Below are 72089 nucleotides of genomic sequence, written 5' to 3' on the forward strand. Positions count from 1 at the left end.
TTAGGTAAAGAGTTGAAAAAGGGAAATCTTTGCGGCTATTGAAAAGTAATCGAAAGAAGGAAAAGGCGTCCTGGATGAAGGACGATGGTAAGAAGTCGAGAGAAAGGCCGCCACCGCCGTCGTCGTCGCAGCCGCCGGCCGTCGTTGAAGTGCGTTGAAGAAAGGAAGGCAGCTAGCTAGCTCAGATCGATCGATCGATCTCGATGACAACGAAACGGCGAGGGAGGTTGACGGTGGTTTTGGCGATTAATTTAAGTCAGTGTGAACCCCATGGCCCTTTTTCTCGAATTTATTACTTTTATTTTGTTTCTTTCTTTATCTTTTATGACTTTAAAAAGTATTTCACATTTATTATATTTAATTGTATTTCTTTTTTCTTTTTTTGTCTACATAAAAATATCAAACACATAATTAACTTGTAAATAATTTTTGTCTTTTATACCATTTGCATTTGAGTTGGTGTTGTGTTTTTTTCGATTGGGTATCTTCGAATTTTTCGTTTTGAAATTTTATAATCTAAAAAATATTTCAGTGGTTGTTGGGTTGTTGTTGTTTTTCAGTGGTTGTTGGGTTGTTGTTCATACTCTTTTATTGAGTCAGTGTTTGTCCCCTTATTAGTAGAAAAAAGATGAAGTTACCAAATCTCGAGTTGTTTTTATTTTTCAATAAAGAGTCATTCAAACAGATATTTTAATCGAAGGCGGTAATCTTCTCATTATTTTTATGGGTTTTTCAATTTCTTGACAGTATATGTAGATGGTCAGTTATCACATTATAGAATATTTTTCGGCGTTGTTTACCGACCATCTATGAATGACAATTTTCATTGCCGCTCAAAATATTTGATAGAGATTTTTTCAACATCGTTTGATTGGTTAGTTCAGCTTGCTCTACTTTATCACTCATCGTTACGAATCTTTGGAGTCATCTTTAAAAAAAAAAAAAAGTTCGTTATTAAAAATTTTAATTATTATAAATATGTTATTTTATTTAGTATCTTGATTTTTGTTTAGTTACTTTTTATTCTATTGACATTATTTTATAATTTAATTTATAATATTTAACTCTTTTTTAATTAATGAAAAATATTTTTATTTAAAAAAAAAAATTAAACAAATATATAAGTTGTCAGAGTGTAGTGTTATTACTAAAATATATATATATAATAAAATGATAATTAATGTAAATTTGACCAATGCAACTCAAAATAAAGTATTCAACCACAAATATCAATACATTATTTATTACAATACATAAAAAAGCACCATTTTATTTTTTTTACTAACAATTAAAAGAACATATCCCAAACTTATTCACTTTGTTACATGTTTAATAAATTATCAACACACACTTAAAGACATGGTCAATGAAAGAATATTGTACATCACCATCTTCCCTTCCCATTAATTTATTTATTCATAATTTGTACTTTTAATCACTCAAGAAATTTCTTAAACCATAAGGCTGAATGTTTCGGATATCTTTTCAATCCGTTTTTGAAGTCCACGAAATATAGCCCAAATCGAATTGTATAACCTGAGTTCCATTCGAAGTCATCGAATAACGACCATGCAAAGAATCCCTTCACATTTGCACCATCTCTACATTAAAAACAAAATTATGAGTGTTTTCCTTTTTAATCGAACATGTTTTGTGTAACTAAAAAAATGATATATATTACTTACTCAATCGCTTTCTTTACATAGAAAAGATGACTACTATAGAAGGCAATCCTCTTGGTGTCGTCTAGAGCTTGTTCGAGCGGAAGTGTGGCATTATTTGGATCGTCCATTCCTAAATAGGTACCCGACAAAAGTTAAAAATAACCCGTAACAATTCTTTAAAAAAAATAAAATCTCAACACATTAGTTAATTAATTACCATTTTCAGTGATGTACATAACCGGATTGTTATATTTTTTCTTAATGTACAAAATCATATCCCATATGCCTTTTGGATATACAAAGAGCCAACTAGATGCAGCCTGCAAGTAATTACATGCATAAATTAAAATCTTACATTATAACATGCAATTAATTCATGATTTTTTAAATTTAAACCAATATAACAACTTGTATAAATACAATTAATTTATTTATTACCGGAGAGCCAATGAGTTTTCCGTCTCGACTAGCTAGAAAAGTTAAAAGTAATGTGTTAGTTAGTTACACACAATTAAATAATCGAACTTAAATAAACAATTTAATTACGACCGAATAACTTACTAGTTAAATTTACTTGAGAATCGGTAAGATAACTAATATTCACATTATTAGATTGATCAGGTGCATAAGAAGCGTAATTTGTCGTATAATAGTTCAATCCAAGGAAATCGAACGATCCTTTGAGCATCTTAGATTGTTCTTTCGTGAACTTTGGAAGTCTATCTCCAACAAGAAGACGCATAGAGTGTGGATAATCCCCGTTCGTTATTGGATCCATAAACCTAAATATTTTAAAATAATATATAAAGTAATTAATATCGCCAACTAATATGAAAAACCTATAGTTTCCTTATTTTATTACCATCCGAACTCGAAATCAATTGATCGGAATGCAGCCTCGAGGTCTAACTTCGTCTTGGAAAATGGCACTGCCCATTGACTCTCGAGTGTTATTCCAATCTTTCCATTTTGATATTTCTGATATTTATCTCTATATAATTTTATTCCCGATGCATGAGCTAGAAGTAGATTGTGTGAAACCAAATAAGGCTCGGTTCCAGAATCTCCACCCGAACAATTTAATTGAGTCCACGAAGAACAACGACCCGGAGCGAGCATTCCATTGGTGTAACCGCCAAAGCTGAAAGTTCGTGGTTCATTCAAAGTAAACCAATGTTTTACTCTATCTCCAAATTCCTTGAAGCAAATATTTATGAAGTCTAGATAGTCATCCCTATAATGCACAATTAAGAACAAAATTATTATTTGAAAACATATCCTATTTTGAAAAATATAAAATAAATAGCTCGAGTTAATTACTTACACAATCTTAGGGCTCAAGAAACCGCCGTATTCATCTTCAAGGGCTTGAGGAACATCCCAATGGAACAAAGTCACATACGGTTTTAAACCATTAGCGAGGATTTCGTTAATGAGGTTGTTATAAAAATCGATGCCTTGTTGGTTAACACCATCACTTTGCTTTCCGCCTAAAATTTTACAACACAACCATCCATTAGAACACTACAATTTGGTAATATATATAATGATATCAAAAATTTAATTGAACTATAAGCAAGATGATAATCTTACTAGGTATTATCCTAGGCCATGCAATTGAGAATCTAAAAGCATCTATGCCCATTTCCTTCATTAATTGCACATCACCCTAAAAAATAGATTAAATAAAGTTTATGAGCGTTGTTTACATGATTTCATCGATCAATAAGATAATTTAACAAAAATCTTGTTATGACCTTATAACGATGGTAGAAGTCAACCGCCACGTCTCCATTACTTCCATCTGCTATTCTCTCTGTTATTGCACATTCGCATATATATCACAATTTTCCGTAAATAAAAATAATAGTAGAATGTAAGAATTAACATGTGTATTTATATATATACCTGGATGTTTATGAGTATATGTATCCCATATGCTTGGACCCTTCCCCCCTTCACTTGCAGCTCCTTCATACTTTTTCATTAAAAAACACATTAGAGAATATTGAAACATGTGACATGTAAAAATAGATTAAATCGTTAACATGAATATTATGTATATAGTACCTGATAAGATGATGACCCAGCTCCGAAAATAAAGCCAGGAGGAAAGCTACCACGATTAAGTACTACTGTGCTATTATGGTCCGTGGTGGCGTTACAACAAATTGCTAAAAGAGCGACTATTAGAGTTATCTTTGTAAGATCTTTAAATGCCATGTTCATGTTTTGTTGTTGTTGATCTTTTAAGAATATAGAGATGTTTATAACTTGAGAGATATCATTTGCCATCCATTTATATAGCATGGTATATGTACAATAATCTTGACTTTTGATCTAGTCTTATGAACTATATATCTCACATGACATATTTATCTTGTTTAAGACGGACCTTTATATTGAATAGTATTTGTTTTGTGACTATTGACAATATCATGTTGTTATTATTATAACATCATTCTTTTTTGTGGGACTGATTAAAATAAGTCATAATAAATAATTAAATAGTAGGTCTTCTACCACTAAATTGATTAGAATAATAGATCATGTAGTGCTCTTTTTTAAACATGTTTAAAATAAAGTTAGATAATATCAATTTCTTTTAATAGGTTATATTTGGACGTTGGTCTCTTTGACGAGTTTAGATAATGTTTTCGGTATTTTATTGTTTTTTTCTTTTACTTAATTCCTTTTGTTTTGGCTTTTGTTGTTACATTTTATTTTGAATTTGCCTTAATCCGATTGTTTTATAATATTGTTTCACAAATAATAATAAAAAATGACCCAGTTAAAGAAATTTTAAGTATACAATGATTTTAAATTAAAAGATGAGATCTAATTAAACACTTAAGTTCACGGGTTTGATCCAAATAACATCGTGTTAAGTTACAAGAAAAGAAAATCAAATCCAATAATGATTTTGGTCAAATTTTGCAATTTTAATAAATTTGAGGAGTAATTCAATCCCTTACAACAAGTTTAAGGGTTTATTAACTAGGTCATATTTCCCTTCTCTTCATAATTCTTCCATATGGTCAACTTCTTGACCATAATAACTAACTGTCTTCACTCTCAACCGCCAGTCTCTTCAACAAGTTTAAGGATACTATTTTAATGAAATTTGTTTAGAAAACATGTGCATATTTAGAATAATGAATAAATTTAATTTAAGATATATGTGGATTTTGCATATTTAAAAGAATATTCAAATCAAATAATTATACACACGTAACCAGTTATCCAAAGTTAGTCAATCCCAAAACCAAGATATAATCGAATCTATGCATTTAGAATAGCTTAAAGTGTTAAGAGTTTGTATTTAAGAGATTAATTGTCACCTATTCAATTCTTACTTAAAAACAATTTAAGTTGAAGAAAGCCATAAAACACTAAACATTATTTATTCACTTCATTTTAATTTCATAGGCTTTAAATGGATCAAATAAGATGTGTTGATTTTTTTTTATACATGTATAATATTTAAACATTGTATAGATGATTGAATAAAAACATGTATTATAATATGACTATATGACTTCATGTTTAAAATTATAACTATTATAAGTCTCTTTTGGTGGCTAATCTATAAGATTGAGTGTGAGGACTAAATTCCTATTATCTTATCCCACAAATAAGAATTGTGTTCTTATCTTTTTAAGATTAATTAACGATTCATTCAAATATCATCAACTCATTCCAATCAACCTTTAAAATACATAAATAAGAAGCACATAATGAATAATGAGAAATTAAAACTTTGAATTTTGTCTTGCCCTAAATGGAATGATTGTTAAGTAAATGTTTTGAATGTTTGTAGGATGAAATTTATTATGTTGAATCTTCTTGTCATGAACTTTCATATTTAAATATTAAGGACTAGAGAAATATATCAAGAATTTTTTTTTTAGCTCAAAAGTATGTTGACCCATTTGAAACAGTTTATTTTATATATATATATATATATATTTTAAATTAGATGTATACTTATTTTTCATCCTCAATTATCCAATCTTAGGTCAAGAAGATTCATTGCTATAGTGTTGCTTTTGTATTTATTCATTTTTTTTTATATATTTTGTGATATTCTTTATTTTGTTGGTATTTTGTTATTTATACATTAATTTTTTTTAATGTAGAATACTGGCATAACTCCATAATCTTGTACCCATTTAGGACCGACATGAGGTAAACCCATAGAGTTCATGGAGGATTAAGACAGTTCACTCCCAGAAGCCAGCAGCTCATTTAATAAAATAAAGAAAATATTACTAGTTTTTTAAGCATAAACAGATCTCGCCTAATTATAATTTTTATTTTTATTAATTTTTTTAGTTGTCCAAATTTACGTTGTTTTAAGTTGGGACAGCCTAAAAATCGAAAGACACTGGTTCAACTTAAGTCATTTTAAGTGAGAATTAAAACGGTAATATTTGTTATTTTAAGAACCACTTCTATCAATTAAGTTAATTTAGTGAGGTTATGAATATGTAATCATTTGTGTTTGAAGTAATGAAATAGTCACATTTGAAGCAAATAAAAAATGAATGTAAAAAAAATAACTAATTATTATAACATCATTCTTTTTGTGGGGCTGATTAAGATTAGTCATAATGAATAATTAAATAGTAGGTCTTCTACCACTAAATTGAGTGCTTTTTTTTAAACATGTGTAATAGAAAGTTAGCTATTATCATATCTTTAATTGGTTATAGTGTGGATCTCTTTGATGAGTTTAGATTGTCTTGAGAATTTGAGTTGCCTAAGCCAAAACTAAAAACAAAAATCATATTTTTTTAAGTTAAAATAGTGATATTTTATGTTTTATTAAATGAATATAATAAATTTATATTATTTTGAATAAAATGAACATAATTTAGTTGGTTAAATGATATGGTAACACATACAGTGATTTAGGAATCAAACATTGTTGGTGCTATAATTTTTTATTTTTCTGATTTTGGGTGCCATTATGGGAGGGCCTTAAGTGGCCGCCTAGTTCAGCTTACCCTAGGATCGACCCTAATTTAGATCATTATAGTTTTTGACAATGAAAGCATGTTTTCAGTATTCTATTGTTGTTTTGTTACTTAGTTCATTTTGTTTTGATTTTTGTTGTTATATTTTATGTTGAATTTTTGACTAACGATGTTGTCTTAAACCGATTGTTTTTGTAATAAAATGAAGTTGTTTCACAAAATTTAATAATAATAAATAACCTACCTAAAGTAATTTTAAGTAAACAACGCTGGAAAGATTGAGATCTAAACGTTTAAGTTCACGATTTTATTCGAATCAGAACGTCTTAATGTTTTCATTTACTTGTCATAAAGATAACATGTTAAGGGAGGAAACCCAAAAATGTTTTGTTTAAAGGATTAAACATCTTATAATTAATTTTACAATTTTGCAAGGATTGTAAAATTATGGTGTAAATAACCAAATAAAAACATATATATACGTACAAGACAAGACAAGAGAAACAAATCCAATAATGATTTGGGTAAAATTTTGCAATTTTAATAAATTTGAAGAGTAACTCAATCCCTTACAACAAGTTTAAGGGTTTACTAATTAGGTCATACTTCCCTTCTCTTCATAATTCTCTCCCAATAGTCAACTTCTTGACCATAATAACCAACTGTTCTCACTCAACCGACAGTCTCCCTAATACAAGTTCGAACATATGCACAATTAATGGTAAAACGAACCATTTTATTATGAAACAAAATATTACGAATTTAATAGGTTGAAACTGCTGTCTCACCTCATATCCCAATGTATGTCTCATTCTTCATAAACATTTTAAACTCTCTTGATAAAAAGTTTTCTCTCTATATAATTTTAAAATGTTTTTGAAGAATTTGACATATATTAGGACATGGTGTGGAACAACAGATGGTCCGACCCGCCCGTTGAAACCGGACATAAATGTGGATTGTGCAAATCAAACTTTTTCATTCACTCCATATTAATTCTTCATAGGCTTAATGATCATATAAGATGTGTTGACTTTTTTAATATATACATTTTTGTTTATTATATATTATATTTAAATATTGTAAAGTAATCTTGATTGAATAATATATAATATGACTATATGACTTCTGATGTTTAAAATTATAAGAATACGACGATGTTGTGCTTGAGTGTGGGGGACTAATTTCCCATGATCCTATCCCACAAGCAAGGATTGTTTTTTTAGAATAATTAACTATATATTCATTCAAATATCATCAAATCATTCCAATCAACCTTTAAAATACATAAATATCCTTCTTCTATGACAACTAGGGGGTTTTATTACATGGATTTTATAGGTCGAGAATTGGTTAAAAAACGCTAAGGGGCATTAATCATAATGAATAACGGGAAATTAAAACTTGATTGTTAAGTAAAGGTTTTGAATGTTTGATATAAAGGTATGTGAAAATTTTATTATAAATTAGATGAATAGTTATTTTTCATCCTCAATTATCCAATCTTAGGTCGAAGATTCATTGCTATAGTGTTGCTTTTGTATCTAATATTTTTTTATATGTTTAGTGATTTTGTTTATTTAGTTGTTACTTATGTATTTTTTTTTTATGTAGGAGCCTAGTATAACTCCGAATTATGTGTACTTTTTATCCACTTATGACCCGTCTTGGATAAGGCATCAAACCCACCTGTAGTTCAAGATGAAAAGTTAAACTTATTATTTGATTATGTGTTCTAATCTCATCAAAAATTTATATTTTTATCATTTTTTTTAGTTGTCCAAATATACATGGTTCTAGGTGGGACGGGCTAAAAGTCCAGGCTGTCCTTTACCTATTTCAACTTAAAACGTTTTAAATAGGAATCGAAATAATAACATTTATTCTTCTAAGAACCACTTTTGTCACCAAGTTAAATGTATCTGTTCTTATAATATGTAATCATTTATGTTTGAAGGAATGAAATAATCACGTTTGAAGCAAATAAAAAATGAATGTAAAAAAATAATTATAATTTTCTTCTTATTTACATCTATGAAATATGATTATCCCATTTTAGGAGAGGATCCAAATTATGCCACATATGAAACATAAAAGTTTGCCAAGGGCCCAAACTTATGCAGTCAAAACTCAAAACAATGAACATTCAGTAGAAGAAACAAACCGTGTATTTTTTATTCATCAAGCCCATGGCTATTTAAATTTGTTTGACCCATAATAAAGCAAGAATTGGATGAAATGACCTAATAATAACATCATTCTAGGAAATGATCTAGGCTCGATAAAATTTACAAAAATAATTCTTTCGGACGAAAATATTACATCGCGTCACGCGACACATCATCACGTGACGCGAAGAGATGGTCTGATAATGTTTGCAAAAATGATATTGCATGACGCGATAATGTTTGCAGAAATGACATCGCATGACACGACACACCAATTAGTGTCATGCGACACATAAAGATGTTATTTTTGCAAACATTATCGCGTTATGCGAGGTCATTTTTTTGCAAACATTATCAGGTCATCTATTCGCGTCGAGTCACTCGAATGGATATGTTAGTCTTTAGAAGGTCATTTCCCAATAAAAAAAATGTAATTATTAAAGTTATTTTTGACAAATTTCCCTAATAAAGTGGATTTGTAATCCAAATGTGGATGTTTTGTGTATTGTCTGCGAGGACTTGTCTGATTATAGTATCAATAAATTATAATTTTGTTTTGAAAAAAATAAGGTTAAAAAACATTGCTGTAAATAAGCATTTGTGACATCATTAGCAAGAGATAAAAGTGGTAACATTTGCCCATGTTAAAATAAAGTAATTTCTAAGTCAAACTCACCATTATTGAAAATCTCTTGATCACTCTTGAAAAATCCATACATGGTCTTAGATATCTCGGGCATAATTACTCATTCTCTTTTGATAATACATTAACAAATCTTGTTGCAAATTTAGTTACAATTATCTTTGGACTTGTAGTCCTAACTCCTAACTCCTAAAGACTTCGCGAAAAATATCAATGAAATGTAAGATGGATGATATTTAGGTTTTGATAAAAAGGTATATAAAGGTAAAAACAAAATTGAATTTTATGATAATTTGATGTATTACAAAAGTAGAAAAAAAATTAATTGGTGATTTTTTAGTCTTTTTAAATGTGCGAATAAATTTATATTGGAAGGGCATGCATGAATCATGGTCAGAGTATTATTTCTCAGCTAAATTTTCCATTTTCTTGAATACTATCTCAAGTTGGCCTTACTTTTATGTTTTATTTAGAACACAACTTGATCTTAATTAAGTCCCATTGTACTAGTTGCAAATATATACATTAATTATATATATATATATATATATATATATATATATATATATATATATATATATATAATAATAAATAAAATTACTAAAGTCAACTTAACTTAAGTAACCAGAGTCATGTCTAATTGTCTAATAGATAAAATGTTATCAAATTAATTCTTACTTAAAAAGTAGTAAATGTCATAACTTAAAAATTGTATTAATTTCTCACTCACTAAGCTCGACTGCTTGAGTGCTAAAATTTATTATAGAATTATGTTAGTTTATTAACTTAAAACACAATAATAATCGAAAGAGTCAGTTAAATTTCACTAACAAATTAAAAAAAATAATTATTTTTCACTTTTAATTAAAATATTGTACATAATAGATTTTGGTTATCATAACAAATTGAATAGTTTTGTGATCTTGTAGGGTAAATTAATTATAAATTATATATAGCCCATGGTTTCTTCCATTGACAAATTTTTTTCTTCATTCAACAAATTGACTATAGAATTATGTTAGTTATTATTTATTTAATTAAATTAATTAATAAAATTAATTTTGTAGGTATAATTTTGTTATAGTGTTATTTATTTATTATTAGTTTTTAATTAGTTTTATATTTAAGTATATAAGTTTTTAAATTGGTTAGGTATAAATAATAATAATAATAATAATAATATATAACTATTATTTTTTCAAAATAAACTCTTACGATTTCAAAATAAAGTCTACATTTTACGAGTTTACAATTGGTTAACGATTTTACGTTAATTCTCGATTTTGTCAGCCTTAAATGTCATAACAAATAGATGATTCAAAAATCACGCCTTAAATACACTAAACTCTAATGCACAAATGGATATTCAAAAATCACGCCTTAAATTAAAGTAAAAGTAAAAGTGATGACTATAGAATTATGTTAGTTTATTAACTTTAAAAAAAATAATTAAAATATTGTACAAAAAATAATTAAAATATTGTACAAAGTGGTGTTGGTTACCTTAACAAATTGAATAGTTTTGTGATCTAATTATAATATATATATATAGCCCATGGTTTCTTTCATTGACAATTTTTTTTCTTCATTCAACCATTGACTATAGAATTATGTTAGCTTATAATATATATATATATATATATATATATATATATATATATAGTGATTGAGATTAATAAATTTTATTTGATAATATATAATTGAGATTAAATTATTTTTTTCTATTAGCTAATTGGGATTCAGTAATAAATTCTTGTGATCTAACTAGCAATTTGATACAATTCCAAATTTAATTTCACACTTTTATACAAAAACAAGTAACAACATTAATATAAAATTGAAAATGTGTGGATCAAATCTAACCAAGTATTAGTTTTTGAAAATGAAGCACAAGATTGTTGGTGTTGTTAAAGGTCATTCAATATTCGAAATCTTTTATGAATTTGTTATTACACTTTAAAAAAAATATTAAAAAAATTATAATATAATTAAGTTGGAAAGTTTGTTGGCAACGTCGGATGGTGATGTCTTCTTTAGTTGTAATCTCTAGATCTCTCGTTATTACTACTACTAGAAGACAAAAAAAGAAGAATGGAAGATGAGAATGAATAATTTACATTTTTTAATAACTTTCATTTTATTTTATTTTAATTTCAAAATTCTGTCACGGATGAGATTTTTCTAAAAATATCCATAGAAAATTATGGGAGAATTTCTGGAAAAAAAAATCAACTAAACTAATATGTATAATATAAATAATCTAATAAATTAAATATTTATTTTTAATATACAAAATAATTAAATATAAATATATAGTAATGAAATCATAAAAATACACGAGTCATACGTAAATAATAATAATGAATAAAAATATTTTGAGTACACTTTATTTTCCAAAATAAACATTTTAGTCTGTATTTACAAAAATAACTAAAAAGTATATATATTTATTTTTAGCCGGCTAATTTTTTATAATTGACATGAGTATGTTAGTTTATTTCTTCGTTACAAACTATAATTAAACAATAAGATATTTTATTTTATTTTTTGAATTATAGAGAACTAATATGACATATTACAGTCGGCCAATGATTCCCGCTTTCATTTAAAGTATTTTCAGTAAAAATTGAAGTCTTAATATTTTAATCTTTTAAGTCGACTATTTTTATTTTGTAACAGAACTAAAAATTTATTAATTTTAAATAAGCAAGACAAAAAATTATTGAAATTCACAATTATAATCCAATATAATTTCGTCATCATCCACGAAATAACAAAGCAATGAACTAATTTAATACTGAAAATTTGACCATTTTTTTAATATTTATTAAACACAAGATAAAATGTTTATTTTTTAAAATATATTTTTATTTAATATATTATATATAAGAGAAATGATTGGGAGATAGAATTAGGGATGTTCAATATTTGGTCTGAACCGAATATCCGACAGAATTTGTATTCATCAAATTCGAATTACATTTTCGGTTTTCGAATCGAATTTTAAACTGATTCGAATTCAAATACGGTTTTCGGTTTGGTTTTCGAGTTTAGGTTTCAACTCGAAAACCAAACCTTAAACCGAATTCATTTTTATCATAGAATATGGGAGAGGAAATGACGTTGAACTCAATCTAAAAAAAATAACAAATTTTCTCTCTTTTATCTCTCTCTCCTCACCCTTTATCTTTTTTTCAACTAACTAGTGATGTGTGATTAGGGATGTAAATGAGCCGAGCCGAGCCGAACAGTATCATGCTCGAGCTCGGCTCGTCTAGTATATATTCGGGCTCGAGCTCGGCTTGAGCTCGTTTTGAGCTTTTACAATCGAGCTCGAGCTCGACTCGTATGGATTTATTTGAGCTCACAAGCCGGCTCGTTTAAAGTTCATTTAGAAAGCTCGTTAAGAGCTCGTTTATAAATTGAACAATAAAATGAATGCAACATTAAAATTATAATTATAAATATAATCGTGTAATAATATTAATTATTATAATATATATTTATATATTACTATTTTTTTTAATAATTTACAAATTATATTTAAACAATATTATAATCGAACGTGTTCGTGAGCCTATAAACGAACTTGTTCACGAGCCTATAAGTGAGCCTATAAACGAACATGTTCATGAGCTTACGAGCCGAATATCGAGAAGTTCAAGCTCGACTCGTTAAGACTAACAAACGAGCTCGAACGAGCTTTTTGTCGAGCCGAGATTCAAATAGCTCGCGAGTAGCTCGGTTCATTTACATCCCTATGTGTGATACATTTTTTCTTCCAAATTTCCTCCCCTACCACTACAATTTTTTTCTTTTTCTTATTTTAACAAAATAAAAAAAAATTTAATAATAATTATTTTCATACAAAATAAATAAATAAACCGCCAACTGACTGAAAAAAAAAAAGAAAAAAAAATGGAAGCTCAACTAAAGTTCAGAGGAGAGAGAATGGTAGAAGGAAGAAGAGAGAAAGAAGAATTAGGTATCTTACATTCTTACTTGATAGTGTTATTTCTTCGTTTCTTGTTCAAGAATCTTCAATTATTATTTAATTTCATTCATCGGAATCTCATTTCTTAATTACTTAACCTAATCCTCCTCCTCTGTATAAATACAAATCATTCCTCCTCACTCAAATCACTCACACAATCGAATTCACAGAGAACTAGGGTTTCATTTGTAGTAATCTGCACAGATGGAATCTGTAGAGGAGCAAGAGATTGTGATTGTTGGTGCCGGAATATGCGGCCTTGCCACTGCCCTTGCACTACACAGGTAAATTGATTAGTTCATTACATATTCTCTCTTGAATCGATTCAAATCAATTATTTGAAACTTATGAATGATCGATTGATTGATTTGATTACAGGAAGGGAATCAAAAGTGTTGTTCTGGAGAGATCGGAGACGTTGAGGGAGGAAGGAGCAGCAATTAGAATTTTGAATAATGGATGGATTGCACTTGAAGAACTTGGCCGTGATATCGCCGCTCGCCTCCGGAAACTTACTATTCCGGTCAACAGGTTCATTCATTATATGCAGTTTTACTTTTTACACATGTTCTTCATGTTACATTGTAACTTAGAATTATGATTGAATTAGATGAAACTTTTTGGAAATAATCTTTTGTTGTTGAGTATTTTTGACAAAATGATAATCTACTTAGATTGAAATGGGGTTAGATAGTTGGATATTGTTGTGATAAGTGATTATCCAGGAATTGAAGTTAGGGTGAGCTTGAAATTTTTTGAAAAAATTATGGTTGAAACGGATAGATTAACGTATGTTTTTGTCTAATTTTTTAGAATTAGAGAAATAAACCTAGATTCGCCTCTTCCTCTGGTGAGGAGATCAAAATGTCACGAGTTCGATTCTCAACTGAAGCGTTTTGAATGGAAGATGGCTGTCGGGTGTCACTTAGATTGAAATGGGATTAGATCTGTGATATCACTGATATGCCATTCAAGGGTTGTTTAGAATTTTTTTGAAATGATGTTCTACACATTGAATTTTTGTATTTTTTTTTACTGAACAGGGCTGACATTTACTTGGTAGATAAGGGTATTAATCAAGAAATTCCTCACAAGTAAGTTAATCGAATGTTTAATTTTTACAATAATTATTATTGTTACTATCGCGATATGATTATATTAACTGAGATAACTACTTAAAAACAAAAACAGTCGTGGGGAAGATCGGGTGTTGAAGAGAAGCGATCTGATATACGCATTTGCAGATGCTTTACCAACTGGTACAATACGTTTTGAATGTTCAGTAGAATCCATTGAATTGGATCCCAAAACTTCTTTACCCATTGTTCATCTCGAAGGTGGCAAATCCATCCATACTAAGGTTAATTATAAGCTTTCTTTCTTACCAAATTATGTGTTTTTTTTATAGCATTTTAAAACTAAAAGTTGCTTTCGATTGTTATAGATATTAATCGGATGCGATGGAGCAAGATCAACAGTTGCAGAGTTCTTGGATCTGAGTCCTGTTAACAAATATGGACTATCTGCAATGAGAGGTGTTACATATTACCCAAATGGTCATTCCTTTTTACCATCTTTCGTTCAAATGCAGAAAAAGGATTTCTTCGTCGGTTCACTTCCCATGGATGACAACAATATGTATTGGTTTCTTTGCAAGCAATCCTCGCCCGATGGTAAGTATTATCTAGATTTGAGTTTGAATGAAAAAACCTAAATCGAATTAGATAAATAAAAGTATTTTCAAATAAATTTATAGGAATTTCTAATAATACCTAATTTTCATTTATTACATGCAAGTTGCAACTTTATTAAAGTAGTTTCAATTTACTATATTTTAAAACCATATCTACTACTAACTAAGTTTCCTAGTTTCTTCCAACCAACTTTCCTTAATAAGATCAATTTGTTTTGTTTTTAAGGTTTTGTACTATATTGAAAATAAATAAAAAATTATATCAGAGCCAGGTTTCGATCCTGGGACCTGTGGGTTATGGGCCCACCACGCTTCCGCTGCGCCACTCTGATTGTTGTATATTATTTAGTTTTTCTTTAATTTATTTACTAAATTATTATTTATATTTAAATTTAATAAAAATAAAGTAAGAGAATTTATTTGATAAAATGATTTATTTAATGGTTACAAAAGGATAGTTACTTGATATAGAGATAATTTATTAAAAATTTGATAAAAATATATATAAAAAAAAAACAGATCAAACTAGGCTTTAGAACTTGTTTAAGGAGTTTTTAAAAAAATCTTATTTAATAAAAGGTAGGTTATTTATGATTTTTGTAGGATAAATTATCAAAATGTTTTTTTTTTATATTTAATAAAAATTAAATAAGAGTATTGTTGAATTATTTGATGATATTAATGTTATAATTTTTTCTTAATATTCTAAAAATTATCCAAAAAAAACAAGATCAAGGGAGCTCCAAGTGTCTCTACCAAAAATATTTATAACTCAGTCTTCAAATTTATTGTCTCCTTAAATGATAGGTCCCCCAATTGTCTTCTTCTATATCAACCAATAATTGATTTAATATATATATGTATACTTTTTACTTAGAAATTTGGTTTTATTTTTGTGGCTGACTTATTATATTTTGATGGTAGATGGATATGTAGCAAAGGATCCAGAACTGATAAGAAAGAAAACACTAGAACTAATGTCAAATTTCCCTGATGCAACAAAAGAAATGGTTAAAAACTCAAGCACAGAGCATCTTTCGCTTTACCAACTGCGATACCGAGCACCATGGAACCTATACACAGCCAAGTTTCGAAAAGGGACAGTGGTGGTTGCTGGAGATGCAATGCACATAATGGGACCATTCTTAGGACAAGGAGGATCAGCAGGAATGGAGGACGCAATAGTTTTGGCTAGATGTCTGAGCGAAGAACTCTTATCAGATGATAACGGGGATTTAGCTATGAAAATGAAGAAAGTAGGAGAGGCGATGGATCGATACATTGAAGAAAGGAGGATGAGGATTGTTAAGTTGTCAACTCAGACATATCTTTATGGACTTTTGTTTCGAAATTCTGCTGGTTCGTTCTCTAAGTTCTTTGTTTCGCTTATGATGTCGGTTCTATTCAGGAATCCTACTGGGCATGTTAATTATGATTGTGGTCGACTTTGATCAAGTTGTTGTCGTATCGGCCTCTGGTTATTTAAGTGAACTTGATTTTCATAATGTATAAGTAATAATGAGAATAATATATAATAATAATTGTAAGTGGTTACATTTTGTTTTTTTGGTATTAAGAATTGTTTTGTAATGTGCCAATATTAATTATTATGTGTTATATTTTCTATCTTATAAGCCTTTTTCATTTGGATATTTACTCGCATTATTTTTTATTTATTTTTTATACTATTATAAAAAGAGAAATAATTGGAGAGGGGAGAGAATAATATTGTCATAATATATTTGCTAAAAAAAATAAAATAAATTATTTTTTTCTTACATTTTTCATTTTCGTATGGTTACTGATAGTTTATTTTTAATTTTAAAAGTTAATTTATATAAGAATATTAATTATATATTATTATAATTTGTAAATATATAATTTAGTACACATTTTATTTTATTTTTTAGTTAGGTATATAATAACAAATAGGATAAATGATAAATTTAATAACATGATTGGAGTGATTTTTCAAATTTAGGACTCTTCTAATCTTTTTTAACTCGTTTTTTCTTGTTTAATTATATTTAAAACTCTCTTTAACCCCCGGTTATTTATTGAACATTAATTTATTTATTATAATTCTAACCTAAATTCTTTGTTTCTTTATTTTCTTCGTTCGGATTAGCGTCTCCGCGCGCGATTCGACAACCAACCTTTTTCTTCGTCAACGGTTTTTCTTCATCATTTATTCTTTCTTCTTCGTCCACTGCTTCTTTCATTGACGGGCTATTCTTTTTACCAGTATGATAATCTTTCAAGATCTATTTTGTTGTTCTACCAAATGAATGTATTTTTACTGTTCTCATCAGTTATAGATTTAAGCTTTAAGTTCATATATATATATATATATGAGTCATCCTAATTACAAATCTAAATTTCTATTTTTTCAGAAATCTAGATTTCTATTTTCTTCAGATTTATGTGTTGATTTAGAGTTAATACAACTGTATTCAAATTTGGCTGATATTATTTCACCTCATTCATATCCGTGTGATAATACAAATATACTGTATAGAACCGTGTGATAATACAAATATACTGTATTCTATTTATAGGCTACTTTAGTTTTACAAATGCAAAAAAATATGCAAATATATTGCATATATACAGTATTTTGTTTGCAAACTTGAAGCATTTATATCCGTATGCAAAAAATATATTTCTCAAGATGCAAAGCATTTTTTGCATATTGATATAAATTTTTTAAGTTTGCAAACATAATATAGTATATTTACATCTTCTGCCTATACAAGTTCCATATTTTTTGGATTTGTAAGGTTAAAGTAGCCTATAAACAGAATACAAACTCTAAATCAACACATATTTCTGAAAAAATAAAAATTTAGAATTGCGATTAATATGAATTTAAAGCTTAAACCTATTCTTAATGAGAAACGATTGTAAATGCAAATATATTCATTTTTGTAAAACAACGAAATAGATCTTAAAATCTTAAAAGATAACCATACCTTTAAGAAAACAGTTGACGGAAAAGACCCGTCATTGAAGGAAAGAAGAAAGAACAAATGATGAAAAAAAACCGTGGATGAAGAAGGTCGGTCGCCTGTTGGTTGCCGAATCGCGCACGAACGCCAATCGAATGAAGAAAAGAAAGAAACAAAAAATTTAGGTTAAAATTATAATAAAAAACAAATAAATTAATATTCAATAAATAATCGGGGTTAGAGGGAGTTTTAAATATAATTAAACAAAAAAAAGAGTTACAAAATATTAAGAGAGTCTTAAATTTAAAAAACCACTCCAATCACTGTATTAAATTTATCATTTTTCCCAATAACAAATTTAAATCCAATATTTTCCAGAATCAATATAATTTCATTTTTATAAAATAATTTATAAACTCCTTAATTTCATTTACACTATTAAACATAAGATTTTAAATGACTTGTTATAAATTCAATTATATCAGCAAAAAAATAAAATAAAAAGATATTAGGACATGTTTGGTTAAAAGGAAACTAGAATTAGGTTCAATTTCTATCATTTATATATTTACTTGATGGCTTAAAATAAAGACGTCAATAGACATAAAATGATTCTAATTTAAAAATAAAAATTTATGCACAAATAAATTGTTTGCTCTCATGTACAGACCTGCCCAGAATCTCTATGTTTCTAGCAAAAATAAAATAAAATAAATAAAAATGTTCCTTCTTGAATAATCAAAACCCTAAAAAGTGCAATAATCTCTCAAGATCTGTCTAGCCAAATCATTAGCTCCACTTTTCTTATAGATCAAATGCAGATTATAAGCAGCTTCTCTTCGAAGATCGCAGTTAATTCCCTCCGATTCTTCATTCAGCTCTTGATTCTCATTCGGAAGCTTTGGAGCAGGATAATCCTTTTCCGTTATTGCCAACACCTTTTCATAATAACCAGCCGCTAAAGAGAAAAGACCCACGTGTTGACACGCTCGAGCTATGTTATATAAAGATTCCTATCAAAAACCAACCAACCAACCGTAAATATAATTTGTTTTTGTAAAGAAAATAGTACAGAAGAATAGGAAAACCAAACCTGGCTTCCATTGCAAATCCTAAGATTATTAAAGAGAAATCCTAGGCCTTGTAAAAAACATTGATGTTTATTTTGAAGTCTTAGTCCAATTGCCAAGTTTATTAAAGCAGCTCCTACAAAAGAGAAAAGGATTGTTTAAGAGGACGGTTTTGATTCTCTTTGATCGCGTTTTGCGCTCTTTTAGAAAAAATGATAAGATATTTTACCAACACAAAGATTGATCAATGGATTGTCTGGCATCAGTTTATAAGCTTCTAAGTATTCCTTTGCTGCAACTTGATGCTGGCTGATCATCGTAAACTGATGACCAGTAATTATAATTGGCGGAACAGAATCTTTGTGTTTCGTTTTTAGCGTGTGAAGGAATTTTGTGTGCTTCGTGTACCGATTCTCCCAGCTGAAGATATAATAACAAAACACAAGTTAATCAGATGTCTATTGCTCAGTTTCTAAATGTGATCACATTCACAGAGAAATCGCCAATAAAATACTAAATTGTAGAAGAATAAAAAGGTGTCTTCAGTGAAGACAATTAGACAAATCTTCAGATCCTTTTTTCTTTTCGAGACCATGAGTTTTTTCCTAAGGGAGGGCTAGCACGTATCAGACCTTTATCCTCACTTCTTACATACTAATTTAAATGGAAGGTCATGACTGGTTTTCGTGCCAGCTTCTTCCGGAAAATAAACTCTGGTCGCTAAAATAAAGAGGGAAAAAACTATGACCCCCACTTCAATCTTCCACTAGAGCTTCCGTGGGTGAGTACCAATAAGAATTTGATGATACAAAAGACTTTCTTTTTGCAAAAAAAAAAATTCGAATGAGCCTTGGTTCCCCATGGATTTAAAAATTGCCCAATTATCCAATCATACTTTGAAACAGTGAAGAATTTATCTTCTCCTATTAAGAAACCATTTAGAAACAGATGTATACAAAAACAAAATTATGTGTTTCCAAATGAGGCCTTATATATATTTGTGGTAAGTTGATGGAAAATAATAAACAAATACCTTGAGACAACTTTATAGAAACAGTTCCAAGCAGCAATGCTATATGGATGTTTTAAAGCAATGTCACGTGCATAGCTCCATCCATGTCTAGGATCAGTTATCTTTTGCGCTACAACTGTTATAGGAATAGAGAAGTTCTCAATTTTCACCAAAACTAACAGAAAAAATAAAATCAAAAAATCAAAATGAGAGTTACTCACGACCACCAAGAGACCGTAGTGTTTGCTCCTTATCTAGGGAGATATGATTAAACGCCACTTTCAATGTCATATTGATGATTTCCATTGCTTCCCAATACCTTTTCAAAGTTGCAAGAGCTTTACATAACTGAAAATTAAAAAAATTAAAAAGTGAGTATAACAAATTTTATACTTTTCATAAAATTAGATCAATCAAGAAAGATGTACTCACATCAATAATGAGATGATGATAGTCCTCGTCTATCAGGAGATCGGGCAAGGGTGATTCTTTTAAAGTTTGTTGCTAGAGGTGTTACATAAAACACACCACATTCAGAATCTATTATAAAGTTTTCCAGCAATTGAATTTAATATTTATCATTTAGATAAAGAATATTTACTTTGTATTCATCATCTGAATCATCACTGTTCCAATCCAATCCAGCAGCTAGTGTTGCAGATTTATTTGCTTCCTTTAAAGTTGCCTTCTTCTCCAGCACCTTCTTTGCTCTCAAAGCTTTAGCTCTGCAATATGGTCATCACACGAAATGAGACAGATTTTTAATAGCTATATCAGCAAAACAGTTTACGTCACCATATTCAGACATCAAAAGGTGGAGATACAAGGACAATAGACGATCTAGATTCGTTTTCTAGAAAGATTATTTGTTAGAAAGAAAATATTAAATAAACCCCCTAGTTGTTAGCCAAGTTATTAAGTGATTAATTGTAGAAACCTATAAATAGAAGTTAGCTGAAAGATATGAGAAAATCAATGAAGAAAGATATTTCCAAATAACCCCACTATCTAATCTACCATGAACCATCATTCAAATTATCGACCAAAATACACTTCATTTGTACCCCAATGTCTTATTACTCAAAATAACATGGTTTTTATAACCTACTGAAAATAACCCCAGATCAAACAAGTCATTGATTATTCAAATACTCTGGTTGGGTTGTTGATACGCTATGTCTATCATCTTCTGTATTTAATCCCATCATTTTAAGTGGAAAAATCACATAACAAAGTGACAGTAAATAGACACAAAATCAAACATCTAGAGATCTGAAAAAAATAAATATCAGCTTTTCTGTGCTTGCACAATCAGTTTTACATATAGCTAAAGCAAAATCTGAATACTTACACTTCCAAAGATGAAGCTACAGGTCTGAATCCTTGAAAGACATTATCATTTTGACCTTCATTCAATACTTTGACTCTCTCAAAAAGAACCTTTTTAGAGAGTTTTTTCCTGTTTCTAACCTTCAATGAAAAACAAATCCAATATTACACACATAAAGAATTATACAATAGGAAATTGTTTTCATACTAAATTCTAAAAAGTCTGTCAATGTAGAAGGAGTTGCAGCATTTTACATGACAGATGACTTTTTCTCAATGGTGAAATAAATAGATCAAACATGAGAGTTCATATGAGATACAAAAAAACAGGAGAATCTGTTCCAAAATCAAACTCAGCTTCTATATGAGATTCTTATAGCAGGCTTCAATCAGCTAAAATAAACTCAGTTTAAGCCCTAAGATACATGCACATCAATTCAGACTTTCCCCCCATTTCCATATCTCCATTAAACTGCTGGCGGAAATCAATAAGTTGGTAAATGGAAGAAAAAACAACTGATTTTGATTCTTAGTGGAAATATGGCCGAATAATACATACATAAATACGAATACAAGTTCGAATTATAAAAAAAACAGCAGATACATATCCGTAACAGTCCAACAATATAAAGGAATCCGTACAACTATGTAACAATCTCAAGAGATATATACAGGTGTAGAACACATAGCAATTACCTTCCGTTTTATTCCTTCAAAACACAATGATTCTCTAATCGTAGGGATTATAGTATCAGCAAATTCCATCAACTGGTCCCGGCTTTTGTAAATATGGCAAAGCTTAAGTTTAATTTTCCCATTAAGCCACCATGCCTTTGATTTATCAAAATCTGGATCAATTTCTGATTCTATAATATAACAAGAAACCAAAGTATTAAATTACCAACAACGTTTACAAGGCAGCTTACATTTAAGCTATGGTAAAAATGTAATAGAGATACCCGAATCTGTAGGTGGTGAAAGGACAGATATGGCTTCATCCACCTTTTCATCCTCAAGGAGAAAGGAAGATAAAGTTAAACGAGCATCAATATCGTCCTCGAGCATTTGCAAACCTGGAAAGGAAAAAACATAGATACATAAGCTAGAAAAAGATTTACAACAGCCACTAGGTTGAACAAACACATTAACAAATATAAGTATGATTAAGTCCATGTCACAAGGATGTATGATGAAATAAAAAGTTCTTATTTGCTCTATCACAATTCCACACTAAACTACTAACTTGAGATGCAACCCATGGTACATAAAGAGAAAGGGTTGTTCAGATCTTCAGAATACTTGCACCTGCTCAAGCACATTCTAAAATTTTAAAGATACTTATTTTGGCCATCTGCCGGAAGTTTCGGGTTTAATACTGATATTTTAGCAACAAATCCAATAAATCTAAGTGTAGTCTTTGCTCCTAGCCACCGATTAAATAAATAACTATCAGGAACGAAAGAATCCTTTAATTTTGCCTTCTACCCTTTTCTGAGAAAAAATAATAGAAATGAAAAGGGAAAATACAAAAATACTCCAAAATGGCATTTTCTTTTGACCCAATCTTTTTCCTCCTTATCATTCAGAAAAGACAAAAAAAAAACCAGGAGCCCTAAAAGAGTTCTTTGGGAGAAAATAATCACCCATCATTTGTGCTGGAATTGGAGTAACCTTTTTTTTCCTTTTTATTAGAGGAATATATATTTGTACCCAAAACATAAAATAAGGCCTCAGAGGAAAGATCAGTGAAAACAGTGGAGAACTCTTATTACCTTTATAAAAATACTTAATTGCTTGTGCCTTATTACTAAGGAATGAGTAACACCGAGCCATTTTCATGTATAATAATCCCTGAAAGAAGAGAAGAGTATGTTGGTTATTTCATATAGAAGCAATAAGTATAATTTAGAAACTAAAATGGGGCTAAACTAATTATGATATAAAAAAAATATCTAGCAGCAATTTGTTCTTGAAAAATATAGTCATGTCATGAAGTCTTAAGAAATTTTAAGAAATAATAACAGCTGATCATTTTCAATTATCACAACTCTTATATAATTTTCACATGCAGATTATATAGCCTGCAACAAATTTAAGGCATGGTAATCTTTTTTCTGACTTTTGGTGTTAAGAGTTAATAATTGATTCCTATTTAGATACTACATAATTTAGTAGATAAAATACTCAGATCTCAAATAAAGAGAAGTCCATGAGGGAAGAAGATCTGCTCTCTTACATGGATGTTTTCACCTTCATTATTCTCATTATTCTCTGGCTGATATAAACTGGATTTTCAAATGAATATAAATTTCATGACTTATCACCATCTCGATACAGTATCAAATTATGCAGAATCCAAAATGCAACCATGAAAGAAAATCTACGCCAACAACATTAGTTGCACCCATATTTATACTAGTCATGATTTACAAGCCATGTCTACTATAGTATTTTTTTTTGAAAGAGGTCAACTTTTTCATTAGAATAAAAGGAAAACGCAAGAAGCGTTCAAAGCATTACAAAGTGAAGGGAGAAGAGAAACAAATATAGTCAATACTCAATAGCTCATATTATTTTTTGCAATCATAAAACATCGTTTTAGTATCGTCAACTACTCACTCACATCCTTAATGAACTGCAAATAATTCCAGCCATTGCCCTAACTAGTTTCAGGAAATGCAAATGTTGGCTATCCAGCAATACACTAGTAAGAAAATAAGTTCATACAAGACACTGATTTGTCCTAGATCCCACATTGTTCACATGTGACAACATGAGTAATGAAACTAAAATAAGAATAAACCCAATGGACCTTGTACTTACATTTGTTTCTTTTTCAGCCCCTTCTACAATGTGGAAGTACTTCAAGGCATAGTCATAACGATTAAGATCCATAAATGATTCAGCAACTTCTCTAACTAGAAGCCAACAATTGCATATATTCTCTGGTTCCACAATGGTGAAAATAGCCTGTAGAGATGACATAATACCAATAACACGTCAGCAAGCAATCTATAGCATATGGGACATGTTCACTGAAACAATTGGTTAGTTATGGGAAATCACGCATGGAAGCCGTGATTTGACCAATTTAGAGATATCACTTAATCAATCTTAGTCCCCAAAAAACTGTTTTCCTTTCATGCTCAAACCAGCCAAAGGAGACACGGCAAGGAATAAGATGTAAACTAGACAATGGTATTATGATGCAACTTGAGATATAAAAGTTTTTGCATTCTTCACATACCTCGGCCTTCTCTATTTCTCCCAGACGAACATTACAGATTCCTGCTTTGATAGCTAAATGTAGTGGTAAATTTTCACCTCCACAATATATCTGCTTTGCGTGCTCAATACGCTGAAGAGCTTTTACATGCTCATTATTTTCCATGTAGATTGCCGCTAGAATATCAATCATGCTGAAATCAACTTCAGTTGGATGCTTTATGAAGTATTCCTCTAGAAGATTGGTTGCCTGTTCTTTCTGACCACATTTTTGGTGGCACTAAAAGTAGTATTTAAGTCAGAAGCTATTCATAGATAACAACAACAATAATTGTATCGAGGACGACAATGAATAACAGAAACTGAAAAAAATGTACTACCAATGGAATTTGCAAATCATAACATATAATTGCAATAAGACGCATTAAGAAAAAGGAGAGGTGTTAATTAAAAAAAAATTAATCTGTCAATTTTGTGAATCCATCATAAAGTTCCACAGCATTTTCCACCACAAACTTATCCATTCAAGGAAACACATTCTCCATCCCGAAATTATATCTAAATTGTTGGAATATGAGAAATGGTCCAACTGTATAATTATGAGATTAGAATAATTTCTCATAATATAATATGTTATCAGATTTTAGAATACTATACTTGAATAGATTTGATTATACTATTACTTCATGGTATGAGGTATCTTATTTAATTAGGATAACATTACATGCTCAATAATATTATTTCTCCCTTTGTTTTTGCATGAGAATCATTTAAAACCAGCCATCTCATGTTTACCTAATAATCCCTATCCAATTTTATTTGTCTTGTCTTCCATCCTGTTCAAGAAAAGACATTTTTTCTGCTAATTGATCTTTAGTGAGCACCAACAATCCTATGGCCGCTAACAATCCTAAAAGCAGCATTGTCAATGTGATATAATTAACAATTTCAAATTATAATTTAAGCCATTATACTAGATAGTGCAAGATTACAGCTAAACTACGCAACCAGCTAAAAAAGAGACGTACTCTTATGGATTTCTTAAGTGCTTCAATATTCTCAGGACAGAGTCGTGCAATTGCCTCGTATGATTCAGCAGCTCTTTGGTAATCCTCAATCTCAACATAAAGAGAAGCTTGATGTTTTATAAGATTAACATCATCAGGATCTAATTTTATAGCTTTAGAAAGACAGTACCTGGCCTGACCAGAATTCCCTTGCTCTCTGCAGAAATTCACATAATTGCTCAGGGAAAGAAAGAGGAAGGTTATATGACTAAAAATATATGAACACTCCTTTTTAATCAAGATACATATACAGAAAGTTCATGACAGACTCCTTTCACATTGATCAAGATACATAACTGAAGACCTAAAGCAACAACTCGTAATGTGTTATTCTGTTAGTATCAGTAATTTTCCACATTCATGATTTGCTTCCAAGTAGTAACTCATTTTTTCCTAGAGTTCTAATTAACAGACACTGAGATCTGAGATACTAAACTAACAGCCACATGACTCAGAGCATATATGGCATGCATTTCAAACAAAAATGTCATGCATAGCTGTATTCTGTAAGTGATAAGTCAAATATAAATTCATTAAGTGGTATCCTAATTGGAGCAACCAATTTACTAATTAGCCACATGAGATGAAACAAGGTGGTTGGGTTATTAAGTAGCATGTCCAAGTTATTAATAGATTAATTGTGATAGTAGCCTTGCCGGAAAGTTTGGCTAAACAGTGCATTCGTACTACTTAACTACCATGCAAGTGAAGATAGAGATGCAAGGAATGATGAAGAGATGACCCAATTGAAAAGATGAATAAACAAAATCCGCCACGATACATCTAGAGACTTCAACAATCAGAAACAAAAATCCAATTCCAACTGTGGTTTAGATTTTATTAACATTGGAATCTTTTAAGAAACAGGTCAATGAGACTCAACAAAATATACGATTTATGAAACCTTTCATTTGTTTCAGTTTTATCATGAAAACGTGTCATTTATTTATGAAAACATCTCATTTAGCTGATGCATCTATCTTGAGATGATAAGAAGAAACTAGGCTACACGAGTGCCTTTAGAATGATAGGGATAACTCTAGAAGAATCACAGCATCCTTCCTAAACTTGTCAATCCCTTGCCACAAAGATATGTACATGTGATCCAAGTGTATCTGCTCTTAAACCAATAATCCATCTATCAAGTTTTTGTATCAATGAAGACAAGGGGTATATTTTAATCATAGAACAAAAAGAGAGAAACTCTTAAGTCAAGGTCAAAAGGGCTACAAAACAAAAGGAAAAAAGTTACAGAAATGGAGTTGATTTTAATACAAGTACATATAGAATCTTCTTGAAGGCTCTTGTAAAAGGTTTTAATGTAAGGGAACTTTACAATAGGGAATAACAATTTGCAAATTGCAGGGTGGTGTTTCCACTCAATAATGACACCAATAAGAAACAGGTTCATTTCCCAAAACATTATATTTCTTCAAATCCCCATGTTGGCAATTGCTCATATTGTAGAGATAAATCATATGAAATAGGCTAATTTATGACAAAATAAAATTTTCAGGTGTACATGGTGAAATTGCACAAGGTAAACTGCAGAAAAATGCAAAATATAATAACTGTCAGGGGTGGATGCACTCACAGGGACCAATTGAGTAGGAGCTTCCAGAGAGACGAGTCCTTTGGGGTCAAATGTGCAGCAAGCATGTAAAAACTCAAAGCCTTTTTGTTATCACCAATTGTATTGTATATTAGTCCAAGAGTGTGATATGGATCAGGTAAATTTGGTGCAAGGCGGACAACTTCTCTCAGGATAGCTATGGCCTGCAAAATCACATTAACGAATCTAAATGGATATATATTCAGACAATCTCACATTCATCCCAAGAAACCAAAGACATGATCTAGTAATAATAAGGACGAGAGGAGAAGAAAAAATAAGCAATAACTCTAATTCAAATGGCCAACAACACCATAAAGTTTTTACATCTAAGTTAAAGAAAAAAAATATATATATATATATTTCAATACATTTCCTACTTCTAGATCTATCATTCGAATAGTCTTTGACTCTTTGTTTTCACATAACTATTCTACTATTGTGGGTTAAAGGATTCAATTATTTCTGGAGAATATTGTTCATATTCAAAGTTGGGAAAAAACAATGTCTTAGAATAAGAAGTTCACATATTAGCTTGTGTCACACAATCTAAACTTTTGGAGCATCTTCAACAGAATTAAAAGGTTTGTTGGGCAAAAATGGAAGATACGAGACCACATGATGTCCTGATATTCAAGGTTCCAATGAAAACTTTCATTAAGAACAAATAAATAAAGGTTTTATCACAAAAAAAATTAAACAAAAGGAAAATGAACCATAGACTCAAAAATAATGAATCGAAATGTGAAAGGAAACTAGGAAAATAAACAAGCATCCGCACCTCCTCATGACGTCCATGGGCATAATGAAGAGTAGCAGTACCAAGCTTTTTCGTGATTCTTGGGTCAAGTTTATTTCTTGATCCTTTGCGTCTACCTTTCTTCTTAAGCTGCAACACAAGAGAAAGGCAAATAGCACCTATGATAATGCTTTGACTGTAGGGGCCTTCAACAACAAACATACAAATTCCGGAAAAAGGTATTGTATGCAACAAAACTGAAGAAATTAACGGGCATAAGGGCGAGTAAGATGTTTGTAGTGTTTCTTCTAAGTCCATAGAATTCAAATATCCTCATCGTTCATGTATTAAGTTTTCATCATAGCAAACTCAAATTTAATATGAAACTTGATTACTAAGCTAATAGCAGGTCATGATAACTTACACTAAAGTCATAATGTTTGAACCACTTATTAGCAACACAAACAGATTATAGTGCAATTAGTAGCAAAAGGTCATATGCATTGGAGACAAGATAAAGAAATATAGGTTGAATTTTCAAATGTTATAACCCTTTCAAAAAGACATATGCGTGCAGGAGTAATAAGGATCTGACATATTACACAATCTTATCGTAGATACAAATGGAATAGCCAAAGCTCATCAACTGAGGAAGTCTTTCATGAGTATTCTAGAACATACCTTCTTTGATTTTCTTCGCCGACCATAGTTCATGACTTCCATTATCTCTTCCATGCTTGCTTCAGTTATACCCTCGTATCTAGGCTTTTTAGCGACAATTTCGCTATAAAAGGACACAATTAGAACAACAAAAAACTAACTATAAAAATACCTATGAATACAATCAGATAGATAGTTAATCAAACACATGCACTAGTACTAAGTATTTTTCAAGATCCTGTACCAATTAGTACTAACATTTATCATACAATCCTTTTTTCATCAAAGTTTGCTCATAGAACCTGGTGATTCAGCAATGCGTATGTAAAACAATATTAGTTGCTTACTTATTTTGAGAGTTATCCTCTATTGCTTTTCGTTTCTTTTCGGCCAAAGCTTGATACTCGTTCTCTAGACGTTCGAATTGCTGATAAGGCTGGATACCAAATGCGTCAACTTCAGCAAACGATAAGGGATCCATTTCATCTTCAAATTGGAAAGTGTAAGCATTTTCGTCTTCGTTTTCATCGTTTCCATCTCCTTCTTCTTCTTCTTCAATGTCATCATCACTCTCGTCTTCGTTTTCTATCTCTTTGCCTTCTCGTTGTGTGTTAATTGGTTCTGTAGAACCGGAATCTTTACCTGGATCATCTAGGTCATTGTTTGTCATCTTTACTGCTTCACTTTCTCCTTTATTCTTCAACCAAACTCTGGAATGGATAGGAAAGAAAGAAAGAAGGATACAACTAGTTAAGCAAATAGCGAGAGGATTATAACTAGTTGAGACTCCATTGATTCATAATCAGAACTCTGTATATCTCTTACCTTGAGAAGGGATGAATTTCTAGGTTATTCACAATCTTAGAGAAGGTTGAAGAAGATGATGGCGACAATGGAGGAAGAGGGAAAAAGATTTTATAAAATATTAAAAATACATTAATTATGTATTATTATTTTATATATAATTAACAAAAAAAGGTTTAGACTAACCATCAACATAAAAAAATATATATATATATTAAGTATATATTATTATTTAGGAACTAGAAACATGGAGATGGTAATTTGTGTAATTTATATATATATTTTTTAAAAATTATTTCATCTCAATTAATATCGCAATAAAATACTTTTTAAACAAATTAAAAAATATATATTGCCTAGAGTTGGATGTTTCCAAATCATACATCTACTATCTAGATTAACTTTAAAAATATTAAAAAAAATAATTGGTACTTCAAATATTAAAAATTTGTTTAAAAATTATTATTTTACTTTAAATATTAAAAATTATTAATTATATATTATATATTATTATTATTATTTGTATATATATTATTAATTTGAAAATAATATAACACGAATTACCCTAAAAACAAGTAATAATTGAAAAACAGAACCTAAAAAAAAGAAAAAAGAAATGAAAGAAAAAAAAGACCCAACAGAGTTTTGATTGGTTTGCAATTTTCTTATCCACCATAGTCGGTTTCATTGACTATTTAGATAATAAAAACTGAAAATTTAACTGGGCGATTGTATGTATATCTAGGTGTTTTAATATTTTGTAGTGGTAATAATAAAGATAGTATATTTTTTTTTTTTTTTTTGTAAGGATCAAATTTTGACACAAACATATTTATTAATCTTGACACAAACATATTTATTATTTTGTATATTTGGTAATTTTTTATATCTTAAACTTATTTCAAACATATTTATTATTTTGTATATTTGATAATTTTTTATATTTTCAACTTATTTTGATTTAATTAATATTATAGTATATATTATTTTTTAAGTTAAATAACTATTTTGTTACTTAATTTATTAAAATTTTATTTATAAAGTATTTAAATAGTTTTATTCTTTAGTTTATTATATTGTAAACATGACGTTTAACCGCCAATCAATTTGAAAAACTGACACCAACGATTGAAATGCATTTTTCAATGAAAAAATCGACCTAATCACTTACCCCTCTAATCCAACCCATAGACAATTGCATTTGGCATAGGCAGTAAGCCATAGGTTTCAATTGATATTTATACATTAAGAACCATATCAACAATAAGAAGGTAAACAAAATACCTGCTATCTCTAAACCAAAATACACCCTTTGGGAAAATTGAAGTAAATTTAGCTTAGTATTTAGAGATGAGTGACCTAAAATCATAATCAGAAAAGAAGCATTTCTTATCTTGAAGATCTATTAAAACAGCAGTTGATTACAAACAGTTTTATACTAAGAGAAAAATGCCTCTCATATTCAAACTTTTGAACAAGGACTTCCCGCATTGAGCTGAATTTTCAATAAATAAAAAACCCGATTGTACAGAAACACAAATATCTTCACTCTTGCTTTTCCAGTTCCCCCATTCTTTCTATAATCGCCTGTATTGAAATTTCAAATTTTATTAGCTACATTCAAATCTTTTATGAACTAGAAAAATGATGAAGATAGAACATCACAATTGAATTCATATAAGAAAACTGATGCACAGCAAAAAGGATTGTCCTAATATAATGCTAGAAACTACAAAGAGATCAAAAAGGCTTAAGCTGTTATGGTATGCGGTATGCCTAACTACAAAAATCTACATTTTTATCAAAATCACAATGAATTTGAAAATAATTTAGATCATGATCCTGAAAAATATATTATACCAAATGAAGTAAAAAATTTATACCATAATTTGGATCATGATCCAGAAAATAATTTACACTCCAAATGAAATAAAAGAAATAACACTATAATCAGATCAATATCCAAAAAAAATCTTTTACCAAATGAAAGAAAGAAACCACTTTCAATTTTAATTTTGATGATTTTTCAATGAGATCGTGATTGTGTAAAAATAGAAGTTTTCAAATAGGCTCGACATATTTGACCTTTTTGCTTGTTTCTTGCAGCTCCCCTGCTAGGATGAACTCGTCTAGGATCAAATATACCTAGGAAAAACACCATAAAGAGTAAAAAAACATTAGCTACTAGATCTTGCAAAAAAGAAACTTGCTAATTGTGTGTAATATCCAGAATGCAGACCCAATGGACATCAGTATTGCTTCTTACTAGTATTCTAAGAAGTTTTGTAAAATGAGGTCAACTTTTTCTCAGGAATCATGTTACTCATCTAGCATCTTACTCTTTGATTATTGGCATAATAAAGGAAAGGACAAAGTAGATCCAGTAACAGTTGTTAGTGTTGGATTATACAAGCGGTACAAATTTCGTTAATTAATTGTAATATTATATGTTATCATAAAACATTAAGCCCAATTAAAGTGATATATTAAAATTTAAATTGTAAAGACACACATGCCATTTATTGTGTTATAGTAAATTAGACAACTTTCGGTTAAACAACTTATATCCATACTTGCACATCTCATCGTGCTAAAAGGGAGATGTTGAGAAGACACAACTCAATAACACTCAAGATCATATAGGGCTTGGAAGACCTAAGACGTTAGATCTTCACAGAAACTCTGCGTCTGATTATGGACTCAAGTACGCTTTCGCGAATTATGATTTCTATGTTTGGTAAAGATTTCGTTGTTCAGATTATAAGAATATAAGAGTTATTTGCTACTTCGGGAGTAGTAGAGCGTTCTATGTTTGGTAAAGATCTCATTGTTCAGATTATAAGAATATAAGAGTTATTCGCTACTTCGAGAGAAGTAGAGCGAGTGGAGACAACTCAATCTTGAACTTATTATTCTTACAATCCAAAAACAGAAGAAAACAATCAATAATATAGAGGACAAACCTTGTGGAAGTTGAATACCAGATCCAGCTCACACACATTGCTGAAAAAATGATCTAAAATCTCAACAAACAAGTGAATGCTTTCTAAATAAGCCAATTCGTTGTCGGTTATATCAACACACAGTGAGAAGAACAACCCAGCATATCGCCTATAGATTACCTTGTGGGTACGGAACTGCAAGAAAGTGAAGTAAACATGTAACCAATTCACTTTTAAAACCTGCAAAAAGAGATTCTAATTCGATTTCTCCATTCCATTTCAAACCTTCTTGGTGATCAATGAATGAAAATTTTGAATATGCAACATGTTCATAGTATTGAATTAGCTTGCAATACAACTTGGAGCAAATGAATTGCTTAAATTTGCGCCTATACTCAGATTTCGATACAATCAACTTGTCAAAAGAATGATTTAATAATCTGAATTGCAATTACATATACAGATTCTAGTTCTATACCCAGCAAACTTCAAAAGATTTACCTCAACAAAGTTGGTGAACTTGGGATCTCTATTGACAACCAATCGATGAACCTGCAAATAAATGAGGTCTTCAGTTCAAAACCCTAGAGAAAAGTCTACAATTTGCGAATAGAAAACATTCAAGAACATATCTCACCTCGTATTCGACTTTGTGTTTCTCAGATTCCTCGAGAGGAACGTAATACTTAGCTAGACGAGTCTTTCCCTGCCTATTCTGGAGCAATATGAACCGGATCTGGCAACAATCAAACAAGTTTAAAACCCAAATTCAAGCAATTTTCATTTCATATGTGAATCAAATGCAATCATTTTCTAGGTTAAAACAGATGAAAGATGGTAAATTGGAGGCTTACCATGATCGAGAAGATTGAAATTCGAAACAGAAAGTATGCAGCTGAAAGAAAGATCACAGAGCAATTTGAAGCTGCCGTTAATGACTTATATTTGGAAGCACCTTTGTAACTTACTTAGAAATAATAATAATAATAATAATAATAATATTAAAAACTTAATCAATCTATATGTTTGTTAAAAAAAAGTGGTTGATGAAATAAAAACTAGATACATTTTAAAATGAAAAAATTAGTTTTTAATATAAATAAGTTTGATATTATTAAAAAAAACTATTATTATATTAGATATATGATTAATTTTTTTTTTATACAACTAATCCCAAAAATTAAATACATAACCCGCAAATATATTTAATCATTTAACCAAGCATAGAATTTGTTGGCTGACAGATTGAAACACAAAACCTTAGAGAGGCTAGCTAGGATACTAGAAGAATAGATTTACTAAAAAAAATTTTAAATAAATAAAAACATTATTTAAAAAAAATATAATAATTAATGTTTTTATACTACATATTCAAGTTTTACAATGTTATGTTTGAATTTGATATATTCTAGTGGTAGGGAATCACATTTTTATTTATGTATATTTTTTTGTGCTGATTTTAACAAATTTATATTGATTTATGGGCTAAGAAAATATGATCTTCTTCATACATTTTCATATTTGAACGGTTTATTGAAAATTATTTAATTGACTCATTAAATTTAAAAAAAAAAAAAAAATAGGAAGGTATAATATACAAGTTTTCACTATGAACTATCCAGTATTTATCTTCGTTTAAAAATATTATGTTTTATTTTATTACTCATTAGTGGTTAATTAGTAATACTAATATAACAACTTATATATTATCTTTAACAAAAAAATCAATGACATAAACTTCAACTCTATTAAACAGAGACAGATCTATTTAGTGACATAAACTTTAACCTTAATTTTTTTTTAAGTTTAAATTTGATAATACCTTTTAATTTTTTTTTTAAATTTTAATATAATTCACTATTTATTTATGAAAAATAATATATAATTTTTTTTTATTGATTTTGACAATTGGATCTCCTTATAAATGGACAAGGGGTGCTATGGATCAGGAATAACACACATTTGGAGAGCGTTAGAATGTCCATATCATTAAAAAAAAATGAAATAATAATATCTATATTTTATTTACTTTTCTTTTTTTTACTTCAACATCTTATTTTATTTTTTGTTTATAAAGTTAATGTTAGAGAATATTAAAAATCGTTTTAAAATATGATTATAAATAATTTTTATCCATGTAGTATTCTTGTTTTTACAATCTGATGTTTAAACTTTTCTTTTATTGTTGAAAATATTTTAGTTTTATTAATTCAGTCACCAAGGATAATTTCTCATCTAATGTACTTTATATTAAGAGAAAGAAAGAAAAAATAAATAAGAAAAAGAGAAAAGAAAAAAAATAGGAGAGAGAAAATAGAAAAATGAAATTAAGGTAATATCTTTTCTTTTTCTATGACTATATAATTAATAATTACATACTAACAAGTAAATCAGGTACAATAATTAGTTTGCTCATGTGTGGTTTGATGTATTATTAAATCTTGATAATTCAAGTTGAAATTTTTTATATATGATGAAAAATTACTTATATTTGTTGTTAAGTTTTTAAAAGGAAAGATTCTTTTAGGCAATTTTGGTTTTTTATTTGGCATAATTGAAATTTAGAATTATATTTGAATAATATAATTAATTTGTTTAATTACTTAAAATAAAACTAAGGTAGAGAGAAATAAATTAAAAAAAAATAAAATTAAGGAAGACAGAATATTTTGACTTGATATTATTTTTTTAATTTTATTTGGCTAGTCTGGACTTCCACAGTTGCGCTATACCAAGAGCGTTTTTGTCTTTGTTCATATAATTATTAAAAAAAATGGTGAAACTTATATTTATTTATTTGTTTTATTTAATTTTTTTCATTATTTTTTTAAGTTCCTAATTTTTTTCAAGCTCACCCCAACCCTATATCTTGAGTCTGTCACTGATTAGGGCTAACGGTGTTTAATATTTGGTCTGAAGTCTAAACCGAATATCCGACCAATTTTTTCATTTTCGAATCCAATTTTAAACCGATTCAAATTCTAATACGGTTTTTAGTTTGATTTTCAAGTTGGGGTTACAATTCTAAACTAAACCGAAAACCGAATTCATTTTTTATTATTTATTTTTATTATATATAATTAAATAATTATAAAATAAATCAGGTAAGTCATTGGCCTTCTAAATCTGTAAGACTCTATACCCTAAAATTTGTTGACAGTCTTCCAAATCTGTAAGACTTGACCCCTAAAATTTGTTGACAATGAAGGTAAAAAAAGTGTAAGTACAATTAGAGTGAGTCTCAAATTTTGGGTTGCCCAACCTCCTATAGAAAAAATATCAATATTTTTGTTGTCCTATGTCTAATGTAAAAAAGTTGATAAAATTTTTTGTTTTTGGTAAGATTTGAACACATGATCAAATAAAAATTTTCATTCTTATCTTAAATCAATAAGATACAACATTTCATATTTAAAATTACAACAAATTTGATAAAATATATCTTTATTTTTAATAAATGAGTTGTCCTAACCCGAGGGCTTGCTGGGTTTACCCTATGGTCGGCTTTGAGTGCAATTATTGTAATAAATAATACAATTGTATATGTGTGTTTAATATTTGGTATAAACAGAATATCCGACCGAATTTGAATTCATCGAATTCGAATTTCAATATTTGGTTATTTTTCAAATTTTCTTAAAAAAATAAAAAATTTAAAAACCCGAATTGAGTAACTCGAATAACTCGAAACCGAACTAATGAACATCCCTAGTTAGGACTATACATGCAAACTGAAAAATCGATAATCAAATTGAAAGTTTACCTGTTTTATTTTATGGGTTTATCGGTTAACCGGTTATAGGCTTCTAGCAATTTATCCGATAAATCAATTATTATTATATATTTATATTAATTATTTTTGTAAATATTAGATATATTATAATATTTAATGATATATATATATATATATAAATTATAGTTATTTTAAATTTTAAAATTATAATTTGTATATAATTGTTTTAAAAAATATATTATAATTTATATAAAATTAAAAAAAAACAACTTAAATAAATTTAAAAAATTGTCAAAACCGATGATACCATTATCAATAGATCAATTAATCAATTTCTAAAATAAAGACATTTTTTTTATATATGATACTAAATATATATTATATATATTTATGAGTATATATTATTATATATATCTAATATAATGAATTAAAATATATAAAATATATTAAAATAAGATTTATATTGTCAATTAGCTCTGGGTTTTTGGAATCTGCCTACTATGGGTTCATCATCATAGACGAAGTTAGACTCTTTGCTGGTAACAAAAAGGTAGCACCTTCAGATCTCCGGCGGGCGAGGAAGAAACAAAATCAATATCTTGAACTGTTGTGACGCCCATGGATGAAATGGATTCTCTATTCGAAGGAATGGTAATGTTCAATCCTTCTCAATTACTAGATGATAACAAAAGTGGCGACGCCAATGATCTGCACCACCAATCTCAGCCGATTCTCGATTCTCCCAAGCATTCGATTGAATCTGATCACCGCCAAGAGGAAGATAATGGTTCTCAACCGCTCGATGAGAATCTATTCTCCGATCTGACGCTTATTACACCTATTGAAGATGAACCACGGTTAAGCTCAAGTTCACAATTAGACGATTCTTCCATCCAAACTCCATCGGATACATCTGGTAACGAAGTTATATCACCATCTCCATCGTTAACATCAGTTTCCCGGCAGTTATCTATCAGAAAGAAGAAGAGAGCTGGATTGAGGATTGGATATGGTAGAGACACTCCAAGTTATCAACATCAACCTTCATCTCCTCCTCGCCCATCTATCTCCGAAGTTGAATCAACAGATTCTCCTGATCAACAAGAAATAGCGTCTCTTCCTACTCCTACAGATGAGCCTAATTCCGAACCTGTTGAATCCATAGTTTCTAGACTTGATGATAATGGAGATGATGCCTTGCAAGCTGAAGTTCTTGTCTCTAGCCCTAGTCAAAGCCAATGTGATCCAATTGAGACTAGATTTGAACAGATAAAGGCGCATGTAGCTGAAAAGCTTGGAATTGTTACTGAACTAGTCGCTTCTGTTTCTACTGAGCGGAAATCATCTTCCAGAAGGAGAAGAAAAGCTGCTGAGAGTTTGAGTATTGCTTTTGTCAGGCACAGAGAACTTGAGATGAAGCTGGATAAAGCTTGTGAAGACGAAGATTTCGAGACTGCTGAGAGGGTTAGTGAGGAACTTGCATCTGTAGAAACGGAGAAGGAAAGTTTATCGGCTGCCCTTGGACTAGCTGAGGCTGATTGTGATGCTGTTGATGATAAGATGCAGAAAGCTCTGGAGTTTCAAATTGAAGTTGAGGAGGAATGTGCATCTTTGATGAAGAGTTTTGCCACGGTTAGTTTTCATCTGTTTCTAGTTAAACACTCACATTTGATGTCTGAAAACGAATCGAAACTTGACTGTTCTTAATTTATATTCCATCAGGACACAACAAATGATGCAGATGAAATCATAAAATCAGGAGAAGTTGCATCCACAAGTAAAATAAACAAATGGCTTTCGTTTGTTGAAGACTTGGAGGTGAAAAAGATGGAACTGGAAATTGAATCTGATATAATAAACCAGGCAAGGCTGACATTGAATGACACCATTGATGATTCAGTTGGGGATGACAAGAGAGAAAGCGAAGTTCTTTACAAGAGAAAGGAAATACTGACAGAGGAATTGGAAAATCTACTTGCATTAGTTAAAGCAAAGCAGGGAGAAATTGCAGAAAATGATGATAACATTGAACGAGTTGAGAAAAGGATTTCCAATGTTGTTTCTGGATTTGATGAGATGCAAACAAGCCTAACTACCAAATTTAACAACCTTCAATCGGGTCTTTCTCAATTGGAAACTCAGAATGAGGTTTTATTGAGTATGAAGAATGAGATGAATGACTTATCATCTCAGGAAAGGGAAAGAGGGGAGAAACTTCAGAAACTGGCGAAGATCTCTGGAGATGAAGCGGCTTCCTATCAAGAACTTGTGAAGCTTAGGAAGACTCTAATGCTGTTGATCTTGAAGTCAAGAGAAGACAAAGTGAGACTTGCTAAAACCGAGGAGAAACTAAACATGGATGTTCGAATGCTCAGACAGGAAATATTGGCTGCCAGAGCTACTCTTCAGGTCACCATTCTCTCTTCTATCTTCTTTACGACTTTAAATCTTTACACTCTATAGAACCAGGTTCTTTGTCTTTTACATTGAAGAAGGATCAATGTCATTGGAATTGTGAAGTAGGTCCTAGTTAAGTTGTGCGATTTCCTTCTTTTTTTTAAAAGTTAATAAAGAGTAAGAACAAGACAGAAAATACAGTGAATATGGGAGAAAAATAATGTATTGTAGGAAAAACCATGGAGAAAAGGCGTTATGACAGGAAATCTAGTGAACTACTCACAATCTAATCAATCCCATATATATTGATTTTTCGTTGTAAAAGTTCAATTTTCAATTGATTAAGTTGTCGCAAAGGCAACTTATTAGAATAGAGACATTGAGGATGTCATAGAAATGGAAAATACGAGGAGAAAGATGGGATTGGGATAAAAGCCTTAGGTCAGATAACCTCATAAGGTAATTTAATAACATCAAAATAAAAAACTCCCTAAAGCCTTAAGAAAAACAGATTAAGATCTTGTTTGATCATGGGTTATTTGAAAAAACAAATCTAGATTATTTGGAAAAAAGACATCTTTGATGTTTGGTTTAAAAGTTTAGGTTCATTTACCATTTTACCTTATATAAAATTGATAATAAAGAGTTTTAGAAAATGAAGAATATTTTAGTTGATAATTTTAATGATAAGATTGAAGAATTGATGTTTATTGTGATAGTGAATTATTTGAAAATAATCTCAACAAGTCATATCAAATAGAGTCTGAATTTTCGAAAATATCAACAAATTTATGAATATATGCCTAATTGAGTTACGATCCAGAATATAATCTTGTTTAAGTTAACATTCAGATAAAATATTTGACAAACAAAGTGAATATTCTTTATCAACATTTTTTCCGTTGAAACTCAGAATCAGATCCACCTCCAGAAAGTGTTTTCAAATAAGTTATGATCTGTGATTTCTCTTGACTCATTTTCCTGTCTATCATTTACAGGAGCTATCTTCAACAAAATCAACTATCCAGCAAGATATAGAATCCATGAAACACAGACTTATATTCATAGAAAAAAGAGTTCCCGAGCTGGAAGCAGAAAAGAAAGTTGCAGCCACAGCTAGAAACTTCAAAGAAGCAGCAAGAATCGCCAATGAATCAAGAACACTCAGTATCGATAAAGAAAGCCTACAAGTCAAACTGGAAGAAGCCGAGCTGAAGCTCGTAAAGATCGAGGAAGATATTTCAATTAATCTCAACACTCTGCAAGAAACAGAGAACCATATATTGTCCAAGGAAAACGAAACCGCATTAACTAGATTCCAAAGGCTTTTGCTAATTGCAGGCTCTGCCAAATCTGAAAGATCAGCTGTTCTTGCATTTGGGGATACTGAAGAAGCTGAGATTCTGCTTTTAGAGGCAGAAACTGCGGAATCTGAAGCTAGGAAGTTACAGGAAGTTCATAAATTTAAAGAAGATGAATATGTCGATTTTCTTCCAGAGAAGTATATATCGATGGAACTCGTTTCGAATCTTAGTGGTGAGCAGCTTGCGGAATTCGCAGCTTCTGCCCATGTATCCACTTAAACAGGTAAATTATTTGTTTTGTGATTTAGTTTTTTCTTCGGTTTTGTGGTTTTTTTAGGGGGAAGAGTTTCGGAAACAATGTCAATTCTCATTTATTGCGGTTTTTCTTGTACTAGAGTTTGATTATGAGCCTACATTAGAATTGGCATTTGATACTGAATAATCAACATACCTGTTAAGAGGTCTTTTGTTTTAATTTATTAAATGATTGAGTATGAGAATAAGTTAGATGTCTTGTGTCATTCTTAATATTAAAATAGATCATATGAAGTTATGGAGTATGGACTACTTTCTATTTCTTTTTGTACTGAAAAAAAGCTGATTAAATATTTGGAATTATAATATTGTTCAGATAAAAAAAATCTGAAAAGTTACTTAAAATTAATAAATGTATCTAACTATATATATTATGTAAACAATTTTTCCTAAAAAAATCAAAGATATCAAAGTTTAATTTTTATTAAGAATTCTAACTTAAAAAATTGGGGTAACTACTAATTCGCTTAATTGGTATCTGAGTTTAAAATTAGGTACATATTATCATAATTTTTTAGTTTACCATATAATTATTTTACCATGTATGTAAAATAAAATAATAAATTTTTTTACTGAGTTTCTAGTTATATTTACATTTTTTTAAGACATTCAAACCTAATTCGAAAATTTTGAACACATATATCTCGAAAAAAATATTAATTTAAAACATAAATATATTTCATTGAAAATTGTACACAAAATTATGTCTTTATAATATTTTTTTAAAAATAAATACAAAATCTATTTTTGTTCAAATTTTTTCATTTGATTATATTTTTTTTAGTAATTCAAAATTAGTTTGACAATACAAATTTCATAAACAATACTCAATTTAAAAAATACATTCAAAATGTGACAAATTTGTTAAAAAAAACAAAAATAAAATATTAAAAAAGTTGACGGAACTATATAAAAAAACTGAAAAACCGATAACTTACCGGTTTCATTTTACCGGTTTATTGGTTAACCGGTTCTAACAGTTCCGGTTAACCGATTTTTTTACCGGTTAAACGATTCGGTTCTCGGTTAAACTATTTTTCTATCGGTTTAACCGGATAAACCGGTAATAATTTAATCATATATATTTATATTAGTTATTTTTTAAATATTAGATATAGTATAAATAATATTTAATAATATATATTAGTTATTTTTAAATTTTAAATTATAATTTGTATAAAATTGTTTAAAAAATATTTAATTTATAAAAATAAAAACTTATATTATAACATATTTCTAAATATATTTATGAAATATTATTATAATATATTATATTATAACATTTATAATATAATAAAGAATAACTTAAAATTAGTTAGCAAACAAAAAATTTATAAAAAAAATTATTTAATAAATTTAATACTTAATTTAAAAAATTGAATGGTTTACGGTTAAATCTGTTAACTGATCAGAATTAGTAGAATCAAAACCAGTAAAATCGATACTAATACTAGTTGGTTAACATTTTTAAAATAAGAGGTAAAATCGAACTTAACTAGAACCGTATGAGCACCTCTAAAGTTTTGTCTGTTTAGAAAATATTTGAAATGACTAAAATTTTGATAATAAAGTCCAATATTAAAATATTCATAGTTTGAACCTCATTTAATGAAAAACCAAATCTATATATATATATATATATATATATATATATAATGATGCTTAATTTTTAAAGTGTCTGGATTGCCGGGTCGAGAGCTGTGGTTAATTTGGATACTTGGGTTGGATTGTGGGTTGACCCGCCTTTAAATTTAAAACGGTTAAAATAAAATTAATATTGCTAAAGGTATGTTTCGAACTTGCAACCTAACAAAACAAGTACAACTTTTTAACCAACTAAGTTACAAAGACTTTATATTTTAAAATTCAACACCAAATTTGATAAACGCGTGACGTTTTAATATTAATATAAGTTCAACTTTTTAACTAATTAATTTATATATATAATGATGCTTAATTTTTAAAATGTCCGGATTGCCGGGTCGAGATCTGTGGTTAATTTGGATATTTGAGTCGGATTGTGGGTTGACTCGCCTTTAAATTTAAAACGGTTAAAAATAAAATTAAAAATGCTAGAGGTATGTTTCGAACTTGTAACCTAACAAAACAAATACAACTCTTTAACCAACTAAGCTACAAATACTTTATATTTTAAATTCAACACCAAATTTGATAAACGTGAGACGTTTTAATATTAATATAAGTTCAACTTTTTAACTAACTAATCTATATATATATAATGATGATTAATTTTTAAAGTGTCCGGATTGCCGGGTCAAGAGCTGTGGTTAATTTGGATATTTGGGTCGGATTGTGGGTTGATCCGCATTTAAATTTAAAACGGTTAAAAATAAAATAAAAAATGCTAGAGGTATGTTTAGAACTTGCAACCTAACAAAAACAAGTACAACCTTTTATCAACTAGGCTACTAAGACTTTATATTTTAAATTTAACACCAAATTTAATGAATGCATAACGTTTTAACATTAATATAAATTCAATATATATATATATATATATATATATAATGATGTTGAATAAATGGATACTTGGGTCGGATTGTGGGTTGACCCACCCATAAACTTAAAACGATTAAAAATAAAATTAAAAATATTATTCGTAATTTTTTTTTACGATTTTTTATATTATTAATTGTGCAAATGTACGGGCTAAATGTTAGTTAAGTTAAAAATATATATATATATATATTTTAAAGAATTCAATTATTTCAAATTCAATTGAAAAAAGTTTAATAATTTAAAATCATGTATTTATGTTATATTCCTAAAATAAATAAAAAAACTCAATTAGTACATATTCTTATTAAATAAGATTATTTTTTTTTGTGTATCAAACATTCCCTTAAATATTGGAAAATCCCATTCTTCTTATTTTCCTCTCCGTTTTACTTTATTCTTCATTCCCCATACCCTAAACCTAACCAAAGAAGTTCAATTTTCACTCTTTCTCGATCCTGTGAATCAACCCCTTCCCATGGCGGAACACTTAGCTTCAATCTTCGGCACCGAGAAGGACCGAGTAAACTGTCCATTCTACTTCAAGATCGGCGCCTGTCGCCACGGAGATCGATGTTCGCGTCTCCACAATCGCCCCACCATTTCTCCTACTCTCGTTCTATCCAACATGTACATGCGTCCCGATATGATAAACTTAGGTGTTGACGTTCAAGGCCAGCCGATTGATCCAAAGAAGATGCAAGAACACTTCGAAGATTTCTACGAGGATATATTTGAGGAGCTTGACAAATTCGGCCAGATTGAGAATCTTAATGTTTGTGATAACCTCGCTGATCATATGATCGGAAACGTATATGTTCAGTTCAAGGAAGAAGATCAAGCTGCTGCAGCTTTACAGGCATTTCAAGGTCGTTTTTACTCTGGTCGCCCTATTATTGCTGAATTTTCTCCTGTAACTGATTTCCGTGAAGCTACGTGCCGTCAGTATGAAGAGGATAGTTGTAATCGTGGAGGATATTGTAATTTCATGCATGTTAAGCTCATTGGAAGGGATTTAAGGAAGAAATTGTTCGGTCGATATCGACGATTTTGGGGAACTCGAAGTCGGAGCAGGAGTAGGAGCAGGAGTGGTAGCCCTCATCGACGGAGAGATCATTCTAGAGACAAGGAAAGGGACAGAGAACGTGAACGGGGAGATCATCATAGACGGGGTGGGAATAGACAACATGGGAGGTATGAGGATGATGACAATGGGAGAAGGAGAAGAGGAAGTTCTAGACATAGCAGAAGCCCAGCAAGAGAAGGGAGTGAGGAACGTCGAGCCAGGATTGAGCAATGGAACCGCGAAAAGGAGGAGGAGACAAACAGAGAATGAATCAAATTTTTTCTTGGTAAATCACATACCCTGTACTCAAATCTTAACTGCTATTATTGTGTTCTTGTTTTAGTTTCTGATTGGATTTTGGAACTAGTCAGACATCTGATAGAGAATATGTTAGAATTGGAGATTAGATGTGTAGTTCAAGTTGCCTATGTGCTTTCATTCAGATTAGACCTTCTTCCATCTCATCCATTCATCTATTAGACATGATCCCAACACTTGTGAACATAAAGGTTGGATTTTTCTTTCTTCAACACTAGTTTCATATTGGTTTGGAGATATGGTTCAATCATGATGAATCTGGATATGTATTGCATTATTGATTCCCCATTTCATTGGTGTGTATGATCTCATAAAATACACTAGGTATTTTTCTCATTAGATGAAATGATTGAGATTACATTTGATATATACTGAAAAATAACTATGGTAATGGGCAGTTAACATAACTGACTATCTTAATATAATATTAAATACACTCCCCCCCTCAAGTTGGGAGTTTGGAATTGAGAGATTTTGGAAGGAATACTATTGATGATGTATGCAGCGGTAGAGACTACATCTCCCTAAAACAATTTTGGGATGGTTGAGGAGATTAAAAGAGAACGAGTGACCTCAAGAAGGTGTTGTTTCTTTGTTGAGGAGTGCCAACACAAGAACTATGATGAATAATACCATTTGTCATCGAGGAACAACCATGTTAAACTTTGAAGAAAGAGTTGAAGAACTACAATGAATAATACCATTTGTCAAAAGAAACTGACCAAGAACATCATTAAAGAACTCATTTGCATTATCTGTTTTTATGGAATGGAAAGAATTGAACATTGGAATTGAGTTTGAATCATGATATGGAATTGTGGAAAGATTTTGTCAACTTTTGATTTTTCTTTCACTGAGTAACAACCATGTTAAACGGGGCATGGTCATCAACGAACAAGACAAATCGCTTTTCATCGAGAGTCTTTACTCTTGAGGACTCCACACATCAAAATGAAACAATGCAAATGGTTTTGAGGCATTGTATGATAAACGAGGAAAATACACGCGACAATCTTTAGCATACTCACACACTTCACGTTGAAATGAATTAGGTTTTGCATCGATTAATAACTCTGAAAGAGTTTAACAAGATATATAAGGGTTTTTCTAGTCTATAATGCCACGATAATATTTTAAGCATGTATGTGAATAATCGCCATTAATGATATAGAGATTTGTGCATAGCTCACTACTGAACGTCGTCCTGACAGTCACAATGATTAGATTGTAGTCGAGACATGGAATATAGAGTTCATTGGGCGTAACATAAATCGATCCAAATCCGATTATCTTAATTGTGGAGCCATTACCAATTCTAATACCAGGAATGTCATGAAAGGAGTGTAATTTAATAAAATTGTTTATCTCCTGTCATGTGATCAGAAGCTTCCGAATCCATTATCCAATTTCTAGAATTTTGATCAAATAATCCAGAATGTTTACCCTTGTAGAAATTTGCCAAACAAGCCTGACCTGATTTATTTTTTTTCATATGATTATGGAATTCTAGAACTCTAGAACTTTTAGAACAAAACAAAGCAGATTCTCTACATTCATTGAACCAAACATACATCATTTTCCCCCAATCCCATGAAGAAGAGAGATTGAGATTTTTCATAACCCATTAGCATACTTGTATGCGGAGAATAGGTCGAGTCGAGAGTGCGGCGGGATTTGTTACCACTCCCTAGACTATGGGAGATAATCAATCAGGCTTAAAATCCGAGAGATGCCTTTATAGTAAACAAACAAAACTAGAGGTTACCAATAAGAACTAAAATCCGAGAGATGCCTCTGTAGTAAACAAACAAAACTAGAGGTTACCAATAAGAACCTGCTACTACATGAGTTAATAAAAGATAAATTGAAAACAAATGCTACTACATGAGTTAATAAAAGATAAATTGAAAACAAATGTTTTTCGAAATGATACTGTGATTACATTTTAGATATATTGAAAAATAATCTATATATATAATGATGCTTAATTTTTAAAGTATCCAGATTGCCGGGTCGAGAGCGGTGGTTAATTTGGATATATGCGAGAGTAATGGATAATTGGGTCGGATTGTGGGTTGATCTGCTCATAAAAATTTTACCGTCATATTTTTTTCACGGTTTTTTATATTATTACTCGTGCACGGGATACATGCTAGTTATGATATTGTTAACTATGTATCTTAATATAATATTAAATACACTAATTGAAATCTCCACCAATTTTGATACAAATCCAATCCTACTTTTTTCTTTAAATGATAAGCCAGGCTAGTTGAAACAAGGATTATGTCGAAATGTTTTTTTTTCTTTTTTAAGTTCTGTTTTTTTGCTAGATGAATGAGGTTTGTATTATACCTTTCAATTTTTAACCTTAGAATAATAATAATAATTTTTTTTTTATAACTCCTTTTATTTTATCTTATATTTTATTTCTTAAACGTTCACATTTAAGGAGGATAATTATAATCCGCACCGCAATTTTTAATTAAAATTGTCCCATTCGAGTTTTTTCCCAGTTTGATCGGGGTGAGATGATATTTGTGTTCATTGTCCGAGTTTTTTTTCCCAATTTGATTGGGGGCGACATGATATTTGTGTTCATTGTCTAAACTCTGGTCCGATTCTATTTCGACCACTAATAAATACAATTAAATATATAACATGGTGATATATATATATATTTTTGTATTTTATAAAAGTTTTAAACTATTTTTTTTATGTGCATATTTGTGAACCTTTCATCTGACATGTATGGTCATATTAAAGAAAAATCTACTAAAATCTTTTATAAACAATTTCAAACATTGTAAGGTAATATTAGAATAATAATTAAATCATAAATGAGGTTTTAGTTTAAATTAATTGAATTCCAACCTTATTAAATTCAAGGATTTTTATGAGATATTGGGAAATTTTAGATCCCGACAAATTGAACACAGTTGCCATGTAGAATTTAGGTCATGTTTGAACAACTAGTTAAGCTTTATCAATACGTCTGTTTGTTTATCCTTAATAGTATAAATTTTAATATAAACTACTTATAGTATAAATCTTATTAGTTGGAAAAAAGAGAAAATAAAGGTGTAAAGAGGAATAAATTATTTAATTTTTTCAACTAATATACCGTCTCTCATTTCTCTTCAAATTCCATCCCATAATTATTTCTAATAATATAACCAAAATCTAAAATTTATTAATAATTTTCATGCTTCTTTCTATTTTAATTATCTTTCACCATCACAAACGTTTAAATTATAAATGATTTCTAACATTTTCTAGAAGGAGCAGCAATATTGGACTCATATTCAAAACACACATGAAATTGAATTCCAACTAAATTTAAGATAAAATAATTCAATTCAAGTATAGACCAAGACAACATCCTTTGTTTGGTTATATAGAAATTTTATCTTAGTAATATTAATTTGTAGAATACTTTCATTTGAGAAGAAGGACAAGTTAGTTGAGCTATCCTAATGAAACATTTTTTATTTGTTAAGAATATTATATGTTCAAAATAATTTTTTAAAACATAATTTATGTATATATATATAAAATCTATTTTCATCCCACTGTCTTAAAAAGTTGTTTCTATTTTGTTGCAGATATTTTAAAATTATAGTTAATAATGTCAAACCAGCTGCACCTTAATTTTAAATATAATAGTCAAGTTTATTTGGTTTTTATGGTAATTAATCATAATGTATTATTTTTCATATGAACCCTCTTAAAGGATAAAATAATAATACTGAAATAATATTAAACAATTAATATATATATATATATATATATATATATATAAAATCCAAAATATATACATTTATATATTATATTACAATAAAATTAAGGAAATTATATATTTTAGATATAATTTTTTTTATTTACTTATTTAATTATTTATTTAAATTTTAAAATTATATATTAATAAGAAATTATAAAAAATAATATATTCATATAATTTATTTTAAATAAATATTTTTTTAATTTAAGTAATTTAAGTAATTTATTAATATTAATATTTTTATTTAATAAAAAAATATATATTTAATTATATATAACATCATATTATTATAAATAAAAATATAAAAATTAAATAAGCCCAACTTGTAATCTTAATTAACCTTTGAGTACTAGTGTGTCAACTTTCACATTATTTCAAATCCACTATTATTCCAACAATATGTCCATTTTTCCTCAATTTAATTTATTTGTATGTGTAGATTTCTTTAAATTGAATGAAGGATAACTAGACTTAATTTCGTTATAAGAAAAAATAAGTGTTGACTTAAAAATAAATAGTAAAGTCAAATAGTCAAGTGTTTTATAACTTCATTTTAGTGATTTCAAAGATAGCCACACATATTAATGGTCCTATTTGAAACCTAGATGAATGGTTTGGGAAATTTTTTATTTTAATATTTGGGTATTAATTTTTAGATAATATAATATATTAATAAATTTAATAATATTTGTTCGTTCTATCTTTATGTATTTTAGCATTATAGTAGTATAGAATTTTTAATTTTAATTTTTTTAATTCAACTTATTATTTGTTAATTTGACTTATATGGTATAATTTATTCTCGTTTATTTTTTTAAATGGATTAATATATATTAAAATTGATAAAAATCGTTTAATTATAGCGATAAAATATGAGATAAAAAAAAATAAAATTAAAAAATCACACATAAAAATAAGAAAAAAAATACAACTACGTTACTCAACCTGTTATTGAGCTCACAGATTTTTAAAAATAACTATTAACTCCCCGACCGATTTACCTATTTTATGAAACGAATGTTAAAATCATTATAATAATATAATTATGAATGATAAAATTGGACGACTATAATATTTAAAGGTTCGACAATTTTTTTCTATCTAAATAGTACACCAAAAAATAATTAGGACGATAATTCAAATATGTAGACATGTCATATGAGCCGTTTTATTCCTTCAACAACTACCCAAGAACTTATGCATCATTCATTGAATCATAGTCATACTGCACAAAAAATTTGAAATACTAGTCACCTCTTAATAATGCTAGAGTAAGAGAGTTACTAATTTCACCTCCTCCTTGTGACACACGACAACAAATTACCATAATATATTTTTTTTTTCCATTCACATATCATTCATAAGAATTCTATTTTAAATAACGTTTCATTCAAAACCGAGATATTAGATGTAGTATTTGACTCCCAAAGTACTCTCAACAAAAATAATATAATATGCACTCATATGGTATTAGATGGGATCTAACTTCATTAATGTCGCTTGTAAAAACACATGGTATGTTCCAAGACTAGTCACATTCTTCATCTATTATAGAACTTTCTAAAATTACCAAACAAAATTTTCCTCACTATTTTTTAATTGAATAGATATTGAATTTATATCCAAATTAACATCAATTTTCTCATACATGTCTTCATTGCATGACTCAAGAATATTACCAGATGCCTTTATAAAATCAAGAGTCTCACAATCACACCATCGCCAATTACATAAGATCCTTAGAATCCATTGAACTATCATTCGAATTTTAGTCTTACAAAATAATATATGCCACAGTCAAGGATTCCTAAATCTCAATAGTGACTTAATGACATCTCTTCATACCATCATTGATTACATAAACGTTCTATATAATAATGTTTTCAATCATTGATGAAATATTATCATATTAATATTTTTTTGACATTGAGATACGTTTCCTTTTGCATATATAATCTTGTTATTGGTATTACGTATGATACTACAAATTTATTTTAAAGTTTTGTTTTATAATTTTTCCATCAAATTCGCTTGAGACGGTTGATTTATCTTATTTGTTGCAACTACTATACAAAATCTATTTGTTTTCTATTTATTATCGCGACTCAACTGCGTGTTTGTCGAATCAAGTAATATTATTTAAAATTGTTTCCTATGAACTACTTTTGAAAATGAGAAGAAAAAAATGACTTTATAAAAAAATGTCGACTCATAATTAATCTATATGTTCGATCTTATGATCTTTTTGATCGTAACAATGTTGTAAAGTATGAGTTTGGATGTTTATGATTGGATAAATTTAATAATTCATTATTATTATTTTTTTGAGGAAAATAATTTATTATTATTTTCACTTCTCTTGGAGAGATTTATTGATTTTTTCTTTCATTTATAATAATTATGATAAACTGATTTTTCTTTCATTTATAATAATTATGATAAACAATGTTGCACCTACTTCAACTCTAAACTGTTTTTTCATGAATTTTATCATTTAGTTTAATTTTAAAATAAATAAATATGTCCTCTTCAAGAAAGAAAAAAGAAAGGCAAATAAACAATTCTTAAAATTTGGTTTGATTTGGTTAGTTAAATAACCTTGTATGAATTATTTAAATAATTAAAATTAATATGAGTTATGAAATTTTGGGTTATTAAGTGAAAATATTTTTAAAATATTAATATTTAATAAAAAATAGTTTAAAGAAAAATAAAATAGAACGTATTTTGATTGATAAATAAATTTATCTTATAGATTTAAATGTGGTGAGTTATTTAAATGAGAAAATTGTTATTTTTTCTCTAAATTTTAAGACAATTCTTATATTAGTATTTACAATATAATGTGACTTAAAATATATGGTGTTTGATTCTGTTTAATGTAATACTAAATAAATTAAATTAAATAATTTTACTAAAAAATAAATTAAATAATATCTATTATTCTGGTTGTTAAGACGGTCAGAATCAGATAACCCCAACTGCTCCGTCCCATTTATTGGGGTTATTTTTTTCTTCAATAAAAATTTATTACATTATTATTTTTTTTCTTCAAAGGTGCATTATATTCTCGTTTATGTTGGCAATTATTATAAATTTTTCGGTCAAAACGTTCGAACAATTTACCGAATAAAATCAACTATAGAAGACTTAATCATTATTCAATTTTACTAGAAAACGTTTTAATATTTTAAATAAATTACATTAAAATAATATTTGATATTTCAAAATTATCATTATAAATTAACCATTTTTCAACTCTAATATATTCTTTTAAATTTTACTAGATCTTAATTACAGTTAAATAGAAAATAATTAAAATTTTTAAAACTCATTAATAATATAGTTTTTAATTATAGTCTAGTTATACAGAACTAATATATTTTATTATTCTAAAACTTTTTAATAAATTAATTTGTTTATAAAAATTAACGGAATTTATCATATCCAAGATTTTATTTAATATGAATAATTTAAATATTATTTAAATAATCTATATTAATCTCACATATTATTTTTTCAACTAATTTAGTAATTAAAATATCAAAATAATTTCAAACAAATCAAAATTATGTTAAACAGATCAAAATAATGTATAATAATGTCAAAAACATATTAGACGGAGCAAAACACAAATTAAACGGGCCAAAAATGTTAAATATGTCACAAGTGTGTTAAACGGGTCAAAACGTATTAAGCATGTCAAAAACGTGTTAAACGTGCTAAAATGTGTTAAACGTTCCAAAACGTGTTAAACATGTCAAAACGTGTTAAATGTGCCAAAAATGTGTTAAATGTGTCAAAATGGGTTAAATGTGCCAAAATGTGTTATATGTGCAAAAAGTATGTTAAACGTACCCAAAACGTGTTAAACTTGTCAAAAACATGTTAAACGTGCCAAAAACATGTTAAACATGTCAAAAACGTGTTAAACATATCAAAAACGTGTTAAACATGTCAAAAACGTGTTAAACCGTGTTAAACGTGCAAAAACGTGTTAAACGTGCAAAAACATGTTAAACGTGCCAAAACGTGTTAAACATGTCAAAAACATGTGAAATGTATTAAAATATGTTACATATTTGTTAAAACTAAAAACGTAATAAGCGAGTCAAAATTGGTCAAACGAATCAAATATTAGTTAAACGAGTTAAAAATGTCTTGAATAAGTAAAAAACGTATTAAATTAGGTAAATCAAATCAAATAATTGTTAAATGGGTCAAATTGTGTTAACCAGGACAAAAACGTGTTAAATATTAAACGAGTAAAAAACGTAATAAATATGTTACAAACTAAAATTTAGTTTGAGTTATTCAACCCATACCCAACCCATATTATTCATTAATATGAGTTGGATAATGGGTTGACCAAATTTAATTTGGGTGGAATATGAGTCGGGTTTATCCATTTGCACACCCCTAATTTATATTGGATTGATACGAGATAATTAAATTAAATTTATTAAATTTGAATAATTTAGGTAACCCTAACCCAACTCATATTCAACCCAAATTAACTTACCCCAATTAATATTTTGAATTTGAGTTAGGGTTGAAATTTGGATCAACCCAAAATATGCTTACCCCTCTATTTACTTATTAAAATATTTTTAAATATTTTGAGATACAACTTTTCTTCATCAAAATTTACATTTATATTTTATAGAGGTAGAAAATTATTTAATTTTTTTTAAAAGAGTCGCATCATTTATTGACATATTACATCAATATATCTTACCATTATCTGATGAAGATTAAATTAGAGAAAAAAAGAAAAGGAAAAATAAAAATAAATAAATTATATTTAACATCTTTCTCAATCTTGATTTTAATTAGAAAAAAATTTCAGCAAGGAGAAGAGCACTTTCAATTTTAAAAACAGAGTTTACAGAGAGATATGAATATGGTATGTTTGTTTTATTTGAATGTTGATTTTAATAATTCGGATGTGGTTTTGGTTATTTCCTAAAAAAAAATATATATTTATTCTTTAAGATTTGAGAAAATTTTTAATTTGTAGGAATTTTTTAATGACCAACCATTGAGAATACTTTTAATACTAGGTCCATTTTTAAATAAATAAAGAATAACAGAAAATCTATAAATATATTTTAGGAAACTTATATATTCTATATATATACAACAATATATAGTATTAGTAATTTTAGAATATTTAAGTTTCTATATATCTACACGTTTCTATATATATATATATAGTCTTACATATACATAAATTTCAATATTTGTGTTACTTTGTTATCATGGCGTCAAACAATCAAACAAGTACTCAAGGCCCGTCTTCAAAACTTTGGGAAGGAAAGTCACAGAAAAGGAAAATTTATGATACTAGTAGAACAATTGAAGAAAACAAAAGTTGCAATAAACGATTGAGGCTTTCGAGAAAAAGGGAGATGAATTCCGAGCACATTCAGAATAAGGTTAGAGATACAAACAACATCATGCTATTTCATTATAGAATTTTACTAATTTCTTATGTTAAATTTTGTTTTCAAGCAGGGAGATGAAAAGAAACATATAAAGTGTCATCAATGTAAAAAGAATGACAGAAAAATTGTTATTCCTTGTACCAATTGTAGACAAACTGCGTATTGCACTTATTGTGTAAAAAAATGGTAATCCTTCTGGATATTATTAGATTTATTGAGAATCTTTCTGCTAAAAATTGTACAAATTCTTTTATAAATTGATTTTTTTATTTTCATATTAAATCAATGCGTTCTTATTAGGAATTAAATTTGATTTCTTTGGTTTCTTAGGTACCCGAAATTGAAGGAAGTAGAAGTTTCCGAGCAATGCCCATTTTGTCGTGGAAACTGCAATTGCAATATTTGTTTGCAGTCAAGTGGCATCATTCAGGTTTATTTAGCTTCTTTATTTTTTCTGTCCTGAAATATAAATTATAAAATTACTTATCTCGTATTAATTTTCTACTGGTAGTTAAAATAGTTCTATAACTTTCAGACTTCCAAGAGGGATATCACTCATAGGGAAAAAATTCACCATCTTCATTACTTGATCAAGTTGCTCATTCCATATCTTAAACAAATTAATGAAGAACAGAATCAGGAGATCGAGATAGAGTCTATAATTCAGGGTAATTTCTTTCTTTCAAATTTAAAAGATATCTTCCTTCTTACCAACATATTTTTTCTAACAGGGGTGTCATCAACTTCAGTTAATATACAAAACTCTCCTTGCCGAAATGACGAACGTATATACTGGTAATGATTCTTTTTAATAAGATGAAGATTAAATTGATAATTAAGAATCTCAATAACACTTTTTTTTAAACAGTAATAATTGTTCAACTTCAATTGTTGACCTTCATCGAAGTTGTGCCGATTGTTCATACGAGCTATGCATAACTTGTTGTCGTGAGATTCGGGGAGGAGTTGGATTTGAAGTTGATGAAAGAATAGAAATTGAGTACAAAGATAAAGGTCCAAATTACATCCATGGAGGAGATTCAATACCAAATATTCCAAATTTGGAGAATATTTTAAAGAAACGTGTAGAAGAACCGTATATCAAATGGATTGCAAATGATGATATGAGTATTAATTGTGCTCCAAAGGTGATGGGAGGATGTAACAACACTTGTGAGCTAAAACTTAAATCTATTCTGCCAAAAGATTGGATTTTAGATCTAATAGATAATGCAAGTGATATACTTAAGAATTATGAAGGAGATGATACCATTCAAAATCTCGGAGAGGAAGATAAGCTAGGAAACGAAGATAACAACATATATTATTTGGACTCAGCTAATACCCAAAATAGGGAAAGTCTAGAACAATTCCAAAAGCATTGGACGAAAGGTGAACCTGTAATTGTTCGCGATGTTCTTAACGAGAAAAATGGATTAAGCTGGGAGCCAATGGTTATGTGGCGTGCACTTTGTGAAAGTTTAGACAAAAAAATGACTTCCAATATGTCTAAAGTGAAGGCTATTGAGTGTTTGACTGATTGCGAGGTTGGTTTACTAAAAATAAGTTGTTTTTCATTTCTAATGTCAAATCTTCATAAAATTTGTGCACATTATTTTTTGTATTAAGTTTTATTTGTTATTTGTAGGTGGATATAAATACTCGCAATTTTTTCGAGGGTTATTTAAAAGGAAGAAGATACGATAATGGGTGGCCTGAATTGCTTAAGCTTAAAGATTGGCCTCCATCAGACAAATTTGAGAATTTATTGCCACGTCATTGTGACGAGTTCGTTAGTGTATTGCCATTTCAAGAATATACAAATCCTAGGGATGGAATTTTAAATATTGCTGTAAAGATGCCATCAGATGTTCTAAAGCCGGACTTGGGTCCAAAAACATATATTGCATACGGAATTACTGAAGAACTAGGAAGGGGAGATTCCGTAACAAAACTTCACCTTGATATGTCGGATGCAGTAAATATATTGACGCATATAGCTGATTTGGAGGTGGATTATGAGCAACAATATGCAATCCAAACATTGAAAAAGGTACATTTGGCTCAAGATTTAGAGGAAAAATGTATAATAGCTAGAAATTGTGTAACAATCAAGGAAAGTGAAATTGAAACAAGAGAAAAAGGAGCTGCTTTGTGGGATATTTTCAGAAGGGAAGATGTTCCAAAATTAAAAGATTACCTTTTAAACCATTCTAGAGAATTTAGACACATTTTATGCTCCCCTGTTGAACAAGTTTTTCACCCAATTCATGATCATATATTCTATTTGACTATGGGTCACAAGCAAAAGCTCAAAGAGGAATATGGTTAGTATGTTCAAATTTTTTTTATTTACTAATATAATATATGCTTCAAACATTTCAAAATAATATAATTCGATGACACAATATTTACTGAAATTATTTCAGGTGTAGAACCATGGACGTTTGAACAAAGACTTGGTGAAGCCGTATTTATTCCAGCTGGTTGCCCCCATCAAGTTAGGAATTTAAAAGTAAGTTATCTCTATCTAATTTGTATCACTAATTTTCAAAATCTAAGTTATCTCTATCTGATTTGTATCACTAATTTTCAAAATCTTTTTATTGAAAAATCAAGGAGTCTATTAATTTCTTAATATTTTATTTTTATTTTACGATTATAAAAAGGAATAAGATGTTGATTTAGATAAAGTATTAAATTTAAGTAAATTCTCGATTTTAAAACTTTATTATTGTTTTTATTATTTTTATGACTACAGTCATGCACAAAGGTTGCGGTTGATTTTGTTTCGCCCGAAAATATTAGTGAATGTTTTCGATTGGGTGAGGAATTTAGACAACTCCCTAAATGGCATAGATCCAAGGAGGATAAATTAGAGGTATTTTTTTTTTCTCTTTATGAAACTATATATTTTTTCTAATAAGAAAAATAAGCGAGCGTTTAAATTGATTTTTTTTTCTAATGCAGATTAAAAAAATGATAATTCATGCGATGGACAAAGCTATTAAAGATTATAAAAAGTTGACATCCACTCATTAATAACTTCTAATACCCTTACGAGTATACTTTGTTACTTTGTTTTGTACGACGAACTGTTAAAGAATTTTATTAAAATTTATATTTTCTTAATTCTTTTGTAATGATAAATGATTGTTTCTTCTTATTTTTTTATTGTTCAATTAATTTTATTGCTTACTAGAATTTTTATACGATTCACACGGATAAAAATATAAAAAAATTATAATAATATATATTTAAATGTTTAAAATTCTTAATAAATCACGAATAATATATTAAAATAAAAAATAGAACACTCTCATCCTATATTTTATTCACTTCGATAAAACAACTCATATTCTCACATATCTCATCACATATTTTTTTCAATGAACTCTCATCTCGTGACCTTTCACTCTGGTCAAATAAAAAATTTCAAACATTACCGATCTCTTTTTTACTCTCACTTTAGTCCATCAATGCTCAATCGACATTTTATCCCGCGACCTTAAAACACTCAGACTAACCAACCATCTCATTACACAAGTCAATTTTTATTTATGGTTTATAATTTATGATTTATAATTTATTTCAAATCTACTATTATTTCATAAGTCTTATAATACGGTAGTGTTCACCGTCTGTTTTTTCTCGATATTATTTAATTGATTTATAAATTACAAAAATATATATTTTTTAATTCTTTTCTTTTATTTGTGATGTAATTAAATTATCTTAAAAAACTTCTAAACTAAACTATATATATATATATATATATATATATATAAAGAAGAGAATTTTTTTAAGATCATTCCTACAAGTCCCATATTTATTTATTTTTTATTGAAATATTCTTAGAAAAAAATTAATATTTAACTTTTAGAATTAATAACATTTTCAACTCACATTGTGACTTTTTTTTTGCTAAAATTAATTTAATAGAGTGGACTATTTTTTAGAGGTGGATTTTTTTTTGTACAATCTATATACATTAAGACAATTAAATATCAATTTAAATTTTAAATTTTTATTCAATTTTGGTTTTAAGTAAATTCTAAAATTAGTTAAACTTTGAAATTTTAAATTTGTGTTATTAAAATTTAACAATTTTACGAGTTTATAAATAATTGTGATTTTATACAATTTTAGATAAATAAATTGAATTTATATTTACAAATTCAAAAAATTATTATTATTATTTTAAATTAATTAATTTTATAATTCTAATTCTAATTATGACTTGTCATTTATTTATTATTATTATTTAAATAATAATAATAATATATAACTAATAACTTTTTTTTAAAGTAAACTCTTATGAAATTAATTTTAAAAATTTACAAATATCTATAACTTGTTATAAATACTCTGTTAAATAATAGTACAAGTAAACATAAATTATAACTGTCTCTATTTATAAAAGAATATAAAAAATAATAATAAAACTAATTAAACTTATATGCATAAAATCCATTATAATATGCTCAAATAACATATAAACACAAAATAGTAACACTTATTTAGTCAGTTTTTTTTAGACTGTTTAACTTATTCAATAAACTTGTTTGATCACATTTCTAGTTAAAAACTTGAATGAATTTGATTTGTAGTAAAGAATATATATATATGACAAATATTTTTTTTAGTTTTCTTGTACAAACTATTCTTAATATCTAGCATAGAATTATTATACCTTATTAATTGGAATGAAGGATATCTAGACTTTGTTTATAAGAAAATATAAGTGTTGACTTAAAAATAAATAGTAAAGTCAAATAGTCAAGTGTTAAATGAAGACCAAATAATATCACAAACATTTTTATTTAATTTTCTTGATTTGAAAGATAGCCACACATATTACTAGTACTATAGTTTAGTGGTTAGCTTGTTTGATTTTTAAGCATAAGATAGGTGATTGGATTATTATTCAAGATATTTTTTTTTTCATTTTTTATTAATTAATTAATTGTTTGTAAAACTTACTTACTTTGATTTAGTTTATCAATTAGTTCTTTGGTATATTCTTTCTCATTGTTAGTATGTTTGCTCCTCCTTATTTATTTTAAGTAGTCAAAATCGCTTAAATAGTTTATTCATCTTATTAGTTGCAATTACTATACAAAAATTACTTGTCTATTAATTGTCATTGTCGAAGTCATGGAATCAAACAAAATTATTTAAAATTGTTTATTATGAAGTTAACTACGCTAAAAAAATGAGCAGAAAATGAATTTATAAAAAAGACGACTCATAAATGACACGTTCTCTAATGTTCTGATCTTCTATATTACAATATTGAAGTTTTTAAGGTATGAACTTGGATGTTTGTAATCGGAAAGATCTAATAATTCATTAATATTTTCATTTATCTTGGATGAGTGTAACTATTCATGATTTATTAATTTTTATTTATTTATAATAATTATGATAAACAATATTGCATCTTCTTCAACTCTAAACTGTTTTTTCATGAATTTTATCATTTAATTTAAAAAATCTCTAGACCTGTTTGATCAGTTTATTCATTATCGAAAGTATTATAGCCAACTTTATCACATTCACAACTTATCAACATATTATAAGTTGAATCAAACTAGGCCAAACTAGATGGCTAAGTTTAAGAAATAAACATAAATTAATATATACATTCTTTTAAAATATTTCCTTTTCATTGATAACTGCCATTAATATTATCACTAAATTATTAAAATAAATAAATATGTCCTCTTCAAGAAAAAAAGAACAAAGAAAAAGAAAGCCAAATAAACAATTCTTAAAGCCTTTGTTCAAATTGTTATTTAAATAACCTATTGTATGAGATTTTAAATAATTGGAATTAATATGAGTTATAAAAATTTGAGTATTTTTAAATGATTCATTTATATTAAAAATGATAAAAATCGTTAACCATGATATAGAAAAAAACATGTTACCTTATAAGATATCGAGCTCGTAAGTTATTGAAAAAAGCGATTAACTCTCGGACTAATTCTACGTGACATCATATTCATTCTAAAAAAAAAAAATAGTTATTAAGTGAAAATATTTTTAAAAATATTAATATTCAATGAAAAGTATATTTTAATAAAAGTAAATAAAATATATTTTAATTGATAAATGAATTATTTGATGGTGAAATAATAGGATAAATATGGTGAGTTGTTTAAATATAAAAGTAAGTTGTCGATTTTACATTTTCGTGACACATACGACTACATAATATACTATTTTTTCATGCACATATCAATGCACATATCATCTGTTAGAATCCAACATTAATAACGTTCTATCCAACGAACAAGATATTTGATTATATCTTTGACTTACAATATTTTTCCGAATAACTTGTAGCAATGCCATATGAAAACTATTAATATCTTATTAACACATCATTCAGACGACGATGACACTTGCTTGAATATTAATCATTTTTATAAATTAAAAAATCATTTTTATAAATTAAAAAAATAGATTAGAATAATTTAATTTTGAATAAAAAAAAACAAAGTTTTGATTAAATTGATAATGATTATTTGTTTTATTTGAAAAATCTCCAATAGTCAAAAGTCTTCTCTCTTCGTCTTCTCGAAAATGATAATGAACCAGAGGAAGCTCCCTTGCACGTACATAATAAATAATCTCCATATATATATATATATATATATATATATATATATATATATATATATATATATATATATATATATATATATATATATATTATAAGAGTAATTAATTTAATTAATTTGTATAGAGTAGAGATTTGAGCGATGGCGTTAAGAATACTAACAGCTCTGGATATAGCAAAAACGCAATTTTATCACTTTAAGGCCATCGCAATCGCAGGAATGGGCCTTTTCACCGACGCCTACGATCTCTTCTGCATCTCTCCGATCATGCTTCTCATTGGAAGCATCTATTACAAACATGATCATGATCAAAAGGTCAGATTTTAATTATATAAAATTTCATTTATTTGTTGAGACCGATCATGAGTCTTTTTATTAATTTATAAATCTCAATTTGAGAATCATGCTTGCTTGGAAGATGTTATTCCTTTTAATCTTCTAAGTAATTAGGTTAGAAGTTAAATTATGGGGACAATTTAAGTAAGTTTGAGGATGTTGGATTCGGGTTGGCAGTATAACTGATTGAAAGATTTTAACCTAAATCGTTCAGTAAAAATTTTTAATCTCAACCTGACCCGATTTACCTAACTAGAACCAAACTCAATATAAATAATTAATATCTCTTATTCAAATTAATGACATTAATACCAAAATAAAAAAAAAAGTTAAATCAAAATTAGTTTATAATTTAAAAAAAAAAATATGAGTGAATGAATAAGAAAGAATAACACAAAACTCAACTAAAAAAACTTGTAAACGGGTTATCGGGTTTACTTTAGGTTACGTTAGTTCATCCCGATTTTGACATGTATATTTATCAGGTTAAACAGATCGACAATAAAATATAGGACTCTAATCTGATCTTTTCGTATTCGGTTTCGGTCGTTTATTTGTGTCGTGACCAAAATTGTCGATCCTATTTTAAATGAATAGTTTTTTAAATAAACATAATATATAAAATATTATTGAAACAGGTTCCAACCAATACAATCTCCATCATGCTGGTGATTTCCCTCCTCGGCGCCGTAATCGGACAACTCATTTTCGGAAGACTTGGCGACCGCAAAGGAAGGCGACGGGTGTACGGTTTGGCATTGATGATCATGATCTTAAGTTCAATTGGGTGTGGATTGTCTGTGTGCACGTCCAAGAATTGTGTTCTGGGTAGCTTGGGGTTTTTTAGGTTTTTGCTTGGTATTGGAATTGGAGGAGACTATCCGTTGTCGGCAACTATCATGTCGGAGTTTTCTAACAGGAATACGAGAGGAAGGTTCATGGCCGGAGTGTTTTCAATGCAGGGATTTGGAATTTTAACTAGTTCGATTGTGACTATGGTTGTTTGTTCGGTTTTTAAAGCGGTTGATAATCATGATAAACATGTCGACTTGGCCTGGCGGATAATTCTTGCAATTGGGGCTGTTCCGGCTGGACTTACATTTTATTGGCGAATGATGATGCCAGAAACCGCTAGGTAATGAATAGTGTCCAAAATTATGTGTCTACACAAATACACTCAAAATCTTATAAGAATTTTTTTTTTATTTTTAAATCTAATTACGTGTTATCATATCATTTCCGACATAATTCATTACATTATATTCTCGTTCTCTATCATTACTCATTTAAAAAGTAACGATAGAGATCGAAAATTTGGTGTTAGTGTCGGAAATTATGTGACAACACTTACGTGAACTTGAAATATAATAAGAGAAAAAAAATATTTTTCAAATTCACTCACATGTTGATACATCATTTCCGACACCAAATTTTACTTCTCTATCGTTACTCATTTGTTTAAGAGTAATGATAAAGAACAGATTTTTTTTTTTTTTTAAAAATTTATTTTTGTTTTTTAGTTAAAAGAATATATCTCATTGCCTTCAATTTTCATTCAATTTAAAAATGAAGATACATAAACGGAAAAAAAATAAAATATTAAAATTAATATAAACTTGGTTTAATAAAAGAAATTAATTTAATCATATAAACAAACCTCATTCCATCCCTTTTCTTATTAATCAATTTTTTTTTAAATTTTAAATCAAAATATTAAAATACATTTTAGGTAATATATATATATATATATTATATTATATTATATTATATTAATACTTTAAATGTCTCTTTACTGAGAAAAAAAAAACTTCTCCAAACAAAAAAACACCGACTATCAATCACTTTTTAATTATTCTCAAGGAGAATTAGCTAAAAATTTGAAAATTATTTGTTTTAAATAAATATATGAAATGAAAGTTCTAAAAAAAAGCAATTTTTTTAAAACATTACCTCTCTATCTCTAACTATGCAGGTTCATTTGACTGAAAAAACATTGTTTGTTTCATATTTGTTATTTGAAGGTTTTATTTTTAGTTTTGTTAAAAAAAATATTGTTTGATTAAAATATATTATTTGGATATTTAATTGGTTTAAATATTATTAAAATATTTATTATATTTAAAATTTAATAAAAAGAAGTAACATTATTTCAATTAATAAAATTAATGATTTAATGATTAAAATAATATATTTTTTAAAAAATAACTAAGTAAATTTAAAAAAAAAAATACAAAAAAAAAAAACAAGTAGAAGAAGCTCTGAATTATTATATTTTATTTTAATAATTAATCTCTGATTTTTGTTATTGTTTATTGATCTATTATCAATCTTTTTTTTTATAATTTTAGAATGAATTAGTTTCCACTATAATTTTTTATTGTCTTTAATTATTATTATTTTTGTACAATTTCTAATTTTATGCAATTAATTTGTTTATATATAAAATGATCTCTTGCAAACAATATATAAATACCAAATGTAGTTTTTAACATAAAAAATACCCTTCTTAACATACCAACAAATATTCTTCTTATTTTTTATGAAAAAAAATTAGTTAATAAAGTTTATTCTCTGTAAAATCTATGTATAATATTTTACTTGTGATCCCAATCAAATTAATCGGTTAAATTTGAGACTTAAGTCTATTTTTCCTAAACTATTTCTTATTAAATTGTTAGTAATGAATGTGAGAAATAAAATGATTAGTAAGTAATATGTAAAAAATTAACAATAAATTTATCTATTTCATCAAACATGTTAAGATTTTGATAGGTACACGGCTTTGGTGGAGAGAAATGTGACACAAGCAACAATAAACATGAAGAAAGTTCTAGATGTTTCCTTAAGTCCAATTCCCGAGGTATCCGAAGACCTTCCGCCTCATTCCTCAAATTACCCATTCTTCTCGAAAGAATTCTTTCGTCGCCACGGTCGCGATCTCTTCTCATGTTCAATCACATGGCTCTTAATCGACATCATCTTTTATAGTTCTAACTTAGTCCAACCAAAAATTTACAAACATTATCTATCAAAAGATTCAAAACCAAAATTTGGCAACCCGTATCAAGAGGCCTTTGACCTTGCGCTATTACAAGCTATTATGTCAATATGTTTCACCATCCCGGGATATTGGGCAACCGTCTACTTTATCGACCGTATTGGACGAGTCAAGATCCAAATTATGGGATTCTTTTGCATGTCATTACCTTTTTTAGCCCTCGGGATACCTTATTATTGGTATTGGCATCACCACACCAATAACGGTTTTTTAATACTATACGGTCTCACATTATTCTTTGCAAACTTCGGGCCAAACACTACCACGTTTATAGTACCGGCCGAGCTTTTTCCAGCTCGACTTAGGTCAACTTGTCATGGTATTTCTGCAGCTTGGGGAAAGGTGGGGGCCATAATTGGAGTCGTGGGATTCACGTGGGCTTCGGATGAGAACACGGCCAGCCGAGCCCGAGCCCCAGGTTAGCCCATTTTAATCCTTTTAGGTCCAACTTTCTACTAAACTTGAATATATTATAATATATATTATTATCACATAATTAAGTTAGGATAATTGTTTCCATGTGAAAAAATATGTGTTTTTTTCTTCTAGATTCACGCACATGGAAATATCAGACGATTTCGTTGGTGATCTTGGGTGGAGTGTCAATAATTGGGATGATAATTACATATGTTTTCATGCGGGAAACTAATGGGAGATCGTTGGAGGAGAATGAGAGCGACGATAATAACATGCACGTATATGTGATGAGATCGTTTAATTACCCGTGTACGGGGTTTAGGTCTAATTCGCCGTCGTCCAAAGTGGAAGGAGATGTCGTCGAAAATAATGAAGTAGCTTAAATAGAGATTGTGCATGTTAATATTGTTGTAAAATAATCATTTGTGTAATTAATTGACTTGATAATGACATGCATATTAGTTGATTAATTATGTTTTTGGTCCTTTTTATTATTGATCAAAATTAATTGATTAATTATATATGTTTTTGGTGAAAATATAAAAAGTAATTATTTTCTTTAAAAACTCAAAACAATTTCATTAATAAAATTTCTTTATTTTTCTGGAATGATTGCATAAACAAAATTATTATTATTATTACTAACAAACTGAGAAACTCTCCAGAAAAATTCTTGCATTAATCTTGGAAGAATCAATAAATAATGAAAATTTAAACAGTTTATAAATCACCATAATGTTACACTTAATTGACAGTTTTACGAATAATAGATCAATCGGTACAAATATTATTCATTCTTCGAGGCAGTTTGTCTCGCGCCAACTGAAAAGAACTCGGTTATGACTTCAAGTGGCATGCCCTTAGTTTCCGGAACTTTCAAGAAAATGAAAATCCACGAGATAATGCAAACGACACAATATATGCCAAAGACACCAGCCAATCCGATCGAAGTCAGCATAATAGGTAGGGTGTAAGTGACAATAATATCGCAAATCCAATAAACCAAACAACAAATAGCGATGCAAACGCCACGAACTCTCGTGGGGAATATCTCCGAGCAAAGGATGTTAGGTATTGGCCCGTAGCCCATAACAAACGTGCAGAAGTAGAGTATGACACAAATAGTTGATATAATCGCATGAACCGTGGTTCCAAAATTCACGATATTCCCAATGACTAAGACCACGAGCGAAAGCGTTAGAACTGGAATTGTTGTAAGCAAAAGTGTCCTGCATGTCGTCGAGAAATCACATGATAAAGCCAATGAAACTCAATATTTTCTTTTTTTTTAGAAAAAAGTGGTTACCTTCTTCCAGACGTATCCATAAGTTTCATGGCGACGGCTATACACGGAAGTTCCAATAGCATAGTGACGGCGCTAATAAGAAAAGAGGATGAGTCCGAACCGATACCGAGGTCCGAAAGAAGGACTTCAACTCCGGCTTGCTCGAGAATTTGGGGAGTGTAGTACATAACTCCATTTATGCCAGCAAACTGTAAACACTCAAAGAATTAAAATCGTGATTTTGTTTGGGATATTTGAATTACTAAGTTGCTATACCATATATCAAAGTTCAAACTAAGTCCATTTGAAATATTTATTTTTATTTGTAAGAGCATTATTTTCATTTGAACTAGCTTGGTCAATTTATCCATAAAAAAAATGTTTTTTCAAGGAAATGAAAGACATGTTTCTTAACCTGTTGTAGTATTTGAATTCCAATTCCAACCATAAGTGCCCGTTTAACACCCGGGTCACGAAGCGCAGACCAAACCGACGATTTCTTCAAAACGGTTTCAGACGGCTGAACCATAGCCGGTCCAACCTGGTTAATATCCAAAAGCTCCTTCGAACAAAGTGCTGACTGGCTTACCAAAGCAGCAGCTTGAACAAATTCGCTATCACCCGTAAGCGAAATAAGAGATCCCTGTCTCGAACCACCCGTACCCGCAACTCCTTCTTGATGAAGATAAACTCTCTTCAACTCACCATCCTTCTCCGACCATTTCCATGCCAACTGCCAACCGCCACCAATGTTGCTACCAACTGATTCAACACCACTCGCTTGAGCGAGGCTACTATTACCTCTCATACTCATAATACTCCCGTGTGAAGTAGGGATAGGATTACCATCTTTCTCCAAACTCGTTGTTTGACGAGATATCAATGGACTGCGTAAATTATCACCATCATCATCAAATTCTTCCCCTGCTCCTTGTTCATCGTGTGAACCATAATCACCGCCTTCTATATGAAGGCTCTCTTCATCAGAATGCTGATTCTTAACATGAGGATCCTCGGCCGTGCTGAACATGCTCCCGAATCTAGGGAACAAATGACCAATCATACTACCAGATTCGGGGAGCTTTTCATGGACACTTCCAAAAAGTGTTACAAGTGGATCCATAAGTGGAACCGTTTGGTTCACCATACTACCCTGTCTGGAAACGAGTGCCAGACTGCTCTGTCCTGCTGTAACTGGTTTTGCGATCCATGAAAGACCCTCTTGAGGACCGTATAGCTTAATACCATCCTTCGCGGTTGGATCTTGATCATCGATAATTTCACCTTCTGGTCCTATTACATACTCTTCTATAGATGTTTCGCCACCAACTGCCAGCCCTTCAACCAGTAATGCCATCTCTCCTGCATCAAATTTATAAAATCAGATCAAAACTAACCAAGGTGCATTCGATTTCCATCATTTGTATTTAAATTACAGTTAATTCGAGCAATGAAATAACCTGAAACATCTTCCCTTCCGCGTAATTTCTGCAAGACTTGTTTAGCTTCAAGCATCTTGCCTTTACTAACAAGCCACCGTGGAGATTCCGGCAAATAGAAGACAGTTAAAACAAGATACAAAACAGAAGGAATTGAAAGAACACCAAGCATCACCCTCCAACTAGGCGAAGACATCAAAGACATCCCAAAAATCATACAATACGATAAAAACATCGCACCAGAACCAGTAAACTGAGGCAGCGTGTTTAAAGTCCCCCGAATATCAGAAGGAGCAGTCTCCGATATATAAATTGGGACGAGAGTAACTGCCAACCCAATCCCAAACCCGTCTAACAATCTAGCCACAAGTAAAACGTAAACATTTGGAGACCACAACATTACTAAACCGCTAATGAAATAGAAGACAGATGACATGATCAGCATTGGACGACGCCCAATCGAATCCGATATAGAACCAGAACAAGTAGTAATGAGAGTGGCACCAATTAGAGACATAGCCACAACTAAACCTTCTAATGTAGCAGCCAAATCTGCTTCTGCCTTTATATAAACTATAGCCCCTGCAGATTCAATCAATACCCATGAAAAATAAATGTTTAGAACTGATAATTTTACAGGTTTCAGTTCAATCAATCAATGATGATAAACCAATAAGAAGATTACCAGAAATGGCGGCATTATCCCATCCTTGCAAGAAGTTACCAATTGTAGCAGCAATGGCTACTAATACTGCCTGGTTCATCTCTCTTCACCAAGTTAAAACCCTGAAAATGTAGAAATAGGAAATGGGAATTAGAAATTGGAATCTTCTTCACACTTTAAACAGGGAAAAGGGGCATTCATGGATCTGAGAAAAAAATGTTACCTTTCTCGGAAGGGTTAACTGAAAATTTAAGGGAGAACAAAATATCTCAAAGTAAGAGATCAAGTACTGGCGAGAGACAATAGATGCTTAAATCTACGCTAGAAAACAAGAACAGGGGAGGGTATCAGATTAAGATGTAAACCGTCTTCCTCCTAAGTAACTGTTCGTCAACAACTGTCCGTCAAAGGACAGGATAAAAAACCCATTCCCTCCTTCGCGGATGATATCAAGCATTTTTGGGTACGACCCTTTGGTCCGGCCGCGGGAAAGATTGGAAATTGAAAAACCCAACAGTTCTGCAGTCAATTGATAGAAAAAATTACTGAAAAAAATGGAGTTTTGTTGAGAAAATCAGTAGAGAAACTTCATGGTGTGGTGGGGAGTAGACTGTGGAGTGTTAAGAGTGTGGAGTGTGGACGGAAGAAGGAGGAGGCAACCACCAATCTTCGGACCAACCGGTCCAAACTTGCCTGCAATTGTTTGACCAAATTACTAATTGGGGGTGTTGAGTTATTTATTATTTATTTAAACTTCAATTTTAAGTGAAAAAATTAAAATTCAATTAAAGGAATTTTAGTTTAAGAAACTGCCCATCTAAAATCATAATTTAAAACATTCTTTTTAAATATATTAAATAAGATGATCTCTTTAGTACTTAATCTTATCAATTGATCTACTCTAATAGTTATAATAATAATTATTATTGTAAAGTGTTATTTGTGAGTGTATTTTCTTTATATATAAATAAGACTTAAACTTTCAATTATGGTATATGAAATTTGAAATATGAAATTTAGTTATTTTGTGAATTTTTTTTTTCAAATGTTTTATTATTTTAACGTATTAATTTTGATTTTTTAATTAATTTATAAAGTTTTTAAATAAAATAATATTTAGAGAAGTTTTAGAGTTATTTTTGTTTTAAATTGACTATTATTTTTTAGAATTTACGTATTCTAATTAGTCAAAGTTGGTTTGGGTGAGTGATAAATGTATAATATAAAAAATTAAGAAAATTTGAATAGAGATACATTTTATTTTTAACTTTATTAACAATATAATTTTGTGTACAGTTTACTAATTGGAACATATTTATATATTAAATTAAGTATTTTTTTCGATATATACGTATTGAAAATTATCAATTAGAGTTTGAATGATTTTAAAAAAAAAAAAAAAAACTATTTTACTTTTACAAATGCAATAAATTAGTTCAGAAAGAAAAATATTATAAAAAGATAATTTATTCCTTTGTGAAAAAACTTTAAAGAACTAAAATTAGATAGTTGAAATCTAATATGATAAATTTAAAGTCAGATCCCTATTTAATAAAAACGAGTCTTAAATCAAAATTGGGCCTATAAACCTAAACACTCTTTATCATTATTTCTATTATATTTACAGTTATTTAATATTATTTAAATGCATTTAAAATGATATATTGAATTTTAGTATTGCTACTATTGTATTTTAAATTATAATTATTATTATTAATATATATTTTTACATATATTTTTACTAAACTTGAAATCATCCCCTCTTCTGGTTTAGCGATAACAAAATTTGGATAACTCCAGCCTCCTTTAGGTATTGAGTTGGAACCTGTCATGTGTTAAATTATGTTACTAGTTAAATAGTTAGGTGTATTTTTGAGTTATATTTAACCCGTAAAGATTAGTCGTACTTCAAATTAGAAAAGGAACTCAGCGTTAGAAAAAATCTTGAATTTTCACTTAATTTGAACTTTTTTTTCCTTACAATGTGAAAAAATAAACAACATTAATATTGACCACAATTTGAAAATTCTATAAATTTTGAATCATATTTAAAAATATATCTCAATTTTAATATGTTATCAATGTCCTAATTTGATATTACAATATATTACTATTTAATAATTTTTTATTAAAATATTATTATTTAAGAGATCAAAGTTTTTGAATTTAATTTTTACTAATAATATTTTTTCATATAATAAATATGCTGATTTTTTTTTGAAAGCCTCTATAACTATAAACAACATTAATATATATTTATATATAAGCAGTACATTATAACATGAGGATCTAATATTTCCCCCTAAAAAAACATACATAAATAAATATTATTATCTAATTGAAGAATATTATAGGAATGGTAGATGAAGCTACTTAATTATAATAAATGTTTAGTCTAGCTTATCCTACATTGATTGCTACTTTAAAATCATGTGGCTACTGTAGATCTGAATGTGCTGTTTGTTATTTTAACACAAAAATGTTCATTTTATTTTTAAAAACAATCAAATTTATGTAAAGCTAACATCTTACTATCCTAAACAATAATTTTTATCTATATTGAGAAGAAAAAAATATAGAGAGAAAGGGTTAAGAAAAACTCATAAATGTATACTTGTCATCCTAAATAAATGTAATTAATAAATATGTATGTAAGAATTCCTTGTTTTCCAATCAAACAAAATTCCAGATCCATATAACTATATTTTCAATTGAAACAATATTTTGAGCAATATAAATAGGAATACTTCTCATTTAAATCAACTCATAATCAACATACTTTACAAAATTATTCTATTTCAAAACTGATAATTTGTCACAATTTTGAAAAGTTAACCATTTTTTTTTGTTTTGTATAAAAGAATTTATGAATAATTATAAAGATTATAGTATAATTAATAACAAACTCCTCAAATTGGATCTAGATCTTTTCCTACCTAATTCTAACATGTTTAACTTTGATTAATTGCTATTATCATTGCATTATTCAAACTAAAACTTCAATCTTCAAAAATTTCTGTCATCAACATACTTTTAAAAACTCATGGAGATTTCAAGAACTATTAAGCATATGATCACCCCCTTCCTTACCTTAGTTCATAAAACAGAACCATTAAACTTTTTAATTTTATTATTATATATTATTACTTTCTATTCATATAAATTATTTATTTTATATTTATATTTACATTTAATTTTATATTTAAATTAATATTTTATTTTAATTTAGTACGTTTAATTTTAATTATATATATTATATTTATAAAATTAAATAATTTATTAATTGAATGAGAATGTAAATAGATTTAGAGAGAATAGTAATGTAAAGTTGAGTTGCTTAAGTAATGTGACTAGTTGTGTTTGTCATTTTGTGTATATACTTGTGCTCGTGTAGTGCTATACTCGTGTTTTGTCTGTGTCAATTCGTGACTGTGTTACGATCGTATAAACTCATAATCATATTGTGATCGTATCGTTTCGTGCTTGTGTCGTGTTCAACTCACGACCCGAGTGAGATAATATCGTATTTTTTCGTTCTGTACTAATATAATGTTGGATCGTGTCGGTTCGTGATGATCCAATTCATTGCCCAACTCTAGTTAAGTTCATTTTTTTCTCAAAACATTTATAGTCTTTAATCTCTTATTTATTTAGCTTATTTTATATTTACTTTTTTTTCTCTTATTTTAGTTTCACCGTGTGTCATTACATATATCATGTCAGCTTGCAAAATCAACTCACAAATCAACTAAAATAATTGAGCACGAATATACACACTACACGAGCATGAGCACACAGACACAATACAAGTATAAACATGACACGTCTATTATTTGTGACCTTAAACCACCAGTAAAATATCATTTGAACCACCCCAAATGCGAAGCCAATCACATTAAAAAATTACAACTAAAAAATAAACAAAAAAATTGGAAAATAGTTAGTTCTATTCTATAAAAAAATCTTATTTTAGCTAAATTTATAAAAAAAAAAAACTAACCATAATATTTATATCCTTGATAAAATACTCGTAGAAAAACGCAACCACGACATTGGGGTAAGAATTGTAGACATAAACTCCACGCTCCTAGTTTGAATCACTTGTTTTTAAAATATATATATATATATATATATATATATAACAATGGTTATTAAAAAGTATATTGTACGAATCAACAAATTGAATAAGTGACAGTCAATTAACAAGACGAGGAGAGGTCGGTGATGCAAATAAACAAATCGAGGATGATAGACATATCCATCCTACAATCTGTTGGCGCGGTAAGACACCGTGGACTAGAAAACATGTGAGAAAGTCGACCATGACAGTATAACTCCATAGCATCGCGACCAGTCCGACTGTTCTAATCTACATTATTTTAGTAAAATAAAAATAAAAAGAATGTCGAAAGTTAATATTACATAATTTTGTGAGAAAATAAAATAAATTAAATGTACCTTTCGGGTTGCGTAAAAGATGTAGAGTCCGATATAAACCAGACTCTATTAAGCAACCAAACACGTTTATAATGACCAAGAGTATTTTATTTTCCATCTTCAAGGAGGTAAAATATAACAACATAGTACTGTAAAACGCAACCACTTACGGTACAAACTGAAAGCCTTCTGACACCTCTTTTGCCTGATGGCGAGAAATGTGGGCTATAGAAATTTTAAAAAATTAATATTTATGGTAATAAAAAATTATTTAAAGAAATAATTAAGTAAACACAAATTAACTTTCATGAGAGGTAATAATTGCCTATTTAAAACGACACAAATTTCTATTCAGAATAATAAAAAATATGAATTTAAACACGAGTTAGCACGACTC

General features: G+C 28.8%; 9 protein-coding genes, 1 non-coding gene and 1 pseudogene across 12 annotated transcripts in view; 5 read left to right on the forward strand and 6 right to left on the reverse strand.

The window, feature by feature from the left end:
- LOC124920326 (protein FAM135B-like) overlaps positions 1-279 on the reverse strand; it is a 19147-nt gene extending 18868 nt beyond the window's left edge. For all 3 annotated transcript variants that reach the window (XM_047460791.1, XM_047460793.1, XM_047460792.1), the window contains exon 1: positions 1-279. This exon is cut by the window's left edge and continues 304 nt beyond it. The gene's annotated coding sequence lies outside the window, so the exon portion shown is untranslated.
- A 1030-nt stretch (positions 280-1309) lies between these two features.
- On the reverse strand, positions 1310-3892 carry LOC124917602 (beta-glucosidase 12-like). The gene is made up of 11 exons (XM_047457995.1): positions 3735-3892; positions 3573-3642; positions 3422-3480; positions 3258-3333; positions 2989-3154; positions 2527-2898; positions 2226-2446; positions 2103-2134; positions 1882-1984; positions 1686-1794; positions 1310-1601 (listed from the first exon to the last, which is right to left on the reverse strand). Exons 1-11 carry the CDS (start codon positions 3885-3887, stop codon positions 1436-1438), a joined length of 1527 nt encoding a protein of 508 aa, XP_047313951.1. The 5' UTR covers positions 3888-3892; the 3' UTR covers positions 1310-1435.
- Positions 3893-13521: 9629 nt separating this feature from the next.
- Positions 13522-16577, forward strand: LOC124917608 (annotated as a pseudogene).
- On the reverse strand, positions 15402-15473 carry TRNAM-CAU. Its single transcript has one exon. It is a non-coding gene; the product is annotated as a tRNA-Met (tRNA).
- Positions 16578-18687: 2110 nt separating the features above from the next.
- LOC124920328 (general transcription factor 3C polypeptide 3) lies at positions 18688-29539 on the reverse strand. The gene is made up of 18 exons (XM_047460794.1): positions 29151-29539; positions 28825-28927; positions 28186-28293; positions 27387-27568; positions 25754-25949; positions 24748-25005; positions 24324-24470; positions 23273-23351; positions 22460-22573; positions 22197-22366; positions 21523-21641; positions 20773-20896; positions 20604-20675; positions 20393-20519; positions 20193-20307; positions 19389-19579; positions 19183-19295; positions 18688-19102 (listed from the first exon to the last, which is right to left on the reverse strand). Exons 1-18 carry the CDS (start codon positions 29471-29473, stop codon positions 18836-18838), a joined length of 2808 nt encoding a protein of 935 aa, XP_047316750.1. The 5' UTR covers positions 29474-29539; the 3' UTR covers positions 18688-18835.
- A 1404-nt stretch (positions 29540-30943) lies between these two features.
- LOC124917616 (AP-2 complex subunit sigma) lies at positions 30944-33482 on the reverse strand. The gene is made up of 6 exons (XM_047458007.1): positions 33404-33482; positions 33187-33285; positions 33051-33101; positions 32571-32744; positions 31693-31752; positions 30944-31194 (listed from the first exon to the last, which is right to left on the reverse strand). The coding sequence occupies exons 1-6, from the start codon at positions 33404-33406 to the stop codon at positions 31153-31155; spliced, it is 429 nt and encodes a 142-aa protein (XP_047313963.1). The 5' UTR covers positions 33407-33482; the 3' UTR covers positions 30944-31152.
- A 3299-nt stretch (positions 33483-36781) lies between these two features.
- LOC124920329 (intracellular protein transport protein USO1) lies at positions 36782-40490 on the forward strand. The gene is made up of 3 exons (XM_047460795.1): positions 36782-37914; positions 38005-38691; positions 39678-40490. Exons 1-3 carry the CDS (start codon positions 36901-36903, stop codon positions 40260-40262), a joined length of 2286 nt encoding a protein of 761 aa, XP_047316751.1. The 5' UTR covers positions 36782-36900; the 3' UTR covers positions 40263-40490.
- Positions 40491-43205: 2715 nt separating this feature from the next.
- On the forward strand, positions 43206-44411 carry LOC124917635 (splicing factor U2af small subunit B-like). Its single transcript, XM_047458023.1, has one exon. It carries the CDS (start codon positions 43294-43296, stop codon positions 44149-44151), a length of 858 nt encoding a protein of 285 aa, XP_047313979.1. The 5' UTR covers positions 43206-43293; the 3' UTR covers positions 44152-44411.
- Positions 44412-53463: 9052 nt separating this feature from the next.
- Positions 53464-56469, forward strand: LOC124912418 (lysine-specific demethylase JMJ25-like). The gene is made up of 9 exons (XM_047453038.1): positions 53464-53613; positions 53758-53857; positions 53963-54095; positions 54159-54222; positions 54296-54974; positions 55076-55754; positions 55857-55942; positions 56189-56308; positions 56398-56469. The coding sequence occupies exons 1-9, from the start codon at positions 53474-53476 to the stop codon at positions 56467-56469; spliced, it is 2073 nt and encodes a 690-aa protein (XP_047308994.1). The 5' UTR covers positions 53464-53473.
- Positions 56470-60192: 3723 nt separating this feature from the next.
- On the forward strand, positions 60193-64337 carry LOC124920330 (probable inorganic phosphate transporter 1-9). The gene is made up of 4 exons (XM_047460796.1): positions 60193-60371; positions 61031-61527; positions 63165-63868; positions 64000-64337. Exons 1-4 carry the CDS (start codon positions 60198-60200, stop codon positions 64248-64250), a joined length of 1626 nt encoding a protein of 541 aa, XP_047316752.1. The 5' UTR covers positions 60193-60197; the 3' UTR covers positions 64251-64337.
- Positions 64338-64569: 232 nt separating this feature from the next.
- Positions 64570-67953, reverse strand: LOC124920331 (monosaccharide-sensing protein 2-like). Its single transcript, XM_047460798.1, has 6 exons — positions 67479-67953; positions 67277-67377; positions 66613-67173; positions 65568-66514; positions 65174-65361; positions 64570-65096 (listed from the first exon to the last, which is right to left on the reverse strand). The coding sequence occupies exons 2-6, from the start codon at positions 67353-67355 to the stop codon at positions 64655-64657; spliced, it is 2217 nt and encodes a 738-aa protein (XP_047316754.1). The 5' UTR covers positions 67356-67377; positions 67479-67953; the 3' UTR covers positions 64570-64654.
- Between the last annotated feature and the right edge of the window lie 4136 nt (positions 67954-72089).

The sequence above is a fragment of the Impatiens glandulifera genome, chromosome 1 (assembly GCF_907164915.1).
Source record: "Impatiens glandulifera chromosome 1, dImpGla2.1, whole genome shotgun sequence".
Lineage (NCBI taxonomy): Eukaryota > Viridiplantae > Streptophyta > Magnoliopsida > Ericales > Balsaminaceae > Impatiens > Impatiens glandulifera.

Excerpts from the sequence above, each read along its gene's own strand:
- LOC124912418 (XM_047453038.1), top strand. The coding sequence starts at position 53,474 with ATGTTAAATTTTGTTTTCAAGCAGGGAGATGAAAAGAAACATATAAAG. Across the intron at positions 54,096-54,158 it reads GATAGAGTCTATAATTCAGG|GGGTGTCATCAACTTCAGTT; the intron begins GTAATTTCTTTC and ends TTTTTCTAACAG. Across the intron at positions 56,309-56,397 it reads CCAAGGAGGATAAATTAGAG|ATTAAAAAAATGATAATTCA; the intron begins GTATTTTTTTTT and ends TTTCTAATGCAG.
- LOC124917635 (XM_047458023.1), top strand. The coding sequence starts at position 43,294 with ATGGCGGAACACTTAGCTTCAATCTTCGGCACCGAGAAGGACCGAGTA.
- LOC124920331 (XM_047460798.1), bottom strand. The coding sequence starts at position 67,355 with ATGAACCAGGCAGTATTAGTAGCCATTGCTGCTACAATTGGTAACTTC. Across the intron at positions 65,362-65,567 it reads GAATTCAAATACTACAACAG|TTTGCTGGCATAAATGGAGT; the intron begins GTTAAGAAACAT and ends GAGTGTTTACAG. Across the intron at positions 65,097-65,173 it reads ATGGATACGTCTGGAAGAAG|GACACTTTTGCTTACAACAA; the intron begins GTAACCACTTTT and ends GACGACATGCAG.
- LOC124920328 (XM_047460794.1), bottom strand. The coding sequence starts at position 29,473 with ATGACAAACAATGACCTAGATGATCCAGGTAAAGATTCCGGTTCTACA. Across the intron at positions 22,367-22,459 it reads TTCACCACCTACAGATTCGG|AATCAGAAATTGATCCAGAT; the intron begins GTATCTCTATTA and ends GTTATATTATAG. Across the intron at positions 19,103-19,182 it reads GGATTTGCAATGGAAGCCAG|GAATCTTTATATAACATAGC; the intron begins GTTTGGTTTTCC and ends GGTTTTTGATAG.
- LOC124917616 (XM_047458007.1), bottom strand. Across the intron at positions 33,102-33,186 it reads AACACAAAGTCGAATACGAG|GTTCATCGATTGGTTGTCAA; the intron begins GTGAGATATGTT and ends ATTTATTTGCAG. Across the intron at positions 31,195-31,692 it reads TGCAAGAAACAAGCAAAAAG|GCGATTATAGAAAGAATGGG; the intron begins GTCAAATATGTC and ends ATTTCAATACAG.
- LOC124917602 (XM_047457995.1), bottom strand. The coding sequence starts at position 3,887 with ATGGCATTTAAAGATCTTACAAAGATAACTCTAATAGTCGCTCTTTTA. Across the intron at positions 2,135-2,225 it reads TTCTCAAGTAAATTTAACTA|CTAGTCGAGACGGAAAACTC; the intron begins GTAAGTTATTCG and ends TAACTTTTCTAG. Across the intron at positions 1,795-1,881 it reads TATGTACATCACTGAAAATG|GAATGGACGATCCAAATAAT; the intron begins GTAATTAATTAA and ends GTACCTATTTAG.
- LOC124920330 (XM_047460796.1), top strand. The coding sequence starts at position 60,198 with ATGGCGTTAAGAATACTAACAGCTCTGGATATAGCAAAAACGCAATTT. Across the intron at positions 60,372-61,030 it reads AACATGATCATGATCAAAAG|GTTCCAACCAATACAATCTC; the intron begins GTCAGATTTTAA and ends TTATTGAAACAG. Across the intron at positions 61,528-63,164 it reads ATGATGCCAGAAACCGCTAG|GTACACGGCTTTGGTGGAGA; the intron begins GTAATGAATAGT and ends AGATTTTGATAG.
- LOC124920329 (XM_047460795.1), top strand. The coding sequence starts at position 36,901 with ATGGATGAAATGGATTCTCTATTCGAAGGAATGGTAATGTTCAATCCT. Across the intron at positions 37,915-38,004 it reads TGATGAAGAGTTTTGCCACG|GACACAACAAATGATGCAGA; the intron begins GTTAGTTTTCAT and ends ATATTCCATCAG. Across the intron at positions 38,692-39,677 it reads CTGCCAGAGCTACTCTTCAG|GAGCTATCTTCAACAAAATC; the intron begins GTCACCATTCTC and ends TATCATTTACAG.